A 72,089-nucleotide genomic window follows, 5' to 3' on the forward strand; every position below is an offset into this window, starting at 1 on the left:
ACCCTTAAAAACGTGAGTCAAAACGTTCAAAGTCTATTTACAAACATTATTAGATTATCAGATCTTTGCTATTTAAGAGAATGAGAATAAAATTAAGCATACATTTCAAATTGAAATCATGAAGGTAAATTTATGTCAGATGTTCTTAAACATTATTGACACTTTAGAGGCGCCTGGGTGGCTCAGTTGGTTAAGCGTCCAACTTCGGCTCAGGTCGTGATCTAGTGGTCCACGAGTTCAAGCCCCGCATTGGGCTCTGTGCTGACAGCTCAGAGCCTGGACCCTGCTTCAGATTCTGTGTCTTCCTCTCTCTCTGCCCCTCCCCCACTTGTGCTCTGTCTCTCTTTCTCTCTCTCTCAAAAATAAACATGAAAAAAAATTTTAAATATTACTAACACTTTACACAAATTATAACTTTGATTCCTATACCTATTAATATGTAATATTAATACTATGGGTCTAACTTACTCCATGACCCTTACATTTAATTCTAACCCTCCTGTACTTGTACAATCATATCCCAATAGAGGGGAGCTGTTTACCATTCTGGTGCATTAAGTTTACTTGGTTGAAAGACTTAGACTGTGATACAGTTACTTATGTATCAGATGTTCAAGACCAGGACATGGGTCATAGGGCTACAAACTTCTAGGATGATTCTACCCAAGCCACAAAGAGACACATTGCATACTGTTCTATCTGCCATGTCATTGTGGAAGCCAAGTTCCTGTCCTTTTTTGGGGATTGATTTGGCAGACTGTGTCCCTTGACCATTTTAACACTAAATTACACCTTTACTCAAATCTTTCGTTAACATCTTAAAATATTTCTTATCTTTTTTGGGACAGACTGAATTATGTACTCCTGTTCCAGTTGCCACAAATTGTCTTTATCAGTTAGATTCTTCATTTCCTTCAAACTTTTCTTAACTGACTCTTTTGGTTGTAAATTGAAAAATTCCAATTCAAATTGAAAGTAGCAAAAGTAGCCTGTTGGACTGAAAAGTCCCAGGAAGTGGCAAATTCAGGTATGTACGAATCAAGTTTAAACAAATAAATACCAGCAATAGGAATACCGCTGTCTGTCACTTGCTCCCTCCTGCTCTTTTTATTCTTCTTGTCTAGGTTTGGGCTCAATTCTTAATCTTGTTCTACATGGTAATAACAAGGCTCCAGGCAGCTCCAGGCTTATATGGTACTGACAGCAATCTCAAATGGAAAGACTCTCAGTCAGCATTCCTACCATTTCCCCAGAAAACCCTGACTGGGCAATGCTTGGGTCATGTGTCTTCCTCTAGACCAATCACTGTGGCCCAGGAAATGGGGTATTCTAAATGAACGCCCTGGGTCGCAAGTCACTCCTGCGGTATGCATCTTGGGATCTCTTGACTGATAGGCTCAAAAGAATCACATAGAATTGGAGAGGGAAAGTATTTTGCAGTAAGAAATGCTAGACAGACAAAAAAGTGGCACATGCCCACTACGGTACAGAATATATTCAGATAGTTTTATGAGATTCATGTATATTGAGTCTTGGCTGTCCCTGCTGCCTGCTATAAACTTTGTCCCAAATGTAAAAGCACTTGGCAACTGCTTAAGTCAATCCCTTCTTCCTTGGCATAGCACTATTTCATTTTTGTATTGCTCAGTTACAAATCTGTCTTCTGCTTTTCCTGGAACTGCTAATACATTATAGTCTTTATAAGTCATCCAAGGTCTCTCGTATTTGTTTTTAATGTGGAAGCATTACCAAGTTTTTCCAGAGTTCTGCCCTCTGTTCTATAGGTATATATTCTCCAGAATAAATCCTGTTTCCCAGATGAACCAAATTTCTAGGGACCTGAGTTACTGAAAAGATGTCCCTTTAGGCTTATCCCAATTCAAATGATAAACTGAATCCCAATGCATAATCACGCTGCTAGTTGCTTCTAAAACGGATCCTTATGACAAGTTTTCCCTACAAGAGATCTTTCCTGCTTTTGTCTTCTCCTGTCAGAAGATGTGCGGCTGCTTCTATTTTCCTGTCCTCTGGGGATGATGATGATAATAATAACAGTAAAGTGACTAAAATGTATTGAGTAAATTGGTGCTGCAACGGTGCTAGGTACTTATGTGCAATATCTCTTTTGATGCTGACCACGGGCTGCGGGGCAGAGGTCAAGTCCTGGTTTTACACAGAGGAAAACAACCTCAAAGTGGTGGCTTACCCGAGGTCACATAGCCAGTAAGACTTAAAACTGTATCAGTTTCTCTCTTCCCTGTGGTTAGACACATGGGACTATCACCTTTATTTCCCTTTTCTTATTCCTCATTCTCCATCGGACTGAATTTGCTTGCCTTCTTCCTGTCTGCTCCCATTCTTCAGTCGTTCTGCCCTCCACTCTGACGCACGCTCTACCTGCCTTCCTGATAGCAGGCACTTAATAAATACCTGTTGAGGAGACAGTTGTGTCACCAGCTCAATGAACAGTCTAAACTCACGCTCTCACAGTGATGGCCACTTGGTCCCTTCAACATTTCCCGTAAGGAAAGGTGTTATTTTTCCCACTAAAGTATAAAGAAATTAAATATAGAAAATGAAAGAATAAGCAGAGATCTGGGGGTCAACTCCGTGGGAAAGAGGTGGACCTACAATGGAATAGATCATATTCAGACTTTTGAAAACCCAGGGAGGTAACTGATATGTTTCCTTTAGAACAAATGCTTATATTTTTTTCATGGTCTCATCCTCCTCGGTTTTCTCCTCTTCACACTCTGGTCCAGGCCCAGAGCCTCAGGCTGTTCCTCTGATAGGCACATGTTAAGCCAGGCCTTTGCCCTTTGCCCTTGTCTCTGCCTGGGACTGTCTTCCTCCAGAGATCCATATGACTCTCTCCCTTACCTCCTTCAGGTCTTTGCTTAAACGTCTCGTTCTTGTGACAACTTCCCCGGCTACCTATGTAAAATTTTATCCCCCTTCCTCCAGGATTCTCTTTTCTCCTTGCCTATTTTATTATTCTCCAGAGAACTAAGCATTTGGTAAATTAACATTGTAATTTTTAGTTTTCTGTCTCCCTTCACAAGGATGTATGCTCCATGAAGGCAAGAATTCTGCCTGTTTTGTTTATTGCTTACTCCCAGCATTGGAACAGTGACTAATATACAGTAGGCATCGGAGAATTGATGAATGAGTAAACAAAGATCTTTATTCATTCAGTTATTCAGGAGACACTGACCACACGAAGGCTGAGTCTCCCCAAACTTCCCTTTGCACAAACACCTCAAGAAGGGGAGACAAAAATGCCCAATGCCAAATATGAAAATAATATCACAGGCATGCACAGAGTGTAAAAGAGTAGTACAAGACAGCTGCCATGATCACTATGCCATTGGAAAAGCCCAGATAGAGACAAGGAAAGGTCTTTGGGGCAGGTTCAGTCAGGGAAAGACAGGCAAGGAATTTCAGAGACCCGATCCTTCCCCTCTGCTCCAACCCCAAGATTCTGCCTCCTCTTATCTGAGTGATAAGAAGGCAAACCTGTCCCTGTCACCCTGGGAGTCAGCAGGGCAGAACACTTAAGTGCCAAACAATATACTACCTCTTGATTCATATGCAATTAACTTGCATATCTGGGAGTGAATTCTGTTAAATATGCAAGACCTCATTTTGGAATACAATCATTTAAACCGTCTGCCAGTGTTTTATGTCTAAGGCGGAAGGTTCGCTGGCAAAGGGAATGGCACTGGTCTCCCCTGACGCTCCACAATGTGCCACCTGGCACAGGATGTTTTCAATTCATGTGTTTGTTTGAAATGTAAATAAAATCCTTATTGGGAAGTGTCTGTCACAATCTCAGGAAAAAGCTCAAATAAAGAAAAGGACCGTCACCACTGACATAAATTGGAAAGTTAAGAGGTGCCTTGGAAAAATCATAAGCAGCTTTCTACAAACCTAATGCTTTGCCTTAATAAAAGCACAGTCAGTATAATCCACAATGCTATCAAGATTAAAGGAGGAGCTAAGCCTGGAAACATGTGACACGGACTTTGTATGTTAGCATTCCAAAAAAGGAAACTCTGGACATGGGCAAGCCAGAAGGCTGAAGGTCAATGGTGCTCAAGGTTTCGCTGGGCATTGTTAGTTTATTCAGTGTATAAGCATTTAAAAAAAATTCTGTTCATCCAATAACCTATTTTATATCAAGGTAATTGGTATGTAGGAAAATAACTGATGGTCCTTGAACACACTTGGAAAAAAACCTACTCTTAAAAGTTTTCTCATGAGAAAATTCATTTTAACTTAAACCTTCCCCATCTACACACACACACACACACACACACACACACACGACTATACATTTTCAGGTAAGTTGTCAAACAGATGTTTATACCTTACTGTCTACGATCTGCCTTTGAATGGTAGTTGCAAACATACCCAGCATCTAGATCAGGGGTCAGCAAACTATAACTCCATGTCACAAATCTGACTGCTATCTGTTTTTGTAAATAATGTTTTGGTAAAACACAACTACATCTATTCCTTTATATGTTGTCTACTATCTATGGGAGCTTTCCCTAGAATGGCAGAGTTGAATAGTCAAGACAGAGATAGTATAGCTTGTAAAGCATAGTAAGATATAAGCTATTTAGCCCTTCACAAAAAAAGGTTTTTGGACTCCTAACCTAGTAGATGCAGATTTCTGATATCAAGTCTATAGTTAACTTTACTCTTAAACTAGCCCATTCTCCTAGGATAGTTTGGATACTAGTGTAGAATAAAAAATGGTTAATTCAAAAATGGCAATGCGGTTTTACGACTGTATGTTGATTGTTATTTCCCCAATATATTAACTTCTATTAGATGAAAATGTTTTCTGTAAAACAGAATTATGAAACAGTTTAGACAGCACAGTGTGACGGCAAGTCAATGGCAAGACACTGCCCACAATGGAGTCCACATGCCCAAAGTGAGGAGGCTAATAAAATCAGGGGAGGGGCTAGAACTGCCTGAATCTCCTTAAGTGCGTATATTTCACAACTGTGGTGCCAAGAAAACAACTACTTGAAATGCCATGAGTAAGAGCTAAACGAAAAGCAGAGCATGAGGACGTCTTTCTGGTGAAACAATGTTTTTCTCTTACAAATCTGAAATATTTTCTCTTTTGTGCTGTATTAATTTTTCCCCTTTTGAAATAACAGGGTTTCATCTTCTGCCGAATGATTTCCCCCTTTTGATTTCTGCATCAAATGAAAGTGAATTCCTTCACCTGGTTCACACAGACAGTTCCACAGGCTTAAACTGCATGATAAAAGAGGTTCAAATGGACAAATTTTTTCAGTAGGGGAAAATGGTAAAATTGCCAAGCTGAAATTTAAAAGAAATTTTTGTGTGTGTAGTTTTCATGGAATTGAAGGTGAAGGAACTGATAAGCCACACAATTTGAAGGCAATACGACGTGTCTCAGTTCACGGGCTGTATGAAGTTTCCTCTCTCCATCCTGGGGGATGAGATCCACGCCATTTAGTAGTTCTGAGACCAGGGACAAGTCACTTCTACTTTTGGAGGGGGACTCAGTCACCATGACTGTCAGTAAAGAGTCGCAGCTGCTGTTGACAGGGCTCCTGAGAGGACTGAAAAGGACTGAACGCAAAGGATCCTTGGTGTTTGCCTTTGTCAGCAAAACCTCAGGAGAACCTCCACCAGTAGCTGGTGATGGAGAAAGAAGGAAGTGAAAGTAAAATCAAGCATTTTTGTTGCTATTTAAAAGCCACCCTAGGAACAAGCCTTGCAGGGTAAAAAGTTGAAACTAAATGAGGCTTTCAGTTTTCTGTGGGTTTCAGTGATTCAAATTAGCCTGAGGGCTCCCCTTTTGTCTCTCTCCGTGTAGCAGTGGTTACACCCGGGGTTGGCAGGAGATAAAATGCTGCTGTGCACACAGAAACTGCTTGTGCATTAGCCAGGGTCTCTCCGAAGGTAAAGTGCCTCAGCCACTTCCATTTTTTCTTTTTTAATATTCCTGGTATGTTAAAAAGTGCAATGCCAAAACAAAATTACAAACATTGTGATGCATTTTTCCAACACAGACATTTATGTTTAAAAAAAAAAACAACGAGTAATTTTAACACATTTAAATAAGTGCCACATTAATTATCTTGTTTTTCAAAAGATGATAGCATGCATAAGAAATATTTATTTAGGGTATGCAATAGAGAATGAGACGCAAACTTAAGTGTGATGAATATATATATATATATATATATATATATATATATATATAGGCTCATTGGGAGTGATGCCAAGCCTCTGTGTGACACCCTCTCAAATCTGAAAGTCTGGGTTAAAAGGCTCCCCTGCCCTCCTCCTCCCAGCTCCTCAGCCTCCAGCCCCAGCGCTGAGACCTAACTGTTAGTATGCAATTATGACTGGGAAGCAGGGAGGAAGAAAGTAAGGGATTATGGGGAGGTCCATTATGGACTTCTTTCACAGATATTTTTCAAGTGCCTCCTACGTTCACAGTGTTACCATTCAGCTCACATTCAGGGTTTGAATGTGGGCAGTTTTATTCTCTATTTGTGTTATCAGGCCTTTCTAAACCTCAGTGGTCTCATCGGCTACGTCATTTGTGAGGAACCTCACTGGAGGTTGTGAGGATTCGATGACGTATACACGTAAAGTATGACAACAGTGCCTGGAATGGTGAATAAGCAGTACAAAAGTCATTGTGCCCAGAAAAGCTTAAATTCCAGTTCCTCACTCCATTCTCCCCTCTGCAAGCCGGTCTACCTGAAACAAATGCCTTGCAGTATCTAAAGATATTTGGTAAAATATAGATGAATAGTACTCCACTGATAAGGGTGGGGGGAAAAAGCATCACTATTAACAAAACTCTTAAAATTCATTAATCAGTCACTCAACAAGCAATGTGTTAGGCATTGTCTAGGGGCTCCCATTATCATAGTGATCAAACCAGATACGGTCCCATGCTCATGGCTGGGAGAGATATTACATACATAAGTCATTTTGCATAATGTCAACTTTTTGTTAAAGTATAAAGTACATACAGAAATTGTAGGAATAATAGCACACAGTTCAATTAATTTTCATAAAGTGCACACACACACACACACACACACACACACACACACTCATAGCCAGATCAAAATCAGAATCTTCCCAGTATCCCAAATACCTCCCTCTGCCTCCTTACACTCATGGCACGCGCACACACACACACACACACACACCGTCCCATCCCGGGTAAATATTATTCTGACTTCTAAAACCACGGATTACTTTAGCTTGTTATGTTTAGTTTATTCTCATTCCTGCATATTATTCTCCTGTATTAACGAATATACCATTATTTGTGTATCCACTCTACTGTTGAATATTTGGGCTGTTTCCAGTTTGGGAATATTATAAATAATACTACTGCACTTGATATTCTTGTACGTACCATTTGTTGGACATATGCATGCATTGTGTATACACTCCGGACTGAAATTGCCAAGTATAAGGCTTGGGTACAATCAGTTTTAATACACGCTAACAGCTCTCCAAAGCAGTAACAATTTGCACTGTGTGCAAAGTATGAGAGATCTGGTTGCTGTACATTGTGGTTGCTCCACAGCGTATGAGAGATGGACATTGTCTCATCTCTCTCACTTTAGCCACTTTGGAGATCTGCTAGGCATCTCCTTTCTGATGTTAATCTGCGTTTCCCTAGTGACTGACTAATGCAGTCCAATGCCTTTTTATATGTTTATCTTCTGTTTGGATATCTTCTCTTTTGAAGTATCTATTTTGACTTTTGCCCGTTTTTGTATTGAGTTCTCTTCCTTTTTCTTACTGACTTGAAGGAGTGCTCTTTACAGTCCAGATAATAAGAGACCTTTTACAGGAATATGTATTGAAACTCTCTTCTACTGGTCTCTGGCTTATCTTTTCACTCTCAGTGGTATTGGAAGAATTGATGTTCTTCATTTTAATAGAATCCAATTGATCAATACTTTTTCCCTTTATGGTTACTGCTTTTTTGTGTCTTAAGACATCTTTGCTTGAGGCTGTTCTTGTGGAGGCAGCTAGTACAAGACTGGGAAATTGTTACGCACTCTGTTGCCTGGACCAGCAAACAGTACAGTCAGGAGAGCAAATGGTGTCCCCAAGAAACCAAAGGGCAAGATGCCTATTCATGCCCTCTTTGTGAAGATATGCTGGGAGGGACATATGAAGAAAAATCCAGAGACTCCTGTGCACTATGCATTCTCCAAATGCTCTGGGAGGTGAAATACAGTGTGTGGGAGAGAGAAATGCGAATCTGATGAAATGGTAAAGGGCACGATGATCAGGAAATGAAGGTCAGTGAACAGCTAAGGGAGACAAGAAGAAAGATCATAATATCCCAAATGTTTTCATACCCTATCTGGCTTCCTCCTTTTCTACTTAGACCTCTGTGCAAGATCAAATCTACACACCCAGGCATTTTCATTGAGGATGTGGCCAAAAAGCTGGTGATATGTTACGGTATGCAGGATTCCTAAAATTCCTCCACAAAGATATTCTACCTTAATCCCTGGAACCTATGGATGCGATGAGACGTCACTCACAATGTGATTGTGTTCTATGGCAGAGTTGGTCTTAAAACAGGAGATTATCTGGATGGGCATGAGGTAACCAAGAAAACCTTTCCAAGCAGAGACCTTTCTCCAGCAGGTGGAAGAGGAAGTCAGAGAGATTTGAGGAATAAAGGGGGGTTGCCTTCAAGATGTAGGAGCCTACCTGAAAGGAATCCAGGAAACTTTACAGAGCTGAGAGAGGGCTCTGGCCAAGAGCCATCAAGGAAACAGGGTCCTCAGTCCTACAACCACAAGGAAATGAATTCTGTCAGCCACTTGAAGGAGCCTGGAAGTGATGTCTACTCAGAGCCTGCAGATGAGGATTCAGGTTGGCTGATAACTGGATTTCGGCCTTGTGATTCCCTGAGCAGGGATCCCAGTCATAACATACCAGACTTCTGGTCTACACAACTGTGAGCTGATCAACGGGTGCCGCTTTAAACTGCAAAGTTTGTAGGAATTTGTGACACGGTGCTAGAAAACAAAGGATGCGGAATAATTTGAGCGATACTGAGAAGCCCCCTTATGATGAGGCAACAAAGTTGAAGGAGACGAGTGAGAACGATGTTGTCAAGCAATCTAAAGGAAAATGGGAAGAAGGGGCCATCTAACATTCCCTGGGAAAAAGAGTGCAGGAGGGCGATGAAGAGGATGAGAAAGCGGTGAGAGGATGAGGAGGAGAATAACCAGTAAAACCTGTGAAGTGACCCACCTCCTCTCTGAGAAGGTGTCTGCGGCTCTCCTTGAGTTTGGTTCCACAACTGGAAACGGTCACACCGTAGTTTTTGAAGTGCTCTAGACATTGCAGGTGGTTTCCCGGAAATGCTTATGGATGTCAAGAGCACCCGAAAGTCCCATCAAAGGTGTTCATATTTAGAAATGTTTTTAAAATAAAAAGACACTCTTTTGTTGTCTTCATTCCATCAACTTGAGATTTGTGTGAATGGGCAGTTAAAACCTTCCTGGGATGTAAAAAAAAATGTATTTGGAAGGTAGTGCTATCCGTTAGAAATCCTGTTAGGAACCGTAGAACTCGAGTTTGCTAAAAGGACACAACAGACTAGACCTCACGTGGTCCCCGCTGGGTAGTGTAATGTGGGAGGTTGCACCTCGTGTGGGGGGTCCGGGGACGAGGACAAACCTGCTGATGCTGCTTCCGGTTGTCTTTTTCCACAGAGTGCCAACATCCCGCAGACGTTCTTAGTCGTGGAAAAGGGCTATCGGCCGGCAGGAGACGTGTTCTGGTTCTTTTGGTGAAATCTGGTAAGTTTGAAAACGAACCGGACAACTCTTCATTGTCAGAAAAGTGACCAGCCACTGCCTCCATGAAAGCGCAGAAGCCATCAGACCTTAAAACACAATTTGCAACGTTCTGTTATTTATTATTTATTTTTTTCAGTACGTTGAAAATGCGAAGACTTTCTTTTCGTGTAAATGTTTCCACTGAAGCATAATGTAATACAGACGAGTGCATGCACGGCCGGCATGGAGCCGTACGAGTTTTCATAAAGTGAACACACCTGCATGACCACCAGCCAGGACGAGCCCCCCTCCCTTCATTCAGGCCCCCTCTCCGGTTACAGCAGCCCCTTCTCGCCAAAGATAACCTCACTTCTCTTAATATGACAGTTTTCGATTTCTCCCAGAATGCTGAGATGTTTTCGAAGCAAAATGGAGTATTACATTTTTTTAACTAGGAGGGGGTGGGGGTGGGGGAAGAAATTTTACCTCAAGTTCACGGAGACCTTTTCCTGTTTCCTTTGAGAAGTGTCAGTCTTAACCTTTCCCACCTTGGTCTTGACCCATCTAATTTAATTTCCGGTATGGTGTGAGGCCGGATAACAGCCCAACCCTGGCCCAATCGAGAGCGCCGTGTCCCCACCCGGCCCCGCCCCTCGGCTGGTCCCGAACTCCCGTTTCGCTCTCGCGAGACGCTGCTCGGAGGCCGGCGGCGTCTCTTTGGGTCTGTGCTCCTCCTGTGTCCCGGTTTGAGGACGTGTCTTCAAGGGAAATGCAGCTGTGTGTTTGCGTCCCAGCCCTTGTATCTTTTACAAATGCTTGGTTTCTCTGTCCCCAGCTTCTCAGCGTCTGCCGGGACCAAGAAGGGAGGACTGTCCACGGGCTCGGGGCTGCGGAGTCGGCTCTCCTCTTGGAGGGCCCCACGCTCTTTTTAGCGCTGACAGTTCTCCGCTTTCTTCCAGCAGGTGATACCCGCCAGGAAGTTGACCTTTCTCGTTTTGCTGGAGGGAAGGGCCGGTCAGCTGCAAGTTACTACGCACGCACACACATCACTTACGACAACAGATACGTTTTTCACTGTACTTGCGATAAAATTATGAAGGAGAGCAAGCCCGCGTGTCCTACTATATTAAGAGGGAATATGAGGAGTGTCTGGTTTAAAAGTTCAGTCGGTGTGTTGATTTGACACATTTACGTATTACGATATGATTACCCTGGGAACATTGGCGAATACCTCCATCCCATCGCATAATTATCACTTCTTTTTTTGTGGTGAGAACATTTAAGATCTAGTCTCTTGGCAACTTTGAAGTGTAGAAGACAGTATTGTGGACTATAATCAGCATGCTGTGCGTTCGATCTCTCGAACTTGCTCATCTTCTGGTTGCCGAGTTCAAACCCTTCAACATCTCCTCAATTCTTTCACCCCCTAGGCCCCGGTAACCACCATTCTACTCTTTCTATGATTTGGGGTTTTTTAGATTCTAGATGTAAGTAACAGTATACAATCTTTCCCTGTCTGACTTATCTCACTTCACGTGACGCCCTTAATTTCCATTTCTCCACATCCTCTCCAACACTTGTTTTCTCTGTTCTTCCTCTTGATAGTCATTCTAACAGGTGTGAGGTGATATCCTACTGTGATTTTGATTTGTATTTCCTGATGATTAGTAATGTTGAGCGTCTTTTCATGCAACTGTTGGCCATTTAGATGTTTTCTTTGGGAAAATGTCCACTTAGTTCCTCTGCCCATTTTTAAATTGGATGGTTTGGTGGGGTTTTTTTTTTTGCTATTGAATTGCATGAGTTCCTTATATATTTTGGATATTAACCCGTTATCAGATATATGGTTTGCACATTTTTTCTTCCATTCCATAGGAATTTTGTTGATGGTTTCTCGCACTGTGCTGAGCTTTTTAGTTTGATCACTGTCTTCTATAGAAGCTGCTATAATTTCTCTAAGCACACCTGAGCCCTGAGCACATGAACAGTGTATTAGCAGAAGAAGCCAGCAGCTTAGCATGTAATCCCACTTTCCGCATCAGTCCTTTATTTGGAACAAGTAATTTAGCCTCTCGAAGTCCCAATTTCCCTGATCCTGGCATTTCTTCTTCACCTTAAGAGCGGGATCCTATCTTTTAAGTGCTTTAAACCCTTGGAACAAAATGCAGTCTCTCACTGACTTGGGTAGTTTGAAAAGAGGTGCCACTGAAAAAAATGTTAACTTCTTTAAAATGGTGAATATATGCTTGAAAATCAAGACAGTATTTTTTTTTTAAGGTAGGGAGGAAGCAAAAGAGATTCCCATAAAGCTACATACGACCCAAAAGGTACTGAGAGACAATCCCTAGAGAAAGGATATCTAAGGCAAATGTCACTGCCTTCACACAATTTCTTCTATGGTTGCTTCCAACTCCACTCCAGCAGCTGGAATATGGCCACAGATTTATAGAAGAACTCCTTTGTAGGAATGGTAATTAAAAGCCAACAATTAATATTACCATACGGATAAAGGCTGAGCTTATCTTGATAATATCCTGGGATGGATATTCAATGGCGTTCAGGGCACTTTGTTTCGTGCTTAAATTTGCAGCTGACAATGTCTAGTGATCAAGAAAGTTTTCAAAAACAAAGCTGAGGAATGGATGAAGGCCAAGGAGTGAGTGGGATGATCCTTAGGTAAAGAGAAGGATGTGCTTGCTTCCTGGCAGCTGGCCTCCAGCTGATGAAACTGTAATACTGTAGGACAGTCAGGGACCTCAGCAAATCTGAGTGATCACCCCTGTGGGAAAAAATACATACATAATTAATTGAAATTCCTTTCTAAAGCAGGGTCAGAAGAAAATGAATGTTGTCAAAGGGGAGCCAACACCAAGAGATAACCTCAGCTAATAGAGGATGTGATGGCTCAGAAGATAAACAAAATAAAGTGTAGGAGAACTTCAAGAAAAACAAATGAAGGGAAATAGGGAGGGAATCAAACACAGGATGAATTGGAAGGAAGTGACTACTTGGGGACAAGCCAGGGGAAAATATGAAAAAAATAAAAGAGCTTACTTCTCTGGTGGAGGATGATGAAAATGGGGGAGACTCTGCAGGTGTGGGTGCGGGAGGAATATGGGAAATCTCTGTACCTTATGTTCAGTTTCACTGTGGACCAAAGACTGCTCTAAAAACATAAAACTAAATCTTTAAAAAAAAAAAAAAAAAAGGAACTTAGAAAAAGCCAATCACACACAACACTGATTGCTGGGGTTGGAGGAGGAGTGTTGGCATTCATTAGAAAAGCATCTTATTCAAAGGCCTGGACCTTGATCTCTTTTTGATTTAGCAGTAGGGACAACTCTCTTGGGATTTGGGCTCAAGGGGAAGAAAAAAAAAAGAAAACACAGAAACAGCCGTGCTGAACAGAGAAAGGCCACAAACAGGGGAGCGGACAAACTACCACAGGCAGTCTCTCAAGAGGGTCCCTCTCTTTCTCTATCCTTAGAGTTCTACCCCTACTCCTTCATATCCTCTCCTTCATGTTTTGCCATGCTTCTTCATTCTTTCATGAGACTGTCCCACTGGTCACTTCTGTTACTTTATACTCCTCATCCAATAGGAAATAGGATAATAGCAATAAAAGCAAAGGTGGATGATAATATATATTATTATATATTACATGTATTATGTAATTTATTTATAATATGTACCATTGCATATTATATATCTTAGTACGTATTACTATTGAGGATAAGCATATACCATTCTCAAAAGTCTTCTTTTGACTCCAGATCTGAGTTTTATCTTGGCACTTGAAGGCTCATAGTATTTTAAAAGACATTCTAACTCTTGCTGGATCTCAGAATACCCATTTCTGAACTTGTACAATTTCTATGTTACCATTATTTTCAAGTACATATTTCCTACATTATAGTACAATGAAACTGTCAAGCAAGTTATAAATATAATGATACTTTGTACTTTTAAGTATTGTATTCCTGGAGCCAGAATTTCCCAAGCTTCCTTGCAAGCCAGACAAGTACTATGTATTTGCAATTTTATAGCTGAGAAAACTGAAGTATAGAGAAGTTACGAGCTTGAGCCAGTGCCTTACAGCAAGTCAGAAATAAAACTGGAATTTAAGAGAAATAAGTCACACTCAACATTGGATTTCCTGTACAGAGAAACATGAAATAAGAAGGAAAAATTACAAATCAGGGCTGTGAAAGTTTTTAATCAAGTTTATATATTTACCAGTTAAAAGCTAATATTTCATAAGCAATGACATTTAAGAGTACTACTAATAAAGAATAATGTGGTTTTATTTTCGTAATTTGCTTCTTGATTGCTGATGAAAATTTGTCATAAAAACATAAATGTTCATGCTTTTAGTGCAAGTGTGGAGAAAATGAAGTGAGCTTAAAAAACAATTATTAAATTTGTTTCATTCAGGTGTGGATTTATGCTGGCAGATTCCATGTTATAATCTAGCTTTGGGGGAGATGAGAAATCAGTTAAAATGATGTCTGTAATTTTCAAGGGTCCTTTAAGCTGCTATTAAAGGTAAAGCTGCATGCTTTAGATTAAAAAAGACTTTGCCAACAGTCAAAAACATAGGGCATTTGCTTCAAATTCCTAGATCTTATAGTTAGGCAAACCCAAGCATGAGATTGCTAGGCTAACTGGCATTCCAATCCGGAAACTGCTAGAGAACTAAAGTCTGAAGCTATTGTGGAAGGGTGGGGAGGGCAGGGAGTAGGGATTTGGAATATGGAATTTGGTCTGGGGTTTGCTCCGAGGTTGTGTCAGACCCACCCAATCAGTGCAGTGTGGCAGCGTCCCACCTGTCACCTTCCAGCTTTCACTAGTGAATTGCTGGGCTGCACCCACGAAATTCTGCACCTCTTTGTAATGCACAACGCCTAGCACTAGGCTGTGTTGATTTCTTGGAAAGGACATCAGATTTGAGGTGAGATGACCCACATCTCAATCCCGTGCGGGCTGAGTGGCTTCGAAGGAGTCACTTTGACCTTTTTGGACCCCAGTTTGTCTTCTATACAAGAGGGATAACAGTATCTCACAGAATTCTTTCTCTGTGTCACACTGATGCCTTCTGCTTCTATCTCCCTTTTGCTTCTAGCACTTAACTCCTGAGAGCTCTCTTTAACAAGCTATAAAATATATACTGTCATTGGAGCTGGCTCAGGTCACAGGCCTCTGTGCTAAGTTTAATGCTCTGCTGTTGTCTTCAAGTTCTTAATTTTCAAACACATAGCTTGAATTTTCCATTTTGCACTAAGCACTACAAATTATGTAGTCAGGGCTACCCACTACCTTTTTCTAACTTATGAAAAAAATGCCTGATTTTGGCATTTCTTGGAATTTACTTCATTCCAAATCATCTGCTTTGAGTATCCCTATGTAGCACGTAGTTATAAATTACTATTTTTGGTTAAAATAGTTTGTATTCAATATATGGTTTATACGTGTGTGTGCTTTCCTGATAAAGCAAAAAGCAATATTCTGACCCAATGATTGATTCCAGACTATTTAGATCCTGAATTTCTTTTTTTAAATGTTTATTATTATTTATTTTTGAGAGAGAGAGCAGGGGAGAGCATAGAGAGGGAGACACAGAATTTGAAGCAGGCTCCAGGCTCCAAGCTGTCAGTACAGAACCTGATGCGGGGTTCGAACTCACAAACCGCGAAATCATGACCTGAGCCGAAGTTGAACACTTAACTGACTGAGCCACCCAGGCACCCCTAGATTCTGAATTTCTGGAGGTAATACATTTTGTATTTTTGTCCTAGTGCCTGGCACATTGAGAATACTCAACAAAAGGTAGTGGAACGTATGTATATCATATATACTCTATCAGTCTGTTGTGAGAGACAGTCTCTTTGGATGATGAAAGCATCCTTACAGGGTGATTTATGATTTTATTTCCTTTATTGTGGCTTATTGTTGTTAAAGGTATTTGATTTTCAAAATACCAGTTGCTGTATCTTTCTTCAAGTACTTAAAAAAAATTTTTTTTTTAATGTTTATTTACTTTTGAGAGAGAGAGAGAGACAGACAGAGCACGAGCGGGGGAGGGGCAGAGAGAGCTGGAGACACAGAATCCGAAGTAGGCTCCAGGCTCAGAGCTGTCAGCGCAGAGCCCGGCACGGGGCTTGAACTCACAAACTGTGAGATCATGACCTGAGCTGAAGTCGGACACTCAACTGACCGAGCCACCCGGGTACCCCATCTTCAAGTACTTTTTAATGTGTCCCCTTAAAATCTTTGACTCTCTAGGAAAAAATGCAAATATACTTACTGTTTTATTCCCAATTATAATAGAGTCAAACCTGATATTTTTGTTAAAGCAAGTTGGGTTGTTTGACTTTTGGGGGGTATGTTATATGGTGATGAAATGACAATCAAATGATTTTAGAGTACAAAGTTGGTTTAGCTCATGGGTTTCAGGTATACATTTGGGAGAGGTGGGCATTTCTGCAGGGGGAAGCAGTAGTAACAAATCAGAAGGCAGAGCTTGTATCAGTTGCCTATTGCTACATAAAAACTTGCTCTGAAACACATCAGCCTAAGACAACATTTATCTTTCCCATAGTTTTGGAGGCGGGGGGGGGGGGCGCAGGAATCTACGAGGAATTTAACTAAGTTGTCCTGGCTCAGGGTGTCCTACAAAGCTGCAGTCATCTGAAGGCTTGACTGGGCTGGAGGATCTGTTTCCAAGAAGGCTCACTCAAGGCTGTTGGCTGGAGGCTTCGGTTCCTCCCTATGTGGCCTTTCTATGGGGCTGCTTGAGGGTTCTTAAGATATGGCCACTGACTTCCACCAGAGCAAATTACCCAAGAGTCCAAGGTCCAGGTGTCAGCATGGTCTTATTCTGGTGAAGACTCTCTTCTGGGTTCATAGCCACCAGCTGCTCACATGGTGGAAGGGGTGAGAGATGTCTGTGGGTTTTGTTTTGTTTTTTTTACAAGAATACTGATCCCATTCATGAGGGTTCCATCCTCCTAACCTAAACACCTTCCCAAAGCCCCACTTCCTAACACCCTTACATTGGCATTTGGATTTCAACATATGAATTTGGGGGAGGGGGCACAAAATGTTCAGACCATAGCAGAGATCCGATGTGGGAGGGGATTATTAGAAGGTGTGAGTATCAGAGGTGGGAATCACTGGGGACTATCTTGGATACTGACTACCACAGAGTTGGTGGGTATTAGCCTTTTCCCTGAGTTCCACCTAAAGTCAGCTGCAAAAAAGGGGCAATTCACAATGTTTGGCTTCTTAGGAGCCCTGCACAGCAGTCTAAAGGCCGGTTTCCCAGACTCAGGTTTATTTTCAAGTCCAGTCAGTACATTTTTATTAGATACTGAATCAGGGGCTGCATTTTACAACCTTGGAAGAACAAGCATCCGTGTAAATGACGCCATTTGAAGCGGCCCTACTTCCTGCATTCTCTGTACTGTGTTAAGTACCACCAGGTCAGGGGCACAGGTTGTCTCAGAGAAAAATAAGCAAAAAAACCAATATGGTGTGATGCATAATCAAGCAATGGAAAGTGCAATTCAGATCAAACACTATAAGGATTTAGGGGTCCCTGCTGGTTTGGAAAAATGCAAGGCTTCCCGAAGGTATAGGTTGCCTGAGAACTGAATAAAGAGATGCCATGAAGAAGCGAAGGGGCCTGAGGGTAAGCGGGGAGCCCAGAGCGTGCCGGGAAGGGGCAAGAGGCTCATTCAGAAGTCTCAGAGGCTTCAGTGAGGCTGGCTTATACCCTCAGGGGAAGGCCAGCGGGTCCCACTCTCCCTTTAAATCAGGAAGTTGGAAGGAAACAGAACTATCACTAGAGAAGAGGCCAAAGCCACGGACACCTATCCGATACCCACCGTGTGCAATGCACTTTCTATGTGATTTTATTTGACCTCCAAATGACTGGGAGAAATAACTTCTTTACAGAAGTGGGTGTTGAACCCAGTGTTTTCTGCATCAAAGCACACACTATTTTCACAAGACACTCACTATCTCTGCAGGATGGATCAGCTAGAACCTGGAAAAACAGATTGGACTCCCTGGTGACTCCGAGTCAGAGGAGGGAAGGAGGACGCTTTGTAAATGGCATTTAGCCATTGGGTAAACTTCCCCCTTTCTGCCCACAATCCTAGAAGGCAGGCTTTGACTTTTCTAGAGACTTCATAAAGGCACAGCTGTCCACAACCTCCACCGTGCCTCCCATTGTTGACACAAACCCATTCTGGACCAGGTCCAAATGTGCCCCATGAAGGAAGAGGGAAGGGTTCACTTCACACTCCTTTCAAAATGGAAGTGCTTGCTTTAAGCCAAATTAAGTTTAAAATTTTTAATATTTATTTATATTTGAGAGAGAGACAGAGCATGAGTGGGGGATGGGCAGAGAGAGAGGGAGACACAGAATCCGAAGCAGTAAGCCACATTAAGTTTAAAAGGCAGTTTTTTCCATACGGAGATGAGAATGACTTATTTCTCACGTAGAGATGAGAGTGGTGTTTATTTTTATTTTTACTTATTTTATTTTAGAAGAAAGATCAGGAGCAGGAGAGAGGGGGGCAGACAGAGACAGAGACAGAGGGACAGAGAGACAGAGAATCCCAAGCAGGCTCCACACTCAGCACAGAGCCCACAACCCTAGGATCATGACCTGAGCCGAAATCAAGGTCCAAGGCTCAACCAATGAGCCACCCAGGTGCCCTGAGAGTGGTGTTTAGAGAAGAGATAACAATTATGTGGGCCAATAAAGTGAAAGGAAGGATCAAATCATAGTTTGGGAAAGAATAGAGAAGAGGCATTTGGTGCTTAGCGTAGTGAAGAAGAGTCAGAAAAGCCAAGTTCAAATTCTGGTTCCCTAAGATTTGTGGCTTAGATCAATATACGTGAGCTCATGGTCTCACCTATGAAATACAGACGATGGTGCTTCCCTCATTAGCATATTGTTTCAAAGGCGATAACATTAAATACTAATACGGATAGCACATAGTAAATGCCACATAAATTGTAGCTGCTTTCATTAAAATGACTTATCAACTACGGTCAGCTTTGGCTAAAAATGTAACATATCTGCTTTCTTAGGTAAACATCTGCTAATGGGGGGAAGGTGTTCACCTAAGAAGGAAGACGATGCATTCTTAGTGACACTGCACACGGTGGTGGTGGGGAAGCAGCTTTAGAGTAGGCAGGTGCCATGAATACTCCCCAGAGTTAGAAAAACACACAGAACCAGGAGCGGTTAAAAATACTACCATCTTCTGCTCAGAGGGATGGCAAGATGGAGGAAGATGGGGACAGTGATGGTGTTTTGGGGTGTATGGACATGAGCGAGCCAAAGCTAGGGCAGAAGATTGAATGTACCGATAGGTTTGGAGGTAGTTTGTGGAGAATATGTGCTGTGCACATTATCATCAGGGTTCCACCTCAGGTCATCAGTGTCTTAGTGACAGATGCGAGAATGCAACACAGGCTCCCTGAAACCCGTGCCATTTGGGGGGAATATGGATGCTAAACCTCTCTTCTGACATTTCCTGGCTAGAGTTTAACGGAAGCAAAGCTATCTTTAGTGCCCAGTGGGAGAAAGTGAATTAAAGTCTCCCCATGCTGTTATTCATCAGTTTCTCTACAATTATCATTGTAAGACCAAGTTATCAAAGAGATTCCAAGACTTTCCTCAGTGGAGTGCCAACATGGGGTGAGGAAAGAGACTCAACACTTAAGAGAAAAGTTGAAGAGGTTAAAGCTTAGGGAGAGACAACTCAGCCTGAGAACTCTGAGGACCTTGCCTTGAAGAAGGACAGTGTGTGTGTGTGTGTGTGTGTGTGTGTGTGTGTGTGTTGGGGGGGTGTTCAGTCAACAAAAGGAATCCTAAATAGCTTTGCTTTTGCTGTGTATGTGGAATGAAATAGCTTTCCCCCCCTGTTTTTCTCCTTTTTTGGAAAAATTGATTCTAAAGATGACAAAGAAAATTATAAGCTTCCCAAGGAAGAAGGATTGGAAATTAGTCTCAAAACAACTTTGTAACTATGTCTGTGTGTTTTAGGTGTTTTGCCTTAAACTAAAGGTAGCCATCATTATGCTACGATGTCAGCTTAGTTCTATTATCAACACAAACGTGCACACTACATTACAGAAGGTGGGTTCAGTTATGACTTATTTATTAGACTTAAGAAACATGACATAAAGGAATATTCCCGGAGATGATTGAGGTGAAGTTCTTTCTCTCTTTCTTTCTCTTTCTTTTCTTTCTTCTTTCTTTCTTTCTCTCTCTCTCTTTCTTTCTTTCTTTTTCTTTCTTTCTTTTTTGAGGGTGGGGGAGAGAGAGAGTGAGAGAGAAAACAAATGGGGGAGGGGAAAGGGAGAGGAAGAGAGAGAATCCCAAGCAGGCTTCATACCCAGTGCACAGAGCCCGATAAGGTTTCCATCTCGTGACCGTGAGATCATGACCTGAGCCGAAATCAAGAGTCAGACGCTGAAGCGACTGAACTACCACCCAGGTGCCCCAGTTCTTTTTTATTTCTTAAACCCAAAGTTGAGCATCCCATAAATGCAAAACACTTCCAAAATATATAGCAAGAAAATGAATGTATGTTACATTTAGATTAAACATGCGATCCTAGGACAACTTTAGAAACATTTTGGGAGTTGAGGAAGTAGAAAGAAGAATGTTTATTTATTCGTAGGACTTATGCAGCTTACCTACAAGAAATTTCAAATAATTCTTCTCAAAACAAGAACATGTGCACAATGCATTCCATCACGAGTTATAAATGTGAGTTTGGGAAGGTAGAAAGTCACACAGGGTGAGACTCTTCCTGGCATTCATGAAGAAGAAGGTGTCAAGACAGTCAAATCAGATGAGAGTTCCATAGGGCGTTGACCTTTGTAAATTCTAGTTCTGATGGCAATGGCCGCCTCTCCTTATAATTTGATTGTGTCTGATCGCCACAGTCCTGGGGGTACACAGGCTTCTCTCTGGTCTGACTGAAGTACTTCCCTGAAGACAAGAAGTTGGAGCAGCTCCCAGAGCGGGAAGCCCAGCCTGATAGAACTCTTGCATTCCAAGTATGGCAGATATGTGTTATCATCCCCCAGAAGACTCTCCCCTACCTGTGGCTAGGTATAATCTTGTGACTAAATTCTAACAAGAGAGATGTCAGCAAAAAGGTTGTAAGCTTCTGAGTACCTTTCCAGAAAGATAACTACTGTGCACCCTCGAGTTCATTACACTTTTGTAATTACTCTTTTGTCTCTTCTTCTATTTGGGACTGGAAGGTAAACCTCGTGGATGACCCCCACTCTAGTAGTGATGTCCAAGAGGAAGACTAGAGGAATTTGAAGTCTTGAGGACTTTGTGAGCCTACTATTACAGCTCTATACCTCTTATACCGCCTAATTTCATTTAGGTGAGAGAGAAATACATTTCTCATTTAAGCCACTGCTACCTTGAGTTTTCTGTAACTCGCAGCTAAAGGTAAAAGGTAGGTAAAAGGTGAGATTCAGTTGTTTGTTTTTGCCAGTTTTGAATACATCAGTGACAATCCCAAGAGACTGACACCTGATAGGCACATGAGAGAGTACAGTTTTGTTGTAGGCCCATTCTTGGGATTCTAGGAGACTCTCCTGATCCATGCTAGTGGGGAGCTTGGAGTCACTCACAAGTTTTCCTTGGGACCAGACTACTCCTGGTAAATGTTAAGAATTTATAACGAAGAGTGGCATGTCAGCAACTCTTTAAATATGTGTGTGTTAAGACTAATTAGGAATAGATGGGTAAAAATTAGAATAGGTTACGCTCTTCGGGGCGGTTATTTCCGAGAAGAGAAGTGAACTGAGAATTAACCACTATTCCAAACGGTAGCTCCTCAAATGGTGTCAGCAAACACATGCGAGAGTTCAAGATTCTTTTGTGAGAATTAAACGATTATTATCCAAAATTTAAAAAGAGGGGAAATGGGAAGGGTACCGAACTTATTTAGATAAACTCAACCGCAATTTTTGCAATTATGGCGAAACCACAGTTCATTGCAATTATTTTGCAGCTTCTTGTGCCTAGAACTTCTTTTGTGCTCACGATAGTATGGTGTTTCAGTAGGCCTGGTTCTGTCTTAGTTCTTCTTTTGAGATATTTACTTGTCATTGGAACTCTCAGCCACATTTGACATCTCATCCTTGATTAGGACTCTATCTTATATGTTGCTTCATCTAGCATAGGGGTTGGCAAGCTGTGGTTCATAGGCCCAATTTTAGTTCAGGGGCTAAGAATGTTTTTTATGTTTGTAAATGGTTCAAAAAATTTAAAAAAGGATAACATTTTATGACAAGAAAAGTATATGAAACTTACATGTTGGTGTCTATGAATAAAGTTTTATTTGAATGCAGCCATATTTGTTTAGTTACGTGTTGTCTATGGCTGTTTTCACACTATAATGGTGGAGTTAAAAGTTGCACCACAACCTGCGTGGCCTGCAAAGCCTAAAATATTTAGTATCTGGCCCTTTACAGAGAAAGTTGGCTGAGTTCAGATCTAGCATAATGTGACACTTAGTTTTGGAATTCAGAAGTAGAATCATAGAATTCAAGAGTTGAGAGGGTATCAGAAAGCCTCTTGTCAACAACTCTGACACATCCCTCGCCAAAGTCAACAGTCAGCTATTCCATTCTTAGAAATAGTTACTTAAAAGGCAATTCTTGTGGTCATTAATTTTTCCTAGCTTTACTCTCTGAGCATAGCCAGGGGTTGGCATGTAATAGGTGCTTTGAAATAATTATTCAACAATTACTTAGCACTTTCTATGTGACAGCATTATTCTCAATACTTTACAAGTAATTCATAGAACACTATAGGGTAGGCGCTGTAATTATCTTTACAGTGGAGGACACTGAGGCACAGGAAGGTTAATTCAGTTTTCCGAGGACACATAGCTTCCCAAGAGCTTAAGCTGGGACTGGAACTTAGTCTGACTCTGGATTTTGGGTTCTCTGCTGCCATTTACTGCAGCACGAATGGGTAAACATTTGATGGTTGCATTCTATGTGTCAGCCCTTCACTAGGTACAGGTGGCTACCAAATTCCTAAAATATATGTATACAGTTCCTCCAAAAGCTGAAGCCATATAACGCTGCAATATGAGAAACAAGGGAGCATATAGTCTTGCTGTATTTTCTGTTTTTGCTATGTAGTTTTTTTTTCACTTCTAGATACACTGAGGATAGTTACAGGATCTGGAAACCATCTACTATAAAGCAATGTTGAAAAATCTAGGGATATTTAACCTGGAGAAGAGAACTCTGGCTGGAAAATGACTGGGGCAGTTCTAAGCTTTCCATGACATTCATGAGATCTAGAGGAAGAAAGAACATTATCTCCAATGCGTTAAGAAGAGCAAAGAGATTTAGTTCCTGGGAACCTCCAGCAACCCCCACCCCCTGTGTAAACCAGGGTTCTCCAAGAGCTGATATCAAGGTAGTATCATATGTGTTGAGCTTTTTGTTTTTTAAGTGTATTTATTTTGAGAGAAAGTGTGAGTGGGGGAAGGGCAGAGAGAGAGGAGATCTGAGAATCCCAAGCAGGCTTCATGCTGTCAGCTCAGAGTCCAATGCGAACCAGAAGATTGTGACCTGAGCCTAAGTCAAATGCTTAGAAAGCTGAACCACCCAGGCGCCCCGGTATGTGTCGGGCTTTCTTTTTTTTTTTTTTTTCAACGTTTTTATTTATTTTTGGGACAGAGAGAGACAGAGCATGAACGGGGGAGGGGCAGAGAGAGAGGGAGACACAGAACCGGAAACAGGCTCCAGGCTCGGAGCCATCAGCCCAGAGCCCGACGCGGGGCTCGAACTCCCGGACCACGAGATCGTGACCTGGCTGAAGTCGGACGCTTAACCGACTGCGCCACCCAGGCGCCCCTTGTCGGGCTTTCTTAAGGGAAAATGCACTGTGAAAGGAAAGAGCAGTGAGCCCCTGATGGAAGTCTCATGTGGAGTGAAAGAAAGAGGGAGAATGTGTTTTTTACTGCTGTGCAGTCTAAGCAGAAGCTTAGAAGAATCCTTTAGCTGACAAAAGAGTTCAGAGTCTCCCAGAAACCAGTCTGTCTTAGTACCCTTAGGATCTGAAAACTTGGGGATGAAGTTCAAAGTGCAACACCGGGGACCCCCGGTCAGTGACGAACCTGTGATGGGAAGTGTGTGAGGTGCATTCTCACGGCCACTACATCTCTCCTCACGTCGTGTTGGTCAATTATTAAATCAGTCTTTGTGACGGGATTAAATGCCCTGATTGGCTGAGGCCTGAAATTCATGAACCAATCACTCTGACCACGGCGATGGGATTTCCCAAAGGCCCATTAAGTCCACTGTCAAGGTGAGCTTCCCCTCCACCTATGGGTTATGGGGAGGAGGGGCTAATACCTACATAAAAGTCTGTGTATCCTTAGGAAGGGGAAAGGGGAATAACGTCTATGATTTTGCAGTTCGTCCCCTGGGAGGCGTGATGCCAAAACCTGTGCTTTGCTTGTCTGTACCACAGCATCTCTTACAATCTAGGGTGACCATAGTTCTTACAAGTCTTGGTGTTTGGGGTAGGAGGGTGGGGATCAAAGTCAATGCCACTGAAAAATCCTTCTGTTATCTATGAAATATGTGTCGCCACGACTAGTTTCAGATCATTTCATAAATTGTTGATGAGCTGGCATCTTGTAGGAGAAATATAACAATCACGAGAGCCAGTATTTCTGGAGCAATAAATATATCAGAGGGTTAAGAAACTTTCTAGGGAGCACAGCAAATAATTCAGTGGCTGATTGATAGCAAACGTGTAACGTTTCCTCCTCCTCCTCCTCCAGTTCGTACTATGACTGTTTCCACTCCAGCTGTTGAAGGCTCTCGAGGCTGGCATGATGCCATCTGAGACAGCAAGTTGCCCTTAACATTCAGTCATTGCAGGTAGCCAAATACAACTAGGCGCTACGGAATTGCAGCATTTGGCTGACTTTGTAAGAGAACTGTTTTACGCCTCCACTGTGGCTGCTTGGCTCTGCGCTGATAGGCACCAAGATGGTGGCGAGCTGGCGTTTTAGGGAACGAGAGACAGACAAGGATCAGAATAAGGAGGGCCATGGAGAGAATTTCAGCGGTTATCTCAGTGACAAATCATTTTTTTTTTTTCAACGTTTATTTATTTTTGGGACAGAGAGAGACAGAGCATGAACGGGGGAGGGGCAGAGAGAGAGGGAGACACAGAATCGGAAACAGGCTCCAGGCTCTGAGCCATCAGCCCAGAGCCTGACGCGGGGCTCGAACTCACGGGCCGCGAGATCGTGACCTGGCTGAAGTCGGACGCTTAACCGACTGCGCCACCCAGGCGCCCCGACAGTGACAAATCATTTGATTGCTGTAATCCCTACCGTGGGTAGGCCCTGCTTTTTAAAGAACGCAAATTAACAACACAGATCAAAGGGTGATTATCCACTTGAAAAGGCGTCATGAATTTACAGAGGGATTCACTATAAAAGTCCCTTCAATATCAATAAAATGCATTTGACGGGCAATCCATTACATATCATACTTCATGTTTTTTTCAATAGGCTACGCACTGGATTAAGGGCTATTCACATACATACGTTTTGAAGAAATTTATTCAGGTAGCTTCAGCAAAATCAAATTTCAACACATTTTGATGTCCCTACTTTGAAGAAATACTCATTAAGGTCCTACTCTGTACGAGGCACTATATATACTACCCTGTGCTAATACTTGGTCTCGGGGGGAGACCAAGACCCAAGTTCAGTAGGTCTGGCGGGGAGAGGCTCAGACTCTGGATTCCTAGCACGTTTTTAGACTACGCTTTGAGCAGCAAGGGCTTCTAGAAAATCAGGCTGGGAAATTAAGCAGAGACGGAGAGATGTGAGGCCTGGAGACTCCCCGCCCAATCCCCCTGATGGGTGAGCCTGCGGAGGCTGCTGGTCGCGCCCAGCCAGCGGGCAGGTCTCCCGGAGCATCGCGGCCACCAGCGCTAACAGCCGCGTGCCCCCAGCTCCTTCGGTTGCTGCTGGACACTGGCTGTTGTAGTCGCTGCAGCTGGAATGAATTCCTAGTTGCAGAAATCGCTTTAGTCTCCAAGACCTGAGTGGGAGCCCCCGGTGGGCCAAGCCTGGGTAGGACACATCGGCGCTCTCTTCCTTGGAGGGAGAAAAGTCGCTATCTGCTCTTTCTGCTTCTGCAGCGGAAGGCCGGCCCTACTTCCAGCGATGACTCACAGCAAAATATTCCCCAAACTTAGTGAAGAGGTTCAGAGGCTGGGCAGCCAAAAAGAAAAAAAAAAAAAAAAAAAAAAAGATGCATATCCCCTGTGAACGACAGGAGTTTATGTGCAAAAAAGAAGTTGGTTCTGCAGCTCAGCTTTACGCCAGTCGTGGCACAGAGCTGAAATTCCCAGGAGCCAGGTGGGATAGCCTTGGGCCCACCGCTCCTCTCCCCAGCCTCGGATGGAAGCCGCGGGATCTCCTGGGTTATCTGCCACGATCCTGGGCCCTTCTGTTACTTGGGGTACAAAACGTTCGGCGGTCCGACTCTCCTTTGCTCTATTTCACTTCTCATTTAACTGCAAATTTGTCTCGTGTCAGGAGTTTTTTTTCTGGATTGGATGTGTGACGGTTGATGAACTCCCAAGCTATCTAGTTTATCTTCCTGATGGGATTTACAGGGTAATGTCTCCAATATTAAAAAAAATAAAGTTAAATCTTAGGCTGTGGCTAAGAAGAATGAGAAATGTCAAAGTGTATGCCTGTTTGTTCCCCTTTTAGGCTCACTAGCCCCATCCACTGCTATATGCTGGTTTTCATTAAAATGTGACATTTATCTTCCCAAAGTGAATTTGTCTTGCTCTGATAGGAATAGCAAAATGTCACAATTTACTGCAACAAAAGTAAATACAGGAAAAGACAAATGATAATTTTCAATGAAAACCATAATTTCAAAATAATGGGTTTCTTAAATATACAATACTCTAATAGAGGCAACACTATTGTCATGAGAATTCAAATAAAATAAATTCTGATGTCTGGTGATGGGAATATATTGGACAAAGACGCTTGTTGCCAAAACACCGCAACGGAGACTTTTATTGCCACATATACTCTCCCATTAAGAGTCATGTAGGGGGGGCGCGTGGGGGGCTCAGTCGGTTGAGCGTCCAACTTCAACTCAGGTCATGATCTCGCGGCTTGTGGGTTCGAGCCCCGCGTTGGGCTCTGTGCTGACAGCTCAGAGCCTGGAGCCTGCTTCTGATTCTGTCTCCCTCTCTCTCTACTCCTCCCCTGTTCATTCTCTCTCTTTCTCAAAAATGAATAAACAGTAAAGAAAATGTAACAAAAAAAAAAAAAAGAAAGAAAAAAGTCATGTAGGGCAGGAATCACAGACATTTCTTGCCTTGGAAGTGAAGTTGGTAGCTTTCGACTTTGCTGGCTGAGACAGGGAAAAGGATGCCCAGGACAATCAGCCACTTGGTTGAATTCCCCCACTTAAAAAAAAAAAAAAAATTATTTATTTGAAAGAGAGAGAGGGTGCTTGGGGGAGAGGCAGAGGGAGAGACAGGGAGAGAGAGAATCCCAAGCAGGCTCCATGCTCAGTGCTGGAACCCGACATGGGGCTCGATCTCCCAAACTGTGAGACCGTGACCTAAGCCGAAATCAAGAGTCGGACACTTAACCACCTGAGCCCAGGCACCCCTCAATTCCCCCAGTTTTGAATCACATGTGAATACAGCCATCAATAAAAGGGTCCAGCTGCTGGAGGGGCATGACTCCTCGATGCTGGACGGACTGTCACGGACCACGGGTTCCACACCACAGGGGAGACAGAAGAGATCTTCACTCTTTTCTTCCCCGGAGAAAAGGAAAACACTGAGCCCACCTAATTTAAAAACTGACCGTGGATACTGTAAACATTTGCTTCATAGCTGCAGCAAAACAGACACGTGTTGGTCTTGAGCTTCGAGGACCTGATTCGTTTTTATTCTGACACTCTTTCCCCATCTGAAGAATAAGAGGGTTGGAGTAAAAGATCACAAAGATTTTTTTTCCTCCTTTAAGACTGCATGGTTCTCAAGCTGAGACTCATTTACCTCTACAGCATGCTCTGCTGGAACGAGAGGGGCAAGATTGGGAAGGGACCTCATCCACAGATGGGGGAGAGATAAATAAACTTTAAATAGACAGAAATAGCTGGAGAAAGAGGGACATAAGGAGGGGTCTTCGGGGGGTGGACATTAAGAGGACTTGTGGTCAAAATAAACCGTTGTTGCTTTTTCCGCTCCCTGAGGCTGTGGAAGGAGAGATGCTTTGACACAACCATTAGCTGACTGTCCTCAGCAGCTTCAACATACGTGTCTGACTGAGAGCGTCGCATTAATTTAGCTGTAGGTGAAACGATTTTCGGATTACCGGTGGGGACAAGGGAAATCAAGTCCCACATTACAGTTTCTCTTCCATTGATCTTTAAGGCGCTCCTTTTGAATGAAGGGCCAGCAATTCCTATACTTAGAGTTTGAAACAGGATTCAGAACCAGGGTAGGTAGACATAAGAATCAGGAACCAAAAGGTAGCCCCAGCCACTGCTGTTAAGCGTCTAAGGGAAGATGCCTGGCTTTTGTTTTTCAACATTTTTTTTTTTTTTCAGTATGGTTAATAGGTTGAGAAAAAGAAAAGAAGAGCCTGGCTTTTTTTTTTTTTAATGATTTTATTAATTTTTGAGACAGAGAGAGACAGAGCATGAGCAGGGAAGGGGCAGAGAGAGAGGGAGACACAGAATCGGAAGCAGAGCCTGGCTTTTAACTAAAAAAGTAACAGTTAATTCTCTGATAGTTGAGACCCGGATTAGAATAGATTTACGTACTGGTTTTGGTTCTTCTTCTTTTGGTTTGAGTCGGGAAGGGGAGCAATACCTCCATATAATGCTTTGTAAAGCCCCACGGTCTGCCGGAGGCTTTCACACACATGACTTAGCATCTGCAAAAACCGTGAGATTGGTCCAGGATCCCTCATTTCGAACGTGAAGGTGGCCCCTCTGAGGTGTACATGAGCCTCGAGTTTACACAGGGGTCAGGCTCCGGGCTCCTCACGTCAAGCCAGGTGTGTGCAGAGCTGTTACTCAGCTTCCGAGCTCATCCGGAAGGAGCTTGGCTGTAAAACAGTTGGCTGAACCGTAGGTCAAGACACCAGCAAAGGTCTGGAGCCATACTTGCCCAGCCTGGAGCCATCAACGTGTATGGGCACTGTGTGCCCTGTGTGGGGCAATGATGCGCCTCATAGCTTTACCGGTTGAATAACCGAATGAGTGATGGGGCGTGCAGAGTCTTGTCCAACACAACGAATCTTCCTAAACACAAGAAATTGAAATGTTAACACAAGGAAAACCTTGGATTGAGACTAACGTGTTCCAGGAGTGTTCTGCAAGACGAGCAAACGTTTCTAATAAATTTTACCTTGATAAACGAGCGATGTCTTGCGATATGAGTAGTGTGTGACGTTGAATGTCACACGATCACAACCTGAGCCAACGGTTCTTGAAATTCGCTTTGAGGGGCGCCTGGGTGGCTCAGTCGGCTGAGCGTCCGACTTCCGCTCAGGTCATGATCTCGCAGTTCACGGGTTCGAGCCCCGCATCAGGCTCTGTGCTGATGGCTCAGAGCCTGTAGCCTGCTTCGGATTCTGTGTCTCCCTCTCTCCCTGCCCCTTCCCCACTCGTGTTCTGTCTCTTTCTGTCTCTCAAAAATGAATAAACGTTAAAAAAAAATTAAAAAAAAAAAAAAAAGAAATTCGCTTTGATATGCACAAGTGCTGCATGCTTCCAGAACAAATTACGCTCGCAAACCAAGGTTTTACTATATTTTGAATTGGGCTTTTTGTCTTACCTTCTGGAAATGAATTTTGACCTAACTAGTCAGATTGGTCCTATAACTTAGGTAAACTGCTGAACCTTTTCCTGGTCCTATAACTTTGGTAAACTGCTAAAGTATTGTTTTAATGTTTATTTATTTTTGAAAGTGGGAGAGGAGCAGAGAGAGAGGGAGACAGGGGATCTGTCTCTGACAGCAGAGAGCCTGATGTGGGGCTCGAACTACAAACCTCACACCCATGAATCATGAGATCATGACCTGAGCCAAACCGAAGTGGGACGCTTAACCGACTGAGCCACTCAGGCGCCCCACCAGGAGTTTACTTTTGAGGGTTGTAGTACAATGGTGAATGACCAGGTGCACTCCACAACTTGAACCCACTGACTTGTGAAAAAGAGACTTTCTACAGGGGTGAAACTGCATATTCTTGCATAATTTGTCAGAACTGCCAAAACAAAAACTGCCAAAACAAACCCAGATCAGCAGTTTTCTGTTAGCAAGTGAATTTTGAACTGTTTGCTAAGTAGCAAAGCCAGTTAAAAACAGTTCTTCGTATTCTAATAAATACGAATACATTTCTCATTTCTGTATTTCATGTAGGTAACTTTACCTGTTATCAAGAAATAGGAGACTCACTTAAAAAAATAAATAAATAAATCACAGGCATCCAACAACGCATTCAGAATTGAACAGAACTAACACTGTCATAATTTGCTTTCTCAACTACGAGAGATTTCAGACAAGAGTCCGTCTTAAGATAAAGCAGGGTTTACACATCGGTTAAAAAAAATAAAGAAATTGTGGGGGAGAAAGAGTTCAGTAAATTTATAATTGTGCAACGTTGGGAATAAACATCAATTGCGAAGGGACAAGTGGCTACTAAGTCATCATGAACTATGATGATGGAGAGTCATGTCTCTCCCTCCACCCTTTACCTGTTGCCACACCATCCCGCTTATGCACCATACTCTTATCTGGAAGGGAAAAGAGGACATAATGGGAATCACAAATGTAGAGCTATCTTTATGGGCATGGGAAAATGGCCAAACATATTGCTGACTGGAAAAGCCAGGTTCTAGGACATTATGTAGAATTACATCTTCCTGTACATATTCATAGAGGGATATCGCTAAGGATATTCAGCAAAATGTAAATGGTGTCTATCTTCAGAGAATGGAGTTTCAAGTGATCTCTACTATCACATTTGTAAATTTCTGCACTGTCTGAATTCTTATAATGGGCGTGTATCATATTCACACTCAAGAAAGAAAGCAGGGAAATGTGTTTTTCAAAAAGAGTGATAGTCGTAAGTAGCACTCATCAGCAACTGGTTTTAAAAGCTTACCATTTTTTCTCAACAGAGTATAAAACAACAAAATTTTAAGGGCCCCACAACTTGGTGGTCATGTGTTTAATCAGCTTCCTACCATTTGAGTGGCATGTATAAATACATGCTCTGAACAGATTCCACCGAGATGGATGAAAAGCGAGATCTGAAGTCGTGATCTGGGCCAAACATCTGACGCTTTAGTCTGAAATAATACCAAATGTCTGTTTTCTATCATTTGCTAGAAGTATGTAAATAATGCAGTTTTCATTTGTCATGCAGACATCGTTAGAATTATTGAAATGCAGGCTTGAGAGCAGGGGGAGGAGGCAAGGGCATTTGCTTTTACACCTGCTTTCTAGGGGACATTTGTATGCAAGAGAAATCACAACATCAGTAACATCTCAAGCACAAAGGACATCTAGACATACGGGACACACCAGATGTCTATTTTAGACATAGCGACAAATTTCAAATGGCACTTCACTGTTAGATTAACATACCATGTTCAGGTACTAGTTTGGGCTAAGATTTATTAAGTGGCTCTCGTTCACTGTCTGTATTCAGAAACTTGGCGGGTCAGAATTTAGCGTTAGGGAGCTCAGCAGACAACTGAGATGAGAGAGAACTAGATCTGAGATTGAGCAGGAATGACTCTCCTCCCTGCAGACTTGTGATTCTCTGCAGTGAATGGGTGTCGGCATTAGAACGCCAGACCCCATCACGCACACAGAATCTTCGCATTCGGTAAGCGGTTACAACTGCGGTCACCAAGTGCCGAAAGTCTGTCTGCGGCGTGCGTGTTCCCAGCCTCCTTTAAAAGTAGTGCAGCTGGTGCCCTCATGGATGAGAATCGAGGACAGTATCGAGGAACGGAAATTGGTCAGTTTGATTAGTTCTAGCGGATGTCATCTTCGAAACGGACTAATTTGATAATACTGGAGCCTTTCCAAGGGAAGAAAGGAAATGAGGTTAATGTGATGTAAATAGATTATTATTTTCATCTCTGGTGACATAAACGATTCTAGAGGCAAAATGAGGGAAATAAGAAGGTAAGAAATGAGGGAAGCAGCCCCTTCTGTCTGTGGATAATCGCACGGTGGGCTGACAGCTCTGGGCCAGGGGATTGAGAGCGACCCTCAAACAGGCTGGCTTCCCCCGGGTAATGGGAGCAGTAGCTCACATTCATGGAACGGTTAATGTGTTCCAGACCTTTTGCTAGCCGCTTCACATAGATTAGATGGTTTAATCTTCGCCACCACCCTGCAGAGTAAGTAAGGACTGTTATCACTGTCATTTTACAGATGTGAAAATTGAAGCTTAGGAAAAGTTAGGTAACTTCTCAAGGTCACACAGTAAGGAGTGGAGCTACGTTTGGACCGAGGGAGGCTGATGCCCCCTCAGTTCACCATTGGCTTGTTTCCCAGTGTGTGTGAGCGAAACAACCCGCCAATGCCCTTGTCCTCAATCCCAAATCCACTCTCTCCCTGGGAAATTGGGAATTAAAAAAAAAAAAAATTTTATGGTTTTAGGGGCACCTGGGTGGCTCAGTCTGTCAAGCGTCTGACTCTTGATTTCGGCTCAGGTCATGATCTTACTTACGGGTTCGTGAGTTCACGAACTGTTGCTGTCAGCGCAGAGCCTGCTTGGGATTCTTTCTCCCTCTCTCTGCCACCCCCATCAAAATAAATAAATAAACTTCAAATAAATGTCTATGCTTTAGAAACGCGTTCCATTAAGTCCCATCAAGACCATTTTCATGCTATTATCTTTGAAATGCCCACTTTCCACTTGCCTTCCCTCCCCCCACCCCGCCCCGCCCCACCTCCAGCCTACCAGTATTTCTTAAAATCTACAGAAGAGTTAAATACATACCTAATTAGAAAGTAAGAGGGAAAGAATGGGCGTGGAAGTGCTTAGAACTAACATGTGGGTGTTGAACTGTCTGGCACTGTTCTTCCTTACTCTGTCTAGTGACGTCAATATGTCCAGCAGACGTTAACTATTCCCGGAGATTTGAATCACTATTAGTGCTCACCTTCTCCGTGGTTCAAGTTCTTTTTAAAAATGAGACCAAAGTTTACTCAAGGTGGTAAACTAGGGGTAATGCATTTTCAGCACTCAGGTCAGGCTTTGATGTCTCCACTAACCTAGAGGAAGGTTGTTGGGAGTGTGTGTATGGCATTGTCTTGCTCCCATCTCCCCCTTGGAGGGGAAATCAGGTGTTTTGTCCACAGACATTCTCCTCTCAACTCTTTCCATTTTTAAATGAAGGGTTTAATTATTTGCTTTCATCCTTTGAAATTTGAATTCATTTTGAAATACAATGTTAACCACTCTTATTACTATTGTTTATGTATCTGGACCAGGACGGTACATTATTCATTAAGGGTAAGCAACAATAATAAACCATCAGAAATACTAGAATTCATTCGTAGAGAAAATTTCAGGTGTACTCAGGATATCTTCAAAGTGGTCACAATCCTTTTAATAAATTTAATAATCAAAATCCGTGCTAGATCATTGAGAGCTTAGATAAGCCATCATTCTACAAAAATTTGGCTGCTGAACGTGGAACAGTTGTTTTCAAAGATAATAGAGATTTGATGACATAGCGTTGAGCAATGGAACTCTTAAAACTCGCATGCATGATTATTGGATTCGACCGCGAATGCGCTGAAAAACTTAGAGTGTGAATGGATAAACCATTGTGATTTACATTAGTAAAACAGAAAAAGTAACTGAAACATCTTTGCACAATTGAAGAGATCTTCCTTCATCTTATTCAGCTTCCATAATGAAACTTGTATTACCACTTCAGTTTTTGTACCTTATCCAGATTCTTACTCAAAATATTAGCCAAATCATGTCTTACCAGTGCTTCTCACTATTTAACGAGGTTCAAAATCTAACCATTTTATTAAGCACAGATGGCTTCAAAGGCCGAGAATCGCCAATATGTCTGCATAAAAGACTCTTGGGCAATAATGAGCAAGGGGAGATTTTCATTAGGAAGATGGAAAAATTGAATTAGTGAGCTGGATCTATATGTCTGTTGCTAAGTTTAAAGGTCGCCTGCTTCTCCATGCTGATATTAGAAGTCACTCAATTAAGGGACGGGTTTTTGTGAGCATAAAATATTCTGGGCGAGGTGATATATGAGGCATAGTGTAATGTACACATACTCTAATTTTAAGAATTCAGGGGAGGGGCTCCTGGGTGGCGCAGTCGGTTAAGCATCCGACTTCAGCCAGGTCACGATCTCGCGGTCCGTGAGTTCGAGCCCCGCGTCAGGCTCTGGGCTGATGGCTCAGAGCCTGGAGCCTGTTTCCGATTCTGTGTCTCCCTCTCTCTCTGCCCCTCCCCCGTTCATGCTCTGTCTCTCTCTGTCCCAAAAATAAATAAACGTTGAAAAAAAAAAAAGAAAAAAAAAGAATTCAGGGGATTAGAAATATGTATCTAAAATATTGTTAAAACGATATGGTAAGTGTGAAATGTCAGTGTGCACAATCAGTGCTGAAGAATTTAGAGAGGGAGGGTTTGCTTCTGGTTACAGTAAGGGGGGGGGAGGCTTCATGGAGGAAGTAAGATCAATTTGCGCTTGAAAGGAAGCTGTGGTGGGCAACACTGGTTGCCTAACCAGGCATCCATTCACCCTTCTTTTCATGTTTTTCAGAAACCCTCCCCCCGCATAGGACATATGTATCAGGGTAAACAAACTCCATTTTTAGCTCCAAGGGAGAATTTTGATTAGTCCCATGCTAAACCATTATGGTAATCCCACCCACTCTCCCCTGCCCTCCCCCATGATTTATTCAGGGAATTAGGCTTAAGCCAACAAGTGGATGGCATTTCCGTAGCAATTACTATTGGTCTAGGGGTAGGCACATGAGCTTAGTGGGTCCAATCCGTCTAAAAGGAAAGACTTTTGTTTCATAATCGGGAAGAAGATTTTTATTCTCTCCCCTGCCCAGGAAAAGGATGTTGGTTGCCCTAGTTGCTTCTGGCAGTCATTCTGAAATCATGAGAGACCCTGGCATGAAGACAAAGCTGGCACGTGGAGAACGGCTAAGGCTGGAGAGAGAATAAGGGAGATCCAGAGTGGGAGCCCCATTTGTACTATGCCCACAGCTTGATCTGTCTCTAGATCTCTTATTATGTGACAGAATACGTTTCTTCAATGTTTAAGCCAGTTAGAGGCAGGTTTTCTGTAACTTCCAGCCAAAAATCATCTAAACTGCTACCAATTGTTGAGTTGGTTCCTTTCCTAGGATATATTTCCCTTTTTTCATAACAAAGGAAGTAAGTACTAGTTTTGGGGGGGGGGGGAATGGGAGGTGGGGCAGGATCTCTCATCCACCATTTGCCTTGTGGTTTAAGTGGGAGTGATGATCTCTTAGTCCCAAGTAGGACTGGAGGCAGTGATTGATTCAGACATGGGCACAGAAGATACGAGGAAAAGTTGCTGAGCCTTTTGAAAAGAAGCTTCTCTTTCCCATGGAAACTACCAGGTATATCTTGGTCTACTCCCCTGCATGACAGGGTGGGTAGAAGGGGCCTGTGTTCGTTCCCCAGGGCTGCCATAATAAATGACCACAAACTGGGTGCCTTAAAACAACAGAAATGTATTCTCTCAAAATTCTATAGGCTAGAAATCCAAAATCAAGGTGTTGACAGGCAATGCTCCTTCTGAAGTCTTTAGGACAGCATCTTTCCTTGCATGTTCCCAGTTTCCAGTGGTTGGTGGTGGACCCTGGCATTCCCTGGCTTGTGGCCCCATCACACGAATCTCGGCCATCATCTTCACAGAGAGCCTCTCCCGCTTCTCTCTGTGTCCAAACTTCTTTCTTCTTCCTTTTTTTAAGTTTATTCATTGAAAGAGAGAGAGAGAAGGGCAGAGAGAGAGGGAGAGAGAGAGAATCCCAAGCAGACTCTGCACCGTCAGCGAGAGCCTCGTGAGGGGCTCGAACTCATGAACCGTGAGATCATGACCTAAGCCAAAATCAACAGTAGGATGCTCAGCCAACTGAGCCACCCAGGCGCCCCATAGTTTCTTTCTTCTTATAAAGACACCAGTCATTGGATTAGGGCCCATTCTAAACCCAGTATGACCTCATTTTAACTTGATGACATCTGCAAAAATCACATTTCCAAATAAGGCCACGTTCACAGGTTCCGGGTGGATGTACATGAATTTGGGGAAAACGCCATTCAACCCCGTACAGGGCCTCGAACTGCTGCAGCCAGCTTTGCCATCCTGGAGGAAGCCAGCTTGAAAATGAAACCAGCACGCGGAGCCATACGGAGGCAAGATGATCTCAAAGTAAATAACTTTGGCCTCTGGATAAAACTCTGCCTAAAGTTGTTTTACTTTGGACATTTAATTTACTTGAGCCAGAAAGTTCTTTTTGTGTAAGCCTCTTTGTGTTGGATTTTCTTTTGCTAGTTACAAAAAGACTTCTGATAGAAATTGATAGGACTTTGTTGAGACGGGGGAGAGAGTCGTGCAGGATAATAGGGGATGGCAGGAGAAAAAAATTGAGGTTAAAATAAAGGGAGTGTTGGAGTAAAGGTCTGGCTAAGGAAGAGTATTTCTTAGAGGAGGACAGGGGCTTGAAGCTGTATAGACCGGTTGGCGTAACTTTTTGGAGGTCTGTAAATGTCAAGCTAAATAACTTGACCTTTTTTTTCTGTAGGCAGATGGTATATAAGATGATTTTTAGACATGAAGTTTCAATTAATTAACATGATATTTTAGGTTAATTAACAGCGACGTGCAGATTATATTGGAAGGGGACAGAACTCAGATCAGAATATACTGCCTTGATGTTCATCAGTTTAATCAAGGGTACGGTGATGGCTGCGAATTTCTGGACTGGGATTCTTCCATGCCTACTCTGAACCCATTCCAATCCATTTACCGTATCTGGCCTTCTTCCTGTTCCTGGAACAGACCACACTCGTTCTGCTTTAGGGCCTTTGCATTGGCTCTTCCCTCTGCCCCAAATGCTTTTCCTACTTGATTTTTGCATAGCTGGTTCCTTCTTATCATTCAATACTGAGTTCTACTGTTGTATCTTCAGAGAGGATTTCCCTGATGGGTCAATCTAGAATAGCCTTTTGTTGGGGCGCTTGGGTGGTTCAGTGGTTTAAGTGTCCGACTTCGGCTTAGGTCATGATCTCACAGTTGATGGGCTCAAGGCCTCCATTGGGCTCTGTGCTGGCAGCTCAGAGCCTGGAGCCTGCTTGGGATTCTGTGTCTCCCTCTCTCTCTCTGCCTCTCCCCCACTCATGCTCTGTCTCTGTCTCTGTCTCTCAAAAATAAGCATTAAAAAATATCTTAGAATACCCATTTGTCCTTCTCTATCAGAATGCCCTATTTTGATTCTCAGGAAACAACACCATACGCTGTAGCTTTTTGTTTATTTATTTATTCATTTTTGGTGACCCCTCCACCTCCCCAGCTTCAAAGGAAGCTTCATAAGAGTAAGAAGCTTGCCGGTCTTTTCGCTGCAGTATCTCGAGTGCCCAGGAGGGGCTCAATACACACACGTGGTATAAATGATTAATAAATAAATGTGGCCATGATGTTTTAAGATTACTGAAATCTTGAATCATTAATTTAAACAACTTTGAGATTACCCAAATGAAATCATTTAGCCAATCGGGAGAGAAAATATTTCAAAAATAAGTTTTGCTCGAAAACCAGGCAGGCGCGGAAGAACTGAAAGACATGAGGATTTTTCTCGATGTCCCAAAAAGGCAAGGTTAATTTTCAAAACAACACTCTTGTCTCGTGAAGCTGTTTCCACCAGAAATGCCTTGGGCATAAAGAAAAGCTCTGGGGAGCTCCGAGGGAATATGTTTAAGCTTTTCTGTTTCCATTTTCCCTCGTGGCACTTGCATTTTGAGACCAGCATTCTATAACTACCTCTAGGTTTCTAGAGCAATTTCTGTTTCTAAAATGATTCGGACTGAGAATCGTTCTCGGTTTTACCTAGAACTGAGCCCTCTGATTTGTTCTCTCGTAACTAGAAACCTCTAGGTTATTTGCTTCCACCAGAGTGCCTTTGACCTCGGCATGAAGCTCTCTCACTATTAATAATTATCATTTTTTTCCTTGAAATATGCCACAGTGCATTTACAGTCCATTATGAGAAATCTTTGTCGCATAGAGTGAAGACCAAACAAGCTTCAGAAAAGTAATGAAGGAGCACATTCTGTGGTGCAGAGAACTTTCTAAGCCAGCCCTTCTCCGTTACTCTCCCGGGGTGCTATTAGTTTTAATATACCCTTGTGACTTTTTCTCAGATTACAATGAATGAGTTTGTGTACATTACCAGTCTGCTTCTTTTGACTGAATTGGCTGGTAAATTATTTGAAGTTGCCTATTGAGGCCACGTGAAAAATAGATCAGTGTTCACTTGAAAGAATTGGCCAGTCTGGGTAAATTAGTGACTAAATTCAAACTACAAATATAGTAACAGCTCAAAAGGCATGCACGTCTTCATTTACAGTCAATCAGGGTTGGGAATGAAATTCTAAGGGCCTGATAAATACTTCTGATGTACTAAAATTTCTGTAGTGAATGCTATTTGGAATTACTGGGGCATTTGCTGGAATTTGGAAATCTATGTCACCCAGAAATGGTTTTTTTTCTCCCTTTCCTCTCCCCCCTCCTCCTCCCCCACCCCTCCTCCTCCTCCTCCTCTTCCTCCTCCTTCCTTTCCTCTCTGCCCTTTCCTCCTTCTTGTTAATAGTTTTATTACATAGGGTATTTAATCAGGAATGTCTTTTGTGGTTTTTTTTTGTTTTTTTTTTAAAAATTTTTTTTCAACGTTTATTTATTTTTGGGACAGAGAGAGACAGAGCATGAACGGGGGAGGGGCAGAGAGAGAGGGAGACACAGAATCGGAAACAGGCTCCAGGCTCGGAGCCATCAGCCCAGAGCCCGACGCGGGGCTCGAACTCCCGGACCGCGAGATCGTGACCTGGCTGAAGTCGGACGCTTAACCGACTGCGCCACCCAGGCGCCCCCAGGAATGTCTTTTGAATAGGTATCCTTTTAAGGAAGGCTTCTTTTTAAAGTAAGAACCTCAAGGAAATTAATGGAGTAAAAGAATAGTAAAGAAATTTTTATAACCGTTTGCATAGTTTAACATGTTTGGCCAGCACCATACATTTTCAAATTAGGCAATCTTTTTTTTTTCCTGGAAAATATATAGTTCTCTCATAAATAATTTGTAAAAGTTGTAATGAACCACTTTTTAATTAACTGAGAAGCATACTGGAAAACATAATACACCACAAACTAAATACGCATAAATTTATTATAAGGTATGCCTGAATTTAAAATTATCTCAGCAAAATTTGTGCATTTAATTGAGTGGTCACATTGGGAAACCATTCATTTATTTCAGTGATGATGCCTTTCCTAAAACATTTTTGGACTGTCTCTTTGGAGTTAATTTAAGGACTCACAGCACATTCTTTTGAATACCGTTAGCAGTGGCAGACCTTCTTCTATTAAAGGCTGATGCAAATTTTGGAAATAGTCAAAAGTCTTTTCTTTTTAAGTCAGTTTCATAATGATCAACTTGTGTTAGACTCTTCGGGATTATGAAACAAGGCAGTACCAGAAGATGGGATTCTAAAGCAATTTGATTGATTTTCTTGTGTGGTTCAGTGCATCTGAAGTCACATTTTGCAGTGCAATATACATTTCTGTTTCTAATTTGGTTTATGTCTAATTTACTTCTACTTTGCAGCGGGAAGTGTTTCAGATTCTTCGTAATCGTTTGACTTAATTGCTCTCTTGGGGCTTAGGAACTCCCTCCACCACTGCAGGACAGAGAAGAGGTCATCTGTAGGCATTCTGGGGTTCATTTGAAAGGCATCTCACTTCCCATCCCTGCAGAACCCAAATTTATGTAGCTGCAAGTAAGTGAAGAATACAAAATGAGGTAGACATTAGCTGTTAACTCCATGTCCCTGAGATAAATATCTGTCCTTTAAATATGCATCACTGAGTGCTCAACAATGTACACAGACAAACTTATAGGGGACTGAGACAGTTCATTGGTGAAACAAAGAAACAGTGAGACATTTATGGATTGCAGACACAATCCAAAAGAGAGAGAAGACCATACTTGAATGAGAATAGAGACACCTGGTTTCATGGGCTCCCTTGATTCATTTATTCAACAAACATATTGAACATCTCCTAGGTGTCAGGCACTGTTCCGGCGGCTGTGACTCTGGTGGCAAATTGACTAGAACATATATTTCCCTTTCCTCACAGAGCTGACGTTCCAGAGACAAGAACAGATGTGTGTGTGTGTGTGTGTGTGTGTGTGTGTGTAATAAGTCTAAGTAGTTATAAAAGCTATGAGGAATAGTTCAGTGAAGTAAGAGACAGAAATTGATGAAGGCATTATTTTAAGAGCGGTATTAGAAGTGAAGCCTGTATGACATTAGGGACAGTATCTGGAGGACAAGCATTCCAGGCAGAAGCAATAACACAAAAAGGCTCCGAGGTGGGGGCCATGCTTGGGGTGCTTGGGGACAAATAAGGAGACCAGTGTGGATAGAGTGGGAGGAGCAGGCAGGGGTTAGTCTCTGGTGGGAGACAAGGTCAAAGATCATAGTGGACTCAGATCCTGTGGGGTTTGTGGGTCTTTTATTGACTTGACATTTCTCAGAGTTTGAAGGGGGAGCCATTGCAGGGATTTCAGCCAGCACACAATCTGATTTCACTTTGTAAAACCCTATTCTGTTAACTTTTTGCATTTTTAAAGAAATTCCCTGCATAATAATGATACTTGCTGACATTTATTATTTGCCACATGCCAGACATTTCAAGATGGTGCTTAAAAATAAAATCTAAGCTGGGGCACCTGGGTAGCTCAGTCGGTTCGGCGTCCAACTTCAGCTCAGGTCACGATCTCAAGGTTCATGAGTTTGAGCCCTGCATCGGGCTCGCTGCTGTGAGCACAGGGCCCACTTCAGATCCTCTGTCTCCTTCTCTCTCTGCCTCCCCTCCCCCCTCCCACTCCACTGCTCACATTCTCTCTCTCAAAAATAATAAAATAAAATATTTAAAAAATAAAATACATTAAAAAAATCTCTGAACTCTCTGTGTCCTCTTATGGGTTGAATTGTGTACCACCCCCCCGCCCCGCCACAAGAGATCTGTTGAAGTCCTAACCCCCCCCCCCCCCAACCTCCCACCTCAGACTGTGATCTCATTTGGAAATAGAGTCTCTGCAGAGGTAACCGAGTGAAAATGAGATCATTAGGTACATCGTAATCCAGTAAGACTGGTGTCCTCGTAACAAGGGGAGTTAGGTCAAGAGACACAGGGACCTTGCCATGTGGGGGTAGAGGACAAACCAGGAAAGCCCAAGACAGACAGCAAACCACCAGAAGCTAGGAGAGGGGCATCAAACAGATTATCCTTCGCAGCCCTCAGAAGGAACTGACCTTGCTCATACCTTCATTTTGGACTCCTAGCCCCCCAGAGACCTGTGAGACAATCTGTTCTCTTAAGCCATCCACTCGGTGGTACTTTGTTACAGCAAAGCTTTAGGAAATTGATGCAATATCTTTGCCCTTGGTCGGTTATAGCCGGTCCCACTGATCTTTGCTTTTCCTGCTTACAGCCTCATGCTTGCCATCCTTTGCTTAGAGTGAACGCCCCAGGAATTATACATGGTTGGCTCCTTCCTGCTCTTCAGGTCCCGGTCGAACAGCCCCTCCTTATGAAACCCTCCCTGATCTAAGTTCGCTTTCACTCTTCTCCCTACCTCTGTCTTGAAGGACTCATAACACATACCTTTGAAACCATTTTTTTCCCCATAATCCTTTCTACTCTCTGAAAAAAGTCTTGTTCGTCCCTTTCTTTGTTTGTTTATTGCCTGTCTCTCTTGTCTGTTTTTGCTCTGTGCCCCGCCCAAAAAGTAAGGTCAAGGGGCGCCTGGCTGGTTCAGTCGGTAGAGCATGCATCTCATGATCTCAGGGTCATGGGTTTGAGCCCCATGCTGGGCATAAAGATTACTTTAAAAAGCAAAAGAAAATGAAAAAGAAAGAAAGAAAGGTCAAGTGCAGGAAGCCTGCCTTATTCAACACTGTCACCCCAGTGCCTTTAAAATATCCTGGTACACAGTAGGCACTCCATAAGTGTTAACTGAGTAATCCAGATACTAGTTACTCTTTGAGATTTAAGTTAAATCAGTTGAGGCCTGTATCTCACAACTTGCAGAAATTCCCAGGTTCTCCTTAGGTTTCCATGAAATCTCATTGGATCTCTCAGATTCTATGAATCTGAGAATTCATTCTAAGGGACACTTGTGGCTTCAAATTTCAGTCTGATTCTGTCTAACCCACACTAATGTGTTGCTGGCGATTTCTCTCTGCTCTGGGTGGGGTGAAGGATAAACTGCCCCCTCCCCAAGTCATTAACTCTTCATACAAAGGCCACCGCTTTGTGACATTGCTCAGCAATAGCATCCCACCTCATGACCCTTGGTCACAGGCAAAGTGCCACCTGGGAATAGAGATCTTACTGAAAAGTGAGTATGTTTTCAGAGTCAGGATTGAAGTTACCCGCAATGGAAGATGCTGAATAAACTATTGGCTGTTTTAGTAGCAAATCCTTGCTTGTTATTTATAGATGTATAGGCAAGGCTCAATAATACTTCAGTCTCGGTAGTATATATGAAGAGATGGGTGTGAAATTTGTATGCAGTTAATCCTTCTTGCATTAAAAATGCTTATAAATATCTGCCTTATGGGATTCGTATATATTTTACCTCTCAGTATGATATCCTATACTCGAAACAATTATTTTACCATTTGTGTCCTATGAAACATAAGAAATACTTGGGAAATGATTTGATAAAAAAGAGAGGTGGGATTTGAGAGCTAGAGAATTAGCAAATTCGGATTTGTCCAGAAGACAATTGGATTTAAACCCAAAAAACTACAGTTTTTTTTTTTTTTAATTTATTTATTTTTGGGACAGAGAGAGACAGAGCATGAACGGGGGAGGGGCAGAGAGAGAGGGAGACACAGAATCAATCGGAAACAGGCTCCAGGCTCTGAGCCATCAGCCCAGAGCCTGACGCGGGGCTCGAACTCACGGACCGCGAGATCGTGACCTGGCTGAAGTCGGACGCTTAACCGACTGCGCCACCCAGGCGCCCCAAAACTACAGTTTTTTAATGTCAATGGGTATGAAGGTAGATAATCCCTAGATTAGCTACAAACTTAAAATGAACCGTTACTTAAAATCAGGATTTACAAAAATGACGGATGAACGTTTTTCCCGTCCCCACCACGGAGAAAGTGCCAACGAGCAGTAAAGAGAAGGAAAGAGGAAGATTGGAGCCCAAGCCCAACCACCACTGGGGAGGTTACACTGTTCATTCAGTAAGTGGGAAAGCCAGTAAAAAGTCCTCCATAAATCGGAAGGATTTAGCTGTTTCTGCTATTGTTATTGGTGTTGTGTTACCTTCAGTGGTTCTCTATTTCTGAGAGCAGATTGAAAAGAATCAGGCTTAAACTCTAAGTGGGTATGAGTTAGGAGAAAACTGAGCAGGGATTTTTTTTCTCTCTCTCTCTCTCTAAATACCAGGGGTAGGGACGCCTGGGTGGCTCAGTCAGTTAAGCATCTGACTCAGGTCATTCGGGTCATGATCTCATGGTTCCTGAGATCAAGCCCTGTGTTGGGCTCTGCACTGACTACGTGAGCCTGCTTGAGATTCTCTGTCTCCCTCTCTCTCTGCCCCTCCCCTGCTTGTTCTCTCTCTCTCGGCAAATAATAAAACATTAAAAAAAAAAAATCAAATCAAATCTCCGGATTGTTTAAACAACACATGAACTAATGGCAGCCTCGGAGACATATTCCAAGTCTGTGTTTTTCTGAGATGGCTTAACTGCAGGCCTGACTGAAGGACGGAGGCCAACTCTTCAGGGTGTGATGACCTTGATATGCTGAAAATCATCCAACTTACTCAGAATCAAGATACACGCCTCGAATGCTGAAATATTAGAAGAAAACGAAGTATCGTTTTGCCTGTTTTATAGAAGACTACATCTTTTGAAAGACTCTTCCGAAATGTGAATCACCAGACTGACCACGACATCCAGGAGGCCCTCTGAGGCTGTCACCTGCACTCTGCACCGGGTGAGAGGAGAAAGACCTTTGATGCTGGAAAGCTCTTCTTGTACGGAGAAGCACACGTATTGGGCACAGATACCCACACGCTACTGTAAGACCATACTGTGTGTCATCCCTGAGGGCTGTGCCTTTTCTCCCAAAGTTCTTCCTGTTCCATTAAGTCAACAAATATTTCCTTAGCAACGACCATATGCAAGACTGAGTTAGCATCTGCAGAAGACACACAGGCATAGGTTATGGAACCCTTTCTACAAGAGCTCAGAACTAGTCCAGGGTTTCCCACCCTCACTCTGTTGACGTTTCTTTGTTGTAGAGGGTTGTTCTGTACATTGTAGGCCGTTCAGCAGTCTCTCTGGCCTCTACCCACTACACGCCAGCAGTACATTTCCCCATCCCCCGACTGTGACAATCAAAACTATTTCCTGACACCGCCTCTTGGCTGAGATCACCTGGGGGGCAAAATCATCTGTTTGAGAATCACTGGTCTAGTCTTCGGCCATACCACCCTGAATGTGCCCGATCTCTTCTGATCTCGGAAGCTAAGCAGGGTCGGGCCTGGTTAGTACTTGGATGGGAGAATCACTAGTCTAGCAAAATAAACATGTATATAAATAACACAGGGATAGCAAATGATGACTGACAAGAAAGAAGTACAGATAAATGCTATTGGATATTCACAGGAAGTAAAGATTAAGTTGAAGGCTTCCCAGAAAAGGGAGCATTTATAAGAAAACCTTGAAGAATTCCCAGAATTTGGAAATACAGTGGAGAGGAAGGCATCCCAGGAGGAGGCAAAAGCAGACGCCAAAGAAGGCAGGCAGAGATGGAATCGTTAGCTGTGTAGGAAATCACATCAAGTCAGGATATCAGGGCAGATCCTGGATGGTCACTCACCTCTTGTTAAGGAGGCTTGGTTCTGAAGTGATGGGCACACACCCCTGTGCTTCAGTTCTGCTTGTCAGGGTCCACTGTAGATACACTGTGGGTCAGGTTGATCGGAGGTCGGAGTGGGATGCTGAGATCTGGATGGGTAGGGCTGGCAGGGGCAGCCTGGGCTGTCGAGAGGCCAGGAGAGAGGGTGAGTAGCAGCACTGGGAGAATATGGACCTTAGAAAAATGTGGAAGGTACACTCAACAAGGCTTAGGAGAAAATGAGTGAGAGGAATCCAATCTGACCTAGATGTTTGGAGCTTGGTGGTATTATTAATAGAAATGGAAAGTGTTGGAGCAAAGCAGAGTTAAGATCAGAGGAAGATAAATTAACTTGGGCCATGCTCCACTGGAGTTGCCAGAGGGCTACTCCAGTGGCTAGATTCGACAGAGAGGCGGAAAACCCATTTCTGGAGTTTGGGAGGGACATCAGAGCAGGGGGAGGATTTTGGAATCATTATGCTCTTGTGGCTTTTTCTTCCTCTCTTTCCTGCTACTTCTCACTTTCCTTTTTTTAGCTCCTCTTTCTCCCTCTGAATCTGTGGTCGACACTTGTTACTTCCCTCTCTCTAGACTCGTTCTCTGAATGATGATGAACATAGTAACAGCAACAACAACAACAACAACAGCTATCATTGAACAAGTGCCTATTCGAGTTCAGACAAGGAGGGATTGCCCCTTGCTGGTCTTTTCCCATCCCCCTACTGACATGTCCCTTCAGCTGATCCCAAGCCCACCAGCCTCCCTTATCTTTTAGGAAATCCGTTATTGGTACTGCTTCTCACTTGATCCCTACCTTACGGTTGCAAGACCAAAATCATTCCCACTTTCAGCTAAGAAGATAGTGGCCCAAAGATATTAGTCACTATGGCTCCCAGCTGGTAAGTGACATAGTGTTCACATACTGGTCCTACCCTGAGATTATTCTGTTCTGCTACATTCGGAGTGAACGAATTACTGCCTGCGCAGGCCACACCCAGCCCCCACCTGTTTTTCGAGAACCTGTGAGCTCACAGCGGTTTTTACGTTTTTAAGTGGTTGGGAAAAGAATCAAAGAATAGTATTTTATGACATGGGGAAATTATAGGAAATCCAAAGTTCGCTGTCCATTAATAACATTTTCCTGTGACTCAGTCATGCTCATTTCTTTATGAATCGTACACGGCTGCCTTGGCCCTACCTACGGGGCATGTGACCAGATGCACCCAGTGACCACATGGCCTGCGAGGACAAGAAATATTTACTGTCCGGTCTTTACAGAAAAAGTTGGCCATTTCTTGTGCAGCATGCTGTTTCTGGACACGTCACCTAATCTACGGATTCAACCCTCACCTCTGTGCACAAACTCCTGTGCTGGGATGAAAAAGAAAGAAGGGGCAGTGGCACCTCCATGTTATAATAGTCCTATGGTGAAATCCCAACAACCCAGGTTGGAGACACATTACTTCCGTCAAAAAAAAAGTGATAGCGTATGAGACGTGAGAGTAAATGAAATCCGCCATAGTAATTGTTCAGCACAGTTCATCAGTGTGTCTGTGTTTTTCCTGAGGTAGTACAAACATCAGAAGTGTTTTCAAGATGCAAAATAAAAATCTACGAAATCTGTGATTACTGGGGAGAGAAAAACCAATTTCATTTCAAGAAAGGACCTGCACAGTCCTTGTGGCATGGCAGGTCTGGAGTAGGAACTCAATAAGTATTTGGTGAAGAATGAGTAAGAGAATGAATGAATGAATGTGTGCATGCAGAAAGGAGGGGCTAAACCAATGCAAAAGTCAGCATAAGGGAGGCGAATATTTAGGAGGTGACACTCTACGTCTGGGACCTTCATTTCCTAAGGGTTGAGGGAAGCCAGTGGGCTGGAGAGAATATGGCAGGGCATATTGGTGGGGAGGAGGCAGAACCAGCAGAAGGCAGTAATGAGCTCCAGTATTCCAGGCACAACATTAATATTTCAGTTTCTGACATTGGCCTCCCAGATGCAGAGTTTGCCTCTGAATGAAGCTTTAATTTTCTACTCTCTCATCTTCCTTCACTGAAGACAATTTGTTCACATTTTTTTTTTTTTTTGGCAAATGAAATGACAGAATGGGATGCATATTCTAAAGGCACACTTGAAAAACTGCCTCCTCTCTAGTTTTAGGTTTATTCTTAAGCTGTTTTAGAGCCTGTCCCTTCATATCTGCTGCAGAAATGCTGCGTAAATATTAACGGATGTGTTGCGTCCCATTATTGCCCGTAGCTAATTTGCTGCCCACTTTAATAACTGAATTTTTCTAACACCTATATTGAAAGATCATTTTCCCCATAAACAAAATTTTAATCTTTTGCAGACTTCACTTAAAAAAAATACAATCAATTCTTTTGCTTGGCATTGCCACGTACTTAAAGATAGGTTACCTGGGCAGCTTGTGTGAGGCAGAAAAGACTGGAACCTTTGGCACCCAGAAATCTTGACAAGGTTTTTCTCAAACATGTTTTCTTTCCCTTTCTAATCTATTTCATTTCTTTTTTCAAAAAGAAGTAATTCTTTTTCTTTTTTGTTTTTTTAAATATTTGCTTTTGAGAGAGGGAGAGCACACGTGAGGGGGGAGGGACAGAGAGAGAGGGAGACAGAGGATCTGACACAGGCTTTGGCTGACAGCGGAAAGCCCAACGTGGAGCTTAGTCTCACCAACCATGAGATCATGACCTGAGCTGAAGTCTTACTTAACTGACCGAGCCACCCAGCGGCCCCTATTTTCTTTCTTTTCCTACACCTTTTCTCTGTTTCCTCTGTCTTCATTTCCTTAACAAGGGTGACGTTATTCATATTTGCATACCACGATGCTCACATAGTAGCTGTTCAGTAAATGCTTGACCTCGTGATAAGTGCTTTCACTCTTCCGTTTTGTGGACGTTCATTCTTCTGCTTCCACATACTTCTCCCTTTCTGCTAACAGGGAATAATATATATCTATCAAGTCACAACTCTAGACCCTTCTAGAATTTTGCAGAAGAACTTTGCCCCAGGATCCCTTCTGGTTTGTGTCATCTTTTTGGTCACGCCAACCTTCTCCCTGGGACTACCCCATTTTCCTAGCTTCTGTCCCTAAACCAACATTCCCCAATACGTGTTCTGTGGAGCACAGAAGTGAGCTGTTAATGTGTCCAATATAAAAAAAAAGAATCCATAGTCAAACTGGTTTGAGAAATACCTGATAAAACAATTAAATGAGTTCTTTGGAATGAGGTTTTCCAAAGCCTTTAGTATGCCAACAAATGATGAGAATTTCAAGGGCAGGTAGAGAATGCAGTACTTTTCAGATGTTTCACCAAAGGATTTCTCTCCCTCTTCTCTTGAGCCAGAATCATTTAAGGGGCATATTTTGCAAAATGCTCCCCACCCAGTTTGGAAAATATCCAGGAGAGGGTACTCTTCACTTAGAATTTAGGCATCTTCTGGATGGGTTCATCCCTTGCGGAGAGAAGGGACACAGGATAATATAGAAATTTGAGAAGAAAACTAATATTTATTGAGGATCTTCCCTGTTGCAGACACCACACTAGGGATAACGCTTGATAATATTAGTAATAAGAAAAATTATAACAAAAATAGACATTGACATGTTTTATCTTGTTTAATACACATCACTCCATTAATACCATGAGGTAGATACTATTCACTTCATTTTATAGATGGTGAAACAGTGATTCAGTTGGTTGACTTGGCCATGGCCAACTAGTTAGTAAGCAGCAGACCCAACATTCCGGACTATGTCTTGTTTGAAACCAAAGCCAGAACATTTTGCCTCACACTGGCTACTTGAGCAACCATGGCAACCATCAGCTGATCTATCTCATATATAATAGTGAAAATAGGCACAGATGCATAAAAGAAAAAGCCTTAGGCAAAGAGTGGACAAAGAATTAGAGAACCAGACAGGACGCTGGGTATGGTTATTCAGGTTGTGCGCAGTACCATTTGAGAGAGGCCATGTGAATGGCATTCCCTAAAACAGTGTAGTATTCAAGGTCAACAGATATATACGCCAGCTCTGGAACAGGCAGAGAGTGGAAAAGGTAGCCAGATACCATAGCACTTTGAGTTTTCAGATGTAAATGTAACTTTTGAGCAAGAACTTAGGACAGAATGGTTACTAGTTTTAGGAAAACAATATATCATACCCAAAAGTACACTAGAAACAGATATTAGAAACTGGCATATAGTGCATCATTGACCAGAGACAACGGATACTTCCAGATAAACCAATAATCTGGGGAGTCATTTTGTCACTCTCATAGTAATCATGTTCCTAATACCTATGGATTCCTTCCCCTTCCCTTTTCCCTTCCTTCCTTCCTTCCTCTCTCCCTCCCTCTCTTTCTTTCCTTCTCTTTCTTTCTTTCTTTCTTAGCATCTGTCTCTTCTCAGTATTTCCACTTGAGATGCTGTGATCTCCACTGGTGGCTGAGACAGTCCTGACTAGGGCAGGAAGGGATATTAGTAGCCCCACACATGCCATCTGGTAGAGTCTAAAAGTGATACTTTGGTCTTCCACCCAGCATTCAATGTGTCAGGGATTAGCCTCTTTACATTCATTGCAGCCTCTCCCTTCTCCTCCCATATCAGCCCAGCCATACAAGAGGCTCCCCACACCAGCACACAAATTCCTTGCTGAGATTGGCGTTCTGCAGTGAAAACCAAATTTCTTGTTATGCTTTATCCTTCGTGCATCCTTGCTTGACTTCTCCACGGGACTGGAATATGATTGCATACCTTTCATTATTGGCCAAGACTTTCGCTGTGCTTATTGGAAAGCACATATTTTGATGTCAGACCCTCCTAGGTCCAAATTCCAGCCTTGTCACTGACTAGCTATGTAAGCTATGTAACCCAGGCAAGTCACTTCACTGTGTTGGTCTTCACCCTCTCATGTATGAAAGGGGCACATTATGGATTCCTTCACATGAGTGAGATCATCCATGAGGGCTCTGATGACTCTTCCCTTTCTTCTCTGAGGAAGACTCATGAGGTAGGTATTAGTTGAGATGTTTTCAGTTGTAGAGAATGATTACTCGACTCAAAGTTATTTAAACAGGAAGGACATTTATTGGCTCATATAAAAATGAAACCCAGAGGCAGGTGAACCTCAATATTTGTTGATCCCTACCATTTAATTATGGCATCAACAACCTGGACTCCTTCTATCTGTCCATACAGCCATCTACAAAGAAGACCTCATCCTAAGGTGAATTCTCTACTTGGTAGTTTGGTGGTTTCATGTAACAGTTGGTGCCATATGCTTTTCTATTCTCTTTGGGAGAGGGGGAAAAGGGAGGAGAAAGAGAGAGTGAGAGAGGGACAGAGAGAAAGGTCACTTCTCCTTACTCTTTGGAACCCAAGTCCTTCCCATTCATTTGCTTGGGCCGATTTCAGTTGTATGCTTTTTACAGATCCATAATTATTAATGGGAAATGTTAGATGCTGACCAGTCCGAGTCTGAGTTCCTGAACCATCACTGGTCAATGAATTGCCATGATTGACTAAGGCCAAGAAGGGCCATTTCTAACTCTAGTGGAGGTATCTATGAGGATACCTAGGACAGGGTCTAGTGAATATTGGAGAATCAGACTCTGTGGGATAAAAAACCCTGAGCTGTGGTTCATATCCCAACTCTGGCAATTACCAGTAGGGTTACCATTTAAGAACTTCAGTTTCTCCCTCTGAGAATAGGAGATAAAAATAGTACCTGTCTTACTCCCTGGTTTTAAGGATTCAATGAAATATCCAGTGCTGAGTGAAACTCTTAGCAGGGACTGGCAGGTGTATTATTGTTATTAACGGTAGTGCCTACAAATTCTAGACGTTATTGTAACTCTACATGCATAAAAATGTGGTGCCACTTTCCTCAAGAGTTAACTGTTATCGGATTCCTGAATCTCCAGCACAGACCCCTCTGCACAGGAATGGGTGAATCACATCTGACGGGATGCTTCATCACCCCTAGACATTGTATGTCTGACTGTTCAGCTGCTCACGAGGGGTTGGCTGGATTAGTCTCTCTTCCTGCTGTCTCCCATCACTGTCTCATCCGATTTAGATTTATATCCCCTCCCTGGTAACGTAGGATACTGAGATGCCAGCTTGCTTTATTTCCAGAGCCCAGTCATATTTTGATAATTTTCTTGTTAACCAAGAAATGATGAATAACAAGTATGGGCAACTGGCTGGAAAACCATGGGCTTGTATCTTGGGCCAGCGCTAGATAGAAAACGTCTCCTCGAGTTGGTGGCCAAGATGCCTACTATCCAGAACTGAGTATTTGTTTGACATCTTCTTTTAAGCTAAACTGCTTTATTAACATCCCAACCAATATAATTACTGGTTTTTAGCATCTCATTTCTTCTTAGAAATAGCGTTTAAATATTACGCACCCTCAGATGTTTTAAAATTCCCGTGGGTTCTACCCCTTCTTAATTAGGTTTCTTCCCCTTCCGCCATGCTCTCGTTATCCACAAATATTTTTTAAATCCCATTTTGTTTTTTCCATTTGTTTTCTTCGATACCATGGAACAATTTCTTTTTCAATTTACGCAGTGGCATCCTGACAGGCATAATGCACTCCGTGTGTTTGCAAAACGTTCATATTTTAATTTCTGCTCCTTACTTTCTCTTTCTTGGTCCTCACCATGGAGGCTTGGACGAGACACACAATGTGCAGCGCTTTAAAAAAAAAAAAAAAAAAAAAGCGGCCTGTGCCTGTAGTGACAGACAGCTCATGATAATAGCGCTTGGTAATTCAAAAAATTCCAAGAGGAAGCTGGAGGTTAGTCTGTCGGGAAAGTCCAAGAGACCCAAAGGCTACAGTAGCGGTTCCAAGCTGGCATATGGGTTGGAGTAAAGGTTACGAACAGATGGTAACTGGAGTTAGAAGCAAATATTTTCATTTTCAAAACAGCAGACACAGCACCAAGGCCCCTAACGGCAGCATATCCCATTACAGCGGGAGAAACTGGAGCTCGGCGGCAGGCTCTGGCATCAGGGGAGAAGAGGCACAGGGAGCTCCAGGAAGGGAGCGCTTGGGGGGGGGCCGGCCCTCCTGCCCGGGGCCCTGAGCGCAGATGTGGGCTGCTGGCGGAGACCCTGCTGGCGGAGACACGCGTCTGGCTGGGAGGGAACCGGCGCTGCGTGCAAAGGCTGGGCTCTGCCTTCGGCCACAGATTAAAGCCAGAAACGGCAGCAGACAAAGGTGGCAAAGAAAGCCCCTCCCATCCCCAGCAAGATGTCTTAACGCATGATACCTCCTACTTGTGTCTGTGAAGAACGCACACTCTAGGTGACAGATAGGCTGGATTATCATCAGAGGACCGGCGGGAGAGGGGGACTTTCCTGCCTTTAACGTACCGGTGTCACTTTCCTCACTGTTGACGGTCTTGTGTGCAGCTGCCCTCGGGAAGGGAGCCGGTGGCCTGGCGTCCAGCACTGTCTGGGAGCATCGCAGCTGGGCGCGCTGATAAAGAAAACAAAGAGGGAAGGGGCGTCCGGTGACGGTGGTTGGCGTGTGTTTGTGCACGTGCATGTGCACGGGGTGGGGGGCTGGGTGGGAGGGGGTGATGCCCTGCTCAAAAGCAGCGTGGCGGGGCGCCTGGGTGGCGCAGTCGGTTAAGCGTCCGACTTCAGCCAGGTCACGATCTCGTGGTCCGGGAGTTCGACCCCCGTGTCAGGCTCAGGGCTGATGGCTCAGAGCCTGGAGCCTGTTTCCGATTCTGTGTCTCCCTCTCTCTCTGCCCCTCCCCCGTTCATGCTCTGTCTCTCTCTGTCCCAAAAATAAATAAACGTTGAAAAAAAAAATTAAAAAAAAAAAAAAAAAGCAGCGTGGCCCCTTCACGTGGCTTTCTGTCCGGCTGTGATGTTAGAAGGCTTCCCTCTCCTTACAGATTGGAATCCAGAAGCATTCCTGTACCTCTGTCCCTAGCGTGTCTGCCCCCAGGGTTTTTGCTGAAAGGATTTCGCTGCTTATCTTGCTGACTCCTGATTGTGCACACAGCCTCTCTTCTGCTCCCCTGTGCACCGGGGGCTGAGCTTCTGTGACTCCTGCCCTCCGGCCACCGCAGACTCTATAAGCCCTCAGGAGACACTGAGAGGATTAGGGGTGCGTCTCTGAAGTTGTGAGAATCTGGGGCGCAGGGGAACCAGGCTTGATTTACATTTGTGCTTTGTTGGAATCCTTTCCCACCGACACATTCGGGATGCTGTCAGAGGCTTCCTCCCTAATGTAACTATTTCGGAAAGTTAATTCACCTACAGTATTTCCCTCCTTTGGAACTCAGGATAGACTTGGAATTTGCCTTTTCAAAATGACCCACATCCTGGGAAGTGGGGAAGACAAATCCTCATCCATTTTTTATTTTGGTACCCTCATTTTTTTTTTCCCTTCAATTCACTTGATAATTAGTAATTTAACTCTCGGCTTTTAGAGTTATTAATGTGCATGTTTTTTAATTGCCTGTTTTGTGCAAATTGCTATGGTAGGCACTTTGAAGAACACAAAGAAGTAGAAAATCCAGTCACTGACCTCAAGGAATTTGCAGTCCTAGTGGGATTATAAAAGCTGACATGAAAACTGGTGCAACATTTCAGATTACGTTAAATCCCAAGTGACCGGAATGAGTGGTAAATGCCCTGAAAACTTCAGAAGCACAGATTTCCCTGTCAATTGGGGTGGTTCTGAGCCCTGTTTTCACTCTCACCACTGTGCGACCTCGGACAAACCACCTGCCCTCTCTAAGCCTCAGCTGCTTGTGTTGCAAAAAGGGGGGGGGGGGAGATAATATAAAAATAACGAAAACTTAGGAGCAGAGCAGATATCATATTTTCATGTGTAAGAAGCATTTAACACCGTGTCCGGCACGTGATGAGCTGTTTGAACTGTTAAATACCTGGCAGTTGTTACTGTCCCTTGCTGCTGTGGGCTGGCCTGCAGGTAAAAGCTCCCAGACACAGGCTTTTCAGAGCCATCTGGTGCGATGGATCGGAGACAATATTTAAAGTCGGAGTCTCCTCGCTTCCTACCCCCTCTACGCTTTAATAAACGTGGGGTTAAGGATCCTACGTAGGGCTGATCCAAGGCTTCGCCTCGCGAAGTGCCCCGGGGCCTGGACGGGTGGGAAGGATGGAGTGTGGGGGAGGGGCTCGTTCAAACTCTAGGAAGGAGGTTTCAGGAAACCAGCCCCAATCCCTGCTTAACAAGGAGGGGGTGACGCAAGAGAAGGGCCTTACAGGGATTCCTGTGTCTAATTTGTAGCTGTTGCCGTGTACTTTTCCTTTTCTTAATTCAGGAGGGAGCCTTTGATGGCAATTTTAGTGCCGATGCCTCAGGAACAGAGCCCGCGAGGGCAGAAATCTCCAAGACAGGTATCCGTATACGTAAAAAAAACTCCCCTTTCTCGTGTTTTAAAACTCCCCTAAAACTCATCTCCAGTGTTTTGTTCAGGGCTGGGCTTGGTGAGTAACTGTTCCACGGGACGGTTTCACTTTGCCCTTAACAAGTTCGCCTCCGGTGGGGTCCGCCTCGCTTAGCGCGGCCGCTGCGGCCGCGGCAGGTGGGGAGCTAGACAGCTCGGGAAAGCTGATCCCGGTTGAGCTTTCCGTAGTGCTCCCCTGAAGGCTACTGTGGGAAAAAGAGCCCAAAGTCGGAGGCCCCCACAACCAGGCAGTTCGTTTCCAAAAGGCATCGGCCTGTGAAATTGTTTCCAGGCCGCAAGGATTTTCCCTTCTCTTCCCAGACTGTGAGCACCAGCGCCAGGCAGGAGGAGGATCAGACTCACGCGGTGCTCCCACCCCAGACTCTGTGGACGTGCGGTCTTCACTCCCGCTCAGGACCTGTTTACTTGTGCGAATTTTCAGCGCTGCTTCATTAGCGTTCGCCCTGTGGCCTGTCACCGGAAGGCCAGAGGGACACTTAGCATTGTGGGACACCAGAATCGGCCACCCCAAAATATGCCGCTTGGCATAAAGATTATTTTGAGCTCTTTCTTTTGAGAAACGGCATACAAAAAGCTCTGAAAACAGAATAAAAGTTACCTTTTTGTAAGGAAAATGTATACTTTTAAAGAAAGATTCCATTAGTAAAGGTGTCTCTTTTTCTGTACCAGGAAGAGAAGGAAGAATCTAAATCACAAAAGGCTTACCAGTGAGGTCACCAGCTTAAATCTGCACTGTTACCCATGTTTACCATTTTTATGGACATGGTCGCCTTTCCACACCTCACCTCCCAACACAGTGATTTCTTTGGTTTGGCTGAAGTTTGTATTAAATCTAAATTCCAAGCCAGCTCCTTAACTTACTCAATTTCTTAGGTTTCTCCCACGGACATAGGAGATACCCTTGTTAATAAACTCAGTGTTCTCTCTTGTTAATCTGCTTTTGTTGTGTGGGTCCCAGTCAAAACTTAGAAGGATAGAGGAAAGATTATTTTTTTCATCCCCTGTAGTATCAAAATCGTGAGGCACCTTCCATTTACATGTTTACCATAATCTCCAAATGGACATCTAGCCAAAGATAAGGGGCTTCAGGGACAAGACTGATACCCACACCACACATCGTGCGTGGGTGTGTGTGCGCACAGAATTATATTAATTTCTTGTGAGTAGCACAGTTAGATTACATTGTTCTGGGAGTGGGGGGGGGGGTAAAGGTATTAAAGTGTTAAATGCCTATATTGAAATCAAACTACAACTTTTGTAACCCTGATTTGCCTGTTTAAAAAATATAATATACAGGCAGCTTCAAATTTTGAGAGTGACCTAGGACCTCTTCTTATGTCTAAGAGGCTTAGATATGCACCAAAAATTACAGCGATCTTTAATTATGCTAATTATAAACCAAAACCATGTGGTGCCCAGTATGATAAGTATGAGGATATTTATGGAAACGAGGGAAAATTAATAGAAATTGGACCTGTCTTGGGAAATCTGGAAGGAATGTTGTCATCATATAGATGTTTGGAAATTTCCTCTTCAAAGTGCACATTACTCTATGACACCCTGGGAGAGTTCTTTTTTTTTTTTTTTTTAATTTTTTTTTTAAACGTTTATTTATTTTTGAGACAGAGAGAGACAGAGCATGAATGGGGGAGGGACAGAGAGAGAGGGAGACACAGAATCGGAAGCAGGCTCCAGGCTCTGAGCCATCAGCCCAGAGCCCGATGCGGGGCTCGAACTCACAGACCGAGAGATCGTGACCTGAGCTGAAGTCGGACGCTTAACCGACTGAGCCACCCAGGCGCCCCTCCCCTGGGAGAGTTCTAATCAACGTTTTCCTCAGCGTTGACATGCCATTTTAACCTCTTTAAAATTATGTAATTTTTACATTTATCCATTCCTCGTGTTATGTAGGACACCACGGTCATAAAAGCTTTGTAGATTGTTTCGTTCTATTAAATGTTCATCACCATTAGTACTGACCACACCCAACGGCATAACCGTGGCATCACTTGTTAACCTTTGACTATGCATAGCCAAAAATCTCAGACTGGAACTAGAAGTAACCAGAAATCTGTGATGTTCTGATCTTCTTATGTCAAAAGAAGATCTTCTTTGATCGGTCTTCTTCTAGCCAAAACACTACTGGGGAAAGCCGTTTCAAAACAGCTCCTTGAGAGAGGCCTGGAGCGGTTGCCCCTTCAGTGCACGGAGCTGAGCATTTGGCTCTGAGAGGTGTTTCGGAAATATTTGAATTGGCCTGAATTCCCATGTTGGAGGCAGCACTGCGCGCCCTGGATGTGGACTGTTTGTTGTGGTTGCAGTTGCCAACACTGCTTGTCAAACTTTGAGAGACATGTCAGCAGATGACAGGATTCTCATCTTCTGTGCGTGCTGAAGGAAAAGGCCATCCGGCACGGGGAACGGGCTTGAGAGCAACGGGTCTGCATGTCTGGAGTGAAGGGACAATGAAAGGCGGGGTGACATCACCACTCTGAGGAGACCCCTGGTACTTTCCAGAGAGCAGATAAAATGCCCTCTCAGAAAACAACGGGTCAACTTCAACCATGAGCTCTGCAGAGATGCCTTTCACCAAAGGAGGAACTTCTCTTTGTTTAAGGGAGATAAGATTTAATAAAGGTCCTGACTCCACTTGTGGCCCAAGTCAGTCCCTATTTGGGACCCACCATGAACAAAACTCTCCCGGTCTCCTGAAGTGGTCAGCGAGCTGAAGCCAACCTTTGAGGGTGATTAGAGATCTGAAAGATGGCCAATTAAGTGAACCGTAAATTACGTGTTCTGGAAAAAGATGTATTGAGACTGTGGATAAGAAGTAATAATTACTCGGGGCGCCTGGGTGGCGCAGTCGGTTAAGCGTCCGACTTCAGCCAGGTCACGATCTCACGGTCCGTGAGTTCGAGCCCCGCGTCGGGCTCTGGGCTGATGGCTCAGAGCCTGGAGCCTGCTTCCGATTCTGTGTCTCCCTCTCTCTCTGCCCCTCCCCCGTTCATGCTCTGTCTCTCTCTGTCCCAAAAATAAATAAACGTTGAAAAAAAAAAAATTAAAAAAAAAAAAAAAAAGAAGTAATAATTACTGGGATGCCTGGGTGGCTCAGTCCATTGAACATCTGACTCTTGATTTCAGCTCAGGTCATGATCTCATGGGTCGTGAGTTCAAGCCCCGCATTGGGTTCTGCGCTGACCGCACTGAGCCTGCTTGGGATTCTTTCTCTCCCTCTCTCTCTGCCTCTCTCCTACTCATGCTCACTCTCTCTCTCTCAAAATAAATAAATAAACTTAAAAAAAAAAAGATACAAAAAATAATCACACAGCTGAAGAACCAAAATGAAAAGAAAAGGGAAATTGGTCGATTTATCCCATTACAGATTTAATGCCTTTTTGCTAACCCAATTTGCTTTCTTCTCTCACTTGGTCTGCCCTGCCCTGCGTACAGTTATACACCAAAGAGTAAATTGTGACATGCATGGGGGTGTCATGAAAATTAGAGATAGGACACAACCTTCTGGAAGCTTCTCAGGGGAGGCAGGGAGCTGTAGTTTTGAGTAGGACGCCAGTGTCACACCCCTTCTCCTTCTCACTCTCTCATTCTCAAATATCTGGGGCAACATTCTCTTAGCAACGATCACATGGTAATAATAATAATAACGGCAATGATAACAGAAGAAGAAAGAAACAATAATGGCTTGGGGCTAGAAAAAGGCTTAGCACCAAAAAAGTTTTAACTTGCACAACAACTTCAGCATTGCCTCCTGCGAGATCTTATCTTGTAGCGGGACTTTTTTTTTTTTTTAGGATGCACGGTTACTAATTATGTAACTGGAGAATTAGACACTAGGACATGTATCCAGTCTCTATTACCATCCTTCCGAGAAACAGAACACGGAATCGCAGTCCTGAATGTATCATTTGGAGTGCTCCACCAGCTCTTCAAAGGAAAGCATAATTTCCAGGGCTGAAGAAGAAGCTACTAAAATCACAGCTTACATGGGAACGGTTTGATCACGGTCTAGGTTAAAATGGGTCATTCTCTTGGTTTCGTTGTTGCTGCTGTTTTCTTTCTTTCCCATGCTGGTGCCTCACTGACCCTGTGTGTATGTGTGTGTGTGTGTGTGTATTTTCAATCGTTTGCACCTTTGTGTCTGTGGCGTGCTTGTCTAGTCATGACCTCCTCAAGGCCATCATCTAGAGCTGTATAGGTAGTGCACTGCACAACTCCACTGGATAAGGCGGTGGTGCCGTGAGTAAAAATCATGACGGTTGCCAAGTCTAATACAGGCTCCTAACTTTATAGGAAAGAAGAGCCACCCTCCTGTGAGCAGGATAAATAGGTAAAGTAGGGACAAAGTTCATAGACAAGAGGGAAGGGATTTGGCAGGGGGGAGGGAGGAATCTTTTTATCTTTGCTTGTGGGTATGGGCTTAACAAAGAATCAAAGGTACATGCCTGGGGCCTCAGGTAAGTGAGGTGATTTCTCCGGTCTGGTTGCTGCCCGAGAGTTTCCCAAGCTCCCAAGGCAGTTGTGAAATGAAGCTCCAGTCTGACCTCAAGCAAATTAGAACCCTGGGGCGGGAGCAGTGGAGGGCGACTCGTCTAGCTCTGCCTCTTTGGCTGGGAACCCCTGGTTGTGAACCCCCTCTGAGAGTGAGAGTGTGGCCAGGGGAACCCAAGAGACTCATCCTCTGCATTCGCTTTGCATTTCCTGTGCTTACAGTTTCCCCAAACTTTTGATAAACACTCTACTGGGCCTTCCAGTTGATGGCAGAGATTCCAACTTGATTCTCTGATGGTTCTGGGGGTTGTGCCCGGGTATCTGTATTTTTAAAAGGCTCTCAGTTGATCTCAGCATTTATGTAGGGTTGAGAAGCTGGGGGTGGAGTCCAGGCGGCCCGTTCAGGGCTCTCTACTTTCTATGGTCCCATTCTGTGTTGTGGTGAGCTCCCTCCCACTCTTTGGTCATCCCACACCTTCACAAAACCCCGGCCTGGAGACCTTTCTTGGCAACCAGAAACATATGGATGGAGAAGGCAGCTTGTCTGATGTGCTGACTGCCTTCGTGTGACCTAGCGTTCCTTCCGATGGCACACACAAGCCAGTCTTTCCTTTTCCATTTTAGTCGCCGCCTTCAGGCCAATCTCTGCCTTGTAAGGATGTTGTTGAGGTCTGCGCCTGGACCGAGAGGATTCTCCTGCTGTCTGGATGACCATCCTAATGACAGCACCCCCTCCGTATCGAATGTTGGACTCATGCTACATATGCATCAAAGCTGTCGAGGAACGGGCCGACGGTTTGCTGCTCCCCCTGCACTTAAGAGAACGTGACCCGAGAATGGAATTTTGCTAACCTGAGGAGCAAGAGTGGAAGTTATACTAAGGGGACAAGTTAAAGGTTGGGAGAATCTGTGGGTGTTGGTCTTCTGACCACAATGCTGGAGGTTTAATGACAGACGTCTACGTTAGGTTCAATACTGAGACGCATGGCTATGTGGGAGATCCCAAGAGACTAGAACATGTGTGGTCAGTACGGGGAGGCTCCCGAGGCCTATGCTTCACCCCAGCGCCGCCGGTGGCCGTCTCCGGCCTTCTGTGGCTCTGCCCCATCTGTGTGGTGTGTCAGAGATAATGAAATCAGACAGGCCCGCCGAGACCTCTTCTCCCTCCTCACAAATTTTTGATCAACCTCTTTGAACAACAGAGCGGGGCATCTCTGAAGCCTGAAATGAAAGCGGTAACACGGAAGGTTACTCACTCGTCGGCCTGCACCCAACTGCGTCCCCAGTACAAATTCCAGGGGAGCTTTTTCCAAATCTGCCGACAACGTGAGGCTCTCCATCTGGAGCCTTTTCTTTCTTATTGTTCCTAGGGAGATACAGCACCGAGGCAGAGAAAAGAGACACTTCGTTCTCTGCCGCTAACAACACGTGAAGCGAGCCCTGAATCGGGTCTTTCACGAAAAGCGATCTGGGGAGAGGATCGCTTTTGAGTCAGTGAGTGTCCCCGATTCAGACTCGCCGAGGCAACATGTAATCACGGTTGTTCATTCTGTCCCCACCGCTCCGCTCATCCATCTGCCTTTTGGGAGGAACGGCCTCCTGGGTTCCGGGACAGGCTGGCTTCCTGCGTTCACCTCCGTCTCACTGCACGCTCTCTACCCCGGCACGGGGGGTGGACGTGCAGCACGCCCGGCCTCGTGGGGCACACCTGCCAGAGGGCAAGGCCGACAGCACCCAGGCACGTCGGTCCTCGATGGAAGGTCGGGGCCTGCCGCGCGCCCTGTCACGGGGTCCGGGGTATGGAAGGGCTGGGATATTTTAGCGCGTGTGGAAAAGGCCTCCGAGCTCCAGGTTGTAAATTAAGTATCTATGTAGGCTGGCCCCTTTTTCAAAGCAAAAAATCTTGGCATTAATTCTGCAAGTAAAATTGTTCAGTTTTCTTAAAAAGAGACTTTATTTAGCCCTGGCTGAAATTTAAGAAAGAATTAATAGCTCTCTCATGTTTTTTCCCCTTCTTCCTCTCCACCGCTCTCCCCCTCCCTCCCTTCCCATCTCCCCCTCCCTCCCTTCCCATCTCCCCCTCCTCTGCACCTCTCCTCTCCCCTTCCCTCCCTCTCCCCCTTGCCTTTCTCTCCTCTCCTACCTTTCTCTTTGATGTTTCTTTTATCTTGACTAGATATTCATAGCCAGAAAGAAGAATAAATGAAAATTGTTTCTATCCCTTTATAAACTGGGGGGGCTATTTCTTTTCTTCCCTTTCTTTCTTTCTATTTTAGAGAGAGAGAGAGAGAGAGAGAGAGAGAGAGAGAGAGAGAGAATCAGTGGGGGAGACGGGCAAAGGGAGAGAGAGAGAGAATCTTAAGCGGGCTCCACACTGAGCATGAAGCCCCATGCAGTGCTCGATCCCACAACCCTGGGATCATGACCTGAGCTGAAATGCAGAGTCAGACGCTCAACTGACTGAGCCGGCCAGGAGCCCCAAACGGGGGGCTATTTCTGCATCGTAAGTTCTCTCGGAGCCAATAGGAAAGCTTGCTACAGCTAACTTCTGCCTTCCCTCACCTTCTGGCTGGGTTCCCCCAGAATGTAAATCTCACAGTGGATTTCTGGGGGCTCTGGCCCTGACCTATAACGTACATATTAAAACGCATGGGCCTCGTGCTGAAAATGCCTCAAGAAAATGGTGGCTTGCAATCTCGGGTCTGTAGTAATGTCACATCATTTTCCACATCGAGGCACTGAATCTAAATGAGGGACCCCTGGTATACTGTGACCCTCTGCCTCAGAATAGAGTTGTAGTCTTTTTTGAGAAAATGTATTCAGGACTCTATGGGTCTGTGTTCTGGCAGGAAATACAGTTCCACTCAAGGAGTTTAAGTGAAGAGAATGTAATGAAGGGGCTCCTGTGAGAGCTGGGGGAGGGAGCAAACCATGGACAAACCACGGGATGGCAAGCATCCAGAGATTAGCCAGAGCAGAAAGCTGTTATCACTTCCAGGGCTGAAGGGCAAGGGAGAGGGCGATTGGGTCGCAGAGCCCAGTGAGAAGAGAGTCCCAGAGCCAGTGACCTGACACGATGCCGTCCGTCAGCGAGGAGTGGAGCAGGGGCGGGCAGGGAGGCCACGAAGCCAACAGCCTCTTCCAACTCTAGTCTCCACCCAACCAGAAGCCGGCGGTCTGGGGGCAGGGACAGTTTGTCCCTGGGACGCAGAACGGGACAGGGCAAGGCAGAGACGGGAGCCTGAGGAGAGCAGGTGCACCATCCGGAGCAGAGTGGTCTCACCTACCACTCACCTGCTTATTAGACGCGGTGTCTGCATGCTTGTCTGCAGCGGCTTCTACAACATTCGATTCTTCCTTCCTTCCCTCGGTTGCAACAGCCAAATGGTAAACAATGTCACACTTGGTAGATGGGCTCCCTGATCAAAGTGCTAAGGTGACCTAATTTAATCCCATCTCTTAACTTAATCCATTTTCAGTGATTGGTCTTGATCTGGTTATGTGTCCAGACCGTGGTCTGTTCCCTCCCCAAGCCCCTCTTTTGTCTTCTTGTAAGAAAAGAGCATTTCTAAAGAATTTAAGCATTTCCTTTTTAAGTGAACTCGTAAGAATTTCCTCTTTGATTCAATTTTTAGGGCCTGTCTATAATTTTCTTATTCCTTCCTAATATTTTCTTTCATAAAGAAATTTAGGACTTGAAAGTCATCTTAAGGCCATTTTCCTGCAATAGAAACCATAAAGATGGGAGCACGGCTATTGGGGGCCCCTTGTCACAGCCTGGTTCTTTCTGAAGCCTTTCCACTGACCGTATTCACTGGCTCTGGCTACAATTATTTCAGGGGTTACATTACAGGCCATAGCAGTTCCTTTCTTAGCTGAAATAGTTTCCTTGGCCTTGGCTGAAAAGTTTTTTTTCCCCCCGTGAAAAAAGACAGCCCTTCAGAACTTGGCCAAAGGCACCTAGTCACACAAACCTACCCAATAAATCTGTGTTTAAAAAATGTAATGGTTCAGCTAATGTTTATTGTGAAAACGAGTTGTTGTCTATAACTTAACCCGCTTTGAAGAAACAGATCTCCCCGCTGCTTCCTGGAAAGAACCCTTTCCTTTGTTGTGTTCCGTGTGTGAACAGAGAAAGACCACCTTTACACTGACATTGATCCACGGGCTTTACCAACTCAAAGCCCTACAAAGAGCATGTCAACTCATCTTAAAGCTGAATAGCATTACTAATTAGACCTGGGATTTATGCTTCTGTTTATTGGATAGTGCTTCCCAACCGCTTCCAATTACCCTTCTTTGTAGCCTAAGAGTAAGGAAGGCATTGTGAAGGAAACCTCATCAATATTAGGTTTCCTTGAGACCCTCATGGCCTTATTATAGCGTGGAAATTATGTCAACTCTGTTTGTAGCTCTGGAAAATTTAGGTGGTCAAACCTGAAGAGAGGAGCTCCACGCACAAAAACCGATCTTCAGGCCATTCCACATTCAGTATGATTGGTCTCCTGTCTCTTTATCTGCCAACTCAGCAGAAGTTAAGTTGGACAGGGGCATGGAAGAATCCAGTGTAAATATTGTCACGTAAGCGCTGACAAGATGTGGTGTCGGAAAGTGTACAAAAAAGCCATCAACATGGTAGCCGGAAGCAGAGGGAAGAAAGTCCACCCAAAGCACAGCTGTTGGAATCATTCTGTTCCTTGTGTGCTGTTTTATTATCAGTCTGTTCCCAGGTCTGCGGTCTGAAACAGGGAATGTTCTTGTCTGCCCTGGTCTGGCTTTCTTTGTGCAAACCTAGAACACAGAACCTGGTACCAAGGTCAAGGTAATAGTTTTTCACTATAACTTGGTGGCCAGTTCATCTATCTGGGTTGGTAGCAAGAGCTATTTACACTCTTGAATATAATCAGAGAGGGGGATCCTGCTGATGGCTGACCCAGAGGGGGAAAAAAAAAGAAGAGCCTTCCTGCCTGGCATGTTCTGGGATGTGCAGCAACTCCTGAAATGACTCAGTTCCTGGTGGTGCAGAATTTTCGGACTTCAAGAGACTGGAGCCGTAGAGCCTCTTGAGTGGCTAAGAGGACGTGCAGACACACCCAGCAGGTATCTCGGTGCCTGCACGGTCGTCTCTTGGGTGACAAAAGCTGTCGTTATTAATTGTCAGAGCAGTATCTAAACACTGTTGACATTGAACCTGGAAACCAGATCACATTCTTTCCCTGCTAAAAATCCTTCCTGTGCTTCTTCCCTGAAATTAGAATAAAAATCTCAATGTCAAGGTTTTTTCTGAGTCTTCCCTCCTGGCCAAGTTCACTTCTCTTCTTTTTCTCCCCGTTCCACTGGGCTCAAGCCACACGCTGGTTTTGTTTCTGTCCCTCAGACGTCCTCAACTGCTTCTTCTATCTATCAGCACCTTGGCATTTCCAGGCCTGTCTTAACTCCAAATGTCTCCTCGTCAGAGCGGTCTTTTGCCTTGCACCCTGCCTTGTAAATAGTACCCCCACTGCAGACACCCTCACACTCACCAGCTCACTCTGTTTATTTCCTTCAGAACGATGATGACATGGTTAGGTTTTGTTTGTTTGTTCGTTTGTGTTTGCTTTTGTTTTTTCTTTTGGTCTGTTTCCTCCACCCGAAGCTCCAAAGGTAGAACTTCTGCCTTGGTCACTGTACTATCTCCATTAGCAAGAACAGAGGATGACCACGCAGCAGAACTCAAAATATGATTGTTGAATGAAGCAAGTGAATCCTTTCAGTTAATACCAAGGTCCAGGATAAGTCATTTGTAAATGGGAGCATGGTAGGTTCCCAGCCCACATTGTTCTTAGGGCCTAAGACGACTGAGATGCACCCCTGGGTGGGGTGGGGCACGTGGGCTAGGGTTAAGTTGTAGCTGCAAGTTTATGAATGAGTGAGGTTAACCGTGGCCACTGCAAGAAGAATTCTAGAGAAATGTCCACCTTCCTCTCTCTTTCTCCCACTTAAAAAAAAAAATGTTTATTTTTAATTTTGACATACAAAAAGAATGTGGGCATTCTTTTTGCGAGGGAAGGTCAGAGAGAGAAGAGAGAGAGAATCCCAAGCAGGTCCCACACTATCAGCACAGAGCCGGACTTGGGGCTCAATCCCATGAACTGAGAGACTATGACCTGAGCTGAAATCAAGAGTCAGAAAATTAACTGACTGAGCCACCCAGGCATCCCCGCCCTTTTTTCTTTTTTTACAAAATGCTCTCTTTTTTTTTTTTAATTTGTGTTGCAAATATGGGCAGTGATACAAGTTCTGATAAAGAATTTTTAATCTAAGTTTTATTGAAAATGAAGTAATGCTTTTTTAGCGTTCTCTCAGTGTTCCTTTTCTGCCAAATGGATATCATTTATTTCTCTTGTAATAAAGTCTATAGACCTTTCAACTGGTATGAGAAAAAAGATCTTATATATTAATTTTTATACTTTTCTTCCTTCTTCAAATTTCCTGACACTTTTTGTAGTAGCTAGAGGGTCCACATTGATACAAGGAGAGTTAGGATTATTGTATCCAAAACAGTAAAGGAAAGAAATAGTTAATTGCACGCTTGTTTGTTAATTGCACGTTTGTTTGTTTCTGCCCCCCAAACATCCTAAACTGGTTTTGGCGCCAGGAACCAATTACTAATGGGGCTTAAATGTGAATCAAAAGCAAAGGTTCTGAGGGGAACTGACCACCCCACTGATGTGCTTATGCAAAAACAAAGCTTGAAGAGAAACCAGGGTGGGGGGATGTGGAGGGCGGCAGGACAGCAGAAGATCCTGCTCACCCTACCCCTCCTTGGAGATGGAAAGATTTATGTGGGATGTGACCTGCAAGGGCCAAACAGGGATTTCAGGGGGAGAGGCTAAAGTGCAGGGTGACAGAGGACAGCTAGTGGCCAGAGAGCCATTTGGAAGCCAAGCTAAAGCTATGGGTGGCCATCTTTCTATATTCATTACCCAGGCAAAAAGCCAGTGAGGTGGGTCTCACCTGTGTCAGGAGAGGTCTTACCTACCCCAGGAGGGGTCTTTCCTCCACAGCTGCCTGGAGCTTGGCCCTCAGCAGAAGGACCCCATCTGCAACATGAGACTTTGCAGAGTTGCCATCTAATGATCCCCCTTGGGCACATAGGGTGGGGTCCTTGGCCCCTCAGAAAGGTGGCAAAAAGTGGAATAACCCATATCTGGGTAGTGCTGGACAGCAGGGAAATTCATGCCTTGCACACAGACATATTTCACTAGGAAATGATAATATATAGCAGCATATTGGTCCGTGCCTTGTGTCACAGATAAGACTCAACCACTGTAGTCTCATTTCCAATTTAGGGACCTCCTCTAATGTGCTTCTTAGAGGACTCTGGTCTTGAGAAAGTAGAACATGGGAAGCAGTTTTCATAATGTAGGGTTCAAAAGGTAAAGAAGCACGCACTGTTGGCCAGCTGGTGACGTCATCGCGGCAGCTGAGCAACGGGTGAGCGGCAGATCCAGCCAGTATCTGAGATGGCTCACGTCTGACCCTTCAGGAGATATATACTTTATATTGTTTGTTTGTTTATTTAATGTTTATTTATTTAAAAAAAAATTTTTTTTTTCAACGTTTATTTATTTTTGGGACAGAGAGAGACAGAGCATGAACGGGGGAGGGGCAGAGAGAGAGGGAGACACAGAATCGGAAACAGGCTCCAGGCTCCGAGCCATCAGCCCAGAGCCTGACGCGGGGCTCGAACTCACGGACCGCGAGATCGTGACCTGGCTGAAGTCGGACGCTTAACCGACTGCGCCACCCAGGCGCCCCAATGTTTATTTATTTTTGACAAAGAGAGAGAGAGAGAGCATGAGCAGGGGAGGGGCAGAGAGAGAGGGAGACACAGAATCTGAAACAGGCTCCAGGCTCTAAGCGGTCAGCACAGCGCCCAATGCGGGGCTCGAACTCACAAACCATGAGACCGTGACCTGAGCCGAAGTCGGATGCTCAACCGACTGAGCCACCCAGGTGCCCCAATACTTTATATTGTTTCAAAGAGTCCTTACCCTCCCTGGCCTCCTGGAGACCCACAATCCCACCAAATTATGGAAGCCAGTGGAATACTGACAGCTATCATTAGCATGATGAAGATCTCTTGAAGCTTAGCTTTGTTTTATTACCCATCATCCCCTCTTGAAAAGGAACCCACTGGTCCTGATAGCCCTCTTATTGGCAAGTTGCTTTGGTGGTGTTTCTTTCCCCCCTCCCCCCAAGGAAAAAACACAAACACTCTAACACTTTAGCAAGTTATTAGGAGCATTGATTGTCTAAGCGCTGGCTGACTCTTCCTTGTTATTCTGGCAAAGGCCACTGTCCTTTGGCTCTTGGTAGATGCTCTGAAACACTGAATGGCCCCGTCCTTGGGATGGCGGAGTCTGTAGCGTGCTGGGAAGAATATTGAGTGGCCCTGGATCCTACGCCCTGCATTGTCTGCTTGCTTCTTGGGTCTGTTATGAAAAGCCAGCCCCGACAGGCGTTGGCCTCTTCTCCTTGGGCAGCAGCTGCTATGACAGAGCAGACACACAGTCTGAGGGGGACGTGGGGGGGCACATACTTGTCAGGCCCTCCGCTGCCCTATTTTCTACACTCTTGCCCACCCTCCTGAAAATGGGTTTTCCTTTTCCTTTATTTCTCCTTTCCTGTTTCATTTCTGTGCCCCATGGGATTTAGGCAGCTCATTTTGCCCTGCTCCCTTGATTTTAATGCTTATTGTCCGCCTTCCACGAAAGGGTTAACCTTGGTGTGTGTGTGTGTGTGTGTGTGTGTGTGTGTGTGTGTGTGTAGCACAGAGCTGGTCTCTCTCCAGGGCGCACAGGCTGATAGGCTGCAGGGCTGACCATATTAGGAGTGTGTGAAGTGAAGATTCAGCTTCTGGGGCACACAGCAGGAGCTCTCCTGTCAGTCTGAAATGCAGGCGCTATATTTAGTAACAGGCACTTGGGAATAGCAGCTTCATGTGGGAGTGGGTTGCTGGAATACAGATGCGTGGTGAGTCTCTACTCCAGTCCCCACGGAGGCTTTGAACTGAAGCCTTAGGCGACAGCTGGGCTCTTCCTCCCTCTGCCTCATCCAGAGTGTCTGGATGGCATCTTTTGGAAGTCTGGGAAGAATGATTCAGTCTCTTTCATCTCTGCTGCTTTTTCACGTGGGTGGAAGGAATCCTGATCCAAAGAGCCATCACTCAAAATGTCATAAACAGGGGCGCCTGGGCGGCTCAGTCGGTTAAGCAACCAGCTCTGGCTCAGGTCCTGATCTCACAGTTCCGTGAGTTCGAGCCCCGCATCGGGCTCTGTGCTGACAGCTTGGAGCCTGGAGCCTGCTTCAGATTCTGTGTCTCTGTCTGTCCCTGTCTGTCCCTGTTCTCTCTCTGTCCCTCCCCCACTCATGCTCTCTCAAAAGCTCTGTCTCTCTCTCACACACACACACACACACAAAAACACAAACAGTTAAAAAAATATTTTTAAATTAAAAAAAACCCAAAATGTTGTAAACAGTGACTTCTCTCCCTCCAGTCCTGTCCTCTTCTCCTGTGTCACGTTAACTAACCACTAATAAGATGAGTGGAATAATTTTATTGCCTTATGACTTCTTTCCTTAGGAAATAAAGGAATCACCTCCCTTTGGTTTTGCAGGAAATGCATTTTTGGTGACATTACAGAAACCCTTGGGTCTAAACATATGACTTCTTTTATAAAATATATCTGTATACATAGAACATAATCACTATGTAGGAATGGATTTCTTGTAAGTCCACACAAGTCTATACAATGTAGTAACATCCTAGAGAGTAAACATCCATAAAAAACAATCTTGTAGATGAAGTTGTTAACTCATTTGGTGATGCGGAAGTAAGTGCCCTGTTTAATCAAGTGATGGTAGCTCTTTTTCAGGGTAATTTGTTGATCCAGGAATAATCAGTTCCAAGGGCATCGTTTTCTCTCTTTCTCTCTTCTCAATGTCTCTCTCTCTCTCTCTCCCTCTCCCACTCTCTCTCCGCTAAATTTGCCTTTTCAAATGACCGAGACTCTAGGTTAAACAGATTGGCCAAGGTCGTTTCTAATCATGAGGCTGGGGAAACATTTAGAAATGGGATTCTCCTTATTTCCACATATTTACATATTGACATCTGCTGCCAACCCACTAATCTCCTCAGATTATTTGGTAGTTAGCTAGAGAGTTCTAATCAAAATATTGCATAGGCCTTAGGTTTCTGGTTGGGAAATTCACTTTAATAAAAATCAGAGCCATAGCATCTTTAGCCACCATCCAGTACAGCCAGAAGGCTTTCCCTTCAGAGCTCCACTTAGGATGAAATGATTAGGCCATTTAGATGGCTTTGGTTGAAACTAACAAATTGTAGTATAATCTAATATGTGTGATCCGGTTAGAACTGCCAGCAATCTGGTATGGGGCGCCTGGGTGGCGCCGTGTATTTAGGAACCCAACTTTGGCTCAGGTCACGATCTCACAGTTCGTGGGTTTGAGCCCCACGTCAGATTCTGTGCTGACAGCTCAGAGCCTGGAGCCTGCTTCAGATTCTGTGTCTCCCTCCCTCCCTCTCTCTCTCTCTCTCTCAAAAATAAACATTAAAAAATTAAAAAAAAAAAAAGAACTGCCAACAATCTGATAAATCGAAGACCTTTTGGATGCTGCAGAAGGATATCTGGGGATCCTTATAGGAAAGTAATGTAACTAGGTCAGCACCCTCTTCTGTGTGCAGTTATAGGACTGATCATTACTATTCAGAAGTGTGCACAGCAGGTATAAAATGTACATTGTGGCCAGATATGGAAAACAAACAAAACAGACAAACAGGTTAACCATGGCACTTCAGCAGACCCAGAGGCAGCTAGAAAAGCTGAGGTGGGGCAGTTATTGGGGAGGGAGGCAGAATCAACGCAGGAGGTAAGGAAGGCTGAGCCTTGCGTACTGACAGCTCCAGAGGGAAGCTCAGGAAGAAGCTGGAGTCGGGATTCCCGCGGGGATGGCCAGTCTGCAGAGGCGCGCAGGTGAAGTGTGGTAACGGGGAACCTCCGGAAGGCAGTGTGTATAAATCAGCCACTTGGTGCCAGGGCTCTGCCCCTGGAAGACCAGACACCTTGGGGCGGGGTAGTCATTTGGAAGCGGTTGGGAGAGATGCACGGGCGTGGGACGGATGCAAGGCAGAGATGTACTCCATGAGGAAATAAAATACGATTTCAAGACCAGGGTTCAGGCATAGACAAATCAGCAAGAATCTAGCTTCCAGATAATTACAGTTCATAATAATGACTATGATAACTATTGCTTATTGCTCGTTATGTGCCAAGCCCTGGAAACACTGAGCTAAGCATGTTGCATGCACTGTCTCGTCTATCTTTACAGTAACCCTATGAAGGTGATTCTCTTGTTTTCACCATTAAACAAACGAGGAAACTGAGGCACGAGGAGGCACTCGGTTAATAAGTGATAGCGCTGAGGTTCAAATCCAGGTCTCTCTGATTAGAACCCCCAAACCTAACGACTTTATCACACTGACTACCCAAATGCTACAGATCTTGAAACAAGTTTAGGGCTGGATCTTAGGAAAGAAGTAGAAAAGCTCTGTTTCTAGAGCTGTTATTTTTCACTGTACGAATCGGATCTGATGCTGTTTATTAAATAAAGTATTTATTCTATGTAAGGCACTGGGCTAAGTGCTAGGCCTATGGAGATAAATTTCACACAGTCCCTCAAGGAATATAGTGGTAGGCAAATACATAAGTCAAGCACAATGCGGTTAGTGTTTAAAGGGCTAGATATTAAGTGCTGAGGGGAAAGCTAAGGAAACCAGAAAAAGCTTGAGGAGATGATACGGAGGAGCTTTGAGGGAGTAAGAACAGTTTTGCAGGTGGACAAGTCAATGAAGTATATTCTCGGGGGAGAAGGGAAATTACTTGGAAGTATGAATCATCAGGGACCTGTAAGTAGCCTGGCATAGGTGGGTGGAGTGCTGGGAAATGATTCTAGGAAAGTAAGCAGAAAGCCGTATTATAAAAGGCCTAACACGCCAGGGTAAGGAGGTTAGGTTCCACTGAGTTCTAAAATAGTGTTCCTAAAATCTCCTTGTACTAAGGTCAGGGCTGATCTCCGGGATGATTCTGCAGGCCCGTGCTAGAAATAGTAGCTTGTGGGTAAACGAGAGATCCTGAGATAAGCAACCAGGATATCCTGATGAGATTCAGGCAAACAAAGTCCAATAATTTGTCCTGCAGGGTCATAACTGTCTTTTGGAATAAATAGATAAGCCACCCACCTTTGCTTGACAACACCCTTCGCCCATTAGTTCGAGTTTCTAATGAAAACTTGTCTCAGTACTCACAAAGATTTCCAATTTCCTTTTAACCTTCAAGAAGCTGATTAAATTAAGCACTATTGACATCCAGGCTCTTAAAATAGAAACTCATTTAAAGGGATCGCAGTCAGAATAACACATCTAGTGTCACCCTCTCCTTTCCCTTTCTGCCCCCCTCCCTTGTTTCTAGAAATAAGATCTTTTTCCTGGATGAGGCTCTATCAACTTGTAGGTTTCCCCGGTGAACCCCACTGTCTGCGTTCTGAGTAGCTACTTGCTGAAGAAAATCGCAGAACCAGACCGATTCCTTTAACTCTGATTTTGGATTGATTGCTTCCATTTTAAATTCTGGATAAAAACCTCAAATGGGCACTTGACAATGGCCAGTAACCTACTGTGCTTCCATAGGAAATACACTCACCTATTCTTCTAGATATTTCCTCTTCTGGCTTCTCCAACTTCCCACACATGACCTCTTCTCAACTAATGACCTCATCTTATCATCATTAGGATAACAGAGACCCTCAGAGGGGAAAACCTGATCTTCCTTCAATCTTCTCTCCAGATCTGTCACACCTGTGCCCGTC

At 44.0% G+C, this 72,089-nt stretch overlaps 2 long non-coding RNA genes across 2 annotated transcripts; both read right to left on the reverse strand.

The window, feature by feature from the left end:
- Nucleotides 1–7,498: 7,498 nt before the first annotated feature.
- LOC122473970 lies at nt 7,499–11,187 on the reverse strand. The gene is made up of 2 exons (XR_006294748.1): nt 10,323–11,187; nt 7,499–9,943 (listed from the first exon to the last, which is right to left on the reverse strand). It is a non-coding gene; the product is annotated as an uncharacterized LOC122473970 (long non-coding RNA).
- A 17,421-nt stretch (nt 11,188–28,608) lies between these two features.
- LOC122473971 lies at nt 28,609–52,715 on the reverse strand. The gene is made up of 3 exons (XR_006294749.1): nt 52,573–52,715; nt 45,150–45,310; nt 28,609–29,228 (listed from the first exon to the last, which is right to left on the reverse strand). It is a non-coding gene; the product is annotated as an uncharacterized LOC122473971 (long non-coding RNA).
- Between the last annotated feature and the right edge of the window lie 19,374 nt (nt 52,716–72,089).

Source organism: Prionailurus bengalensis, chromosome B4 (genome assembly GCF_016509475.1).
Source record: "Prionailurus bengalensis isolate Pbe53 chromosome B4, Fcat_Pben_1.1_paternal_pri, whole genome shotgun sequence".
NCBI lineage: Eukaryota > Metazoa > Chordata > Mammalia > Carnivora > Felidae > Prionailurus > Prionailurus bengalensis.